Source organism: Gossypium hirsutum, chromosome A06, assembly GCF_007990345.1.
Source record: "Gossypium hirsutum isolate 1008001.06 chromosome A06, Gossypium_hirsutum_v2.1, whole genome shotgun sequence".
Taxonomy (NCBI): domain Eukaryota; kingdom Viridiplantae; phylum Streptophyta; class Magnoliopsida; order Malvales; family Malvaceae; genus Gossypium; species Gossypium hirsutum.
Window position 1 is genome coordinate 2,122,293 of NC_053429.1, and position 72,089 is coordinate 2,194,381.

General features: G+C 34.9%; 3 protein-coding genes and 1 pseudogene across 3 annotated transcripts; 1 reads left to right on the top strand and 3 right to left on the bottom strand.

Moving 5' to 3' along the window:
• The first annotated feature begins 12,468 nt into the window (after nucleotides 1–12,468).
• On the top strand, nucleotides 12,469–21,589 carry LOC107941528 (uncharacterized acetyltransferase At3g50280-like; annotated as a pseudogene).
• Nucleotides 21,590–23,247: 1,658 nt separating this feature from the next.
• Nucleotides 23,248–24,938, bottom strand: LOC107941524 (protein ENHANCED PSEUDOMONAS SUSCEPTIBILITY 1). The gene has a single exon (XM_016875073.2). The coding sequence runs from the start codon at nucleotides 24,792–24,794 to the stop codon at nucleotides 23,427–23,429; it is 1,368 nt and encodes a 455-aa protein (XP_016730562.2). The 5' UTR covers nucleotides 24,795–24,938; the 3' UTR covers nucleotides 23,248–23,426.
• An 8,039-nt stretch (nucleotides 24,939–32,977) lies between these two features.
• Nucleotides 32,978–34,627, bottom strand: LOC107941537 (uncharacterized acetyltransferase At3g50280). Its single transcript, XM_016875082.2, has one exon. The coding sequence runs from the start codon at nucleotides 34,405–34,407 to the stop codon at nucleotides 33,040–33,042; it is 1,368 nt and encodes a 455-aa protein (XP_016730571.1). The 5' UTR covers nucleotides 34,408–34,627; the 3' UTR covers nucleotides 32,978–33,039.
• A 1,506-nt stretch (nucleotides 34,628–36,133) lies between these two features.
• LOC107941535 (polyadenylate-binding protein 2) lies at nucleotides 36,134–40,358 on the bottom strand. The gene is made up of 9 exons (XM_016875080.2): nucleotides 39,769–40,358; nucleotides 38,907–39,025; nucleotides 38,003–38,659; nucleotides 37,823–37,900; nucleotides 37,641–37,730; nucleotides 37,286–37,417; nucleotides 36,917–37,063; nucleotides 36,684–36,827; nucleotides 36,134–36,587 (listed from the first exon to the last, which is right to left on the bottom strand). Exons 1-9 carry the CDS (start codon nucleotides 40,016–40,018, stop codon nucleotides 36,342–36,344), a joined length of 1,863 nt encoding a protein of 620 aa, XP_016730569.1. The 5' UTR covers nucleotides 40,019–40,358; the 3' UTR covers nucleotides 36,134–36,341.
• Between the last annotated feature and the right edge of the window lie 31,731 nt (nucleotides 40,359–72,089).

The following is a 72,089-nucleotide window of genomic DNA, read 5'->3' on the forward strand; positions in this document are numbered from 1 at the left end:
ATATATAGGAGGATAATGCATTTCAACGCACTCGAACCCACGTCCTTCTACATTAGCAACAATACTCGTGTCAATTAAACTAATACTCAATCAACGCTTTATAAGTAGACCTGATCATGGGTTGGGCACTCGGCCCTGCACGAAACGTGAGAAGATTTGGGTAAAAATATAGGCCCGAAAAATGGACTTGGACAAAAAAATAAGGCCCGTTTAAAAAAGGGGCCGGGCCTCAGGTAAGGTATTTTTCAATATTATTTTATTGTTGTTTTCTCCCTATTTTACTACCATTTTACTATTATGTTGCTATTATTTTGTTGTTACTGTTTGGATATTGTATAAAACTTTTTTTTGTTAATTTTTGTTATTATTTTAAAGATATTTGTTAATTTTGTTATTATTTTAGAGATATTTGCTTGTTAAGTTGCATTTATTTTAGTGTTATTTAAGTATACATATTTTTTAAAATTTATTTTCAATTTGTTGGGAAATATTTATTTTGATGTTTTTAGTATTTTTGATGTATTATATATATTTTAAAATTATATAAAAATAATATAAAAATTAATATGGGTGGGTCGGGTCAGACCCAGATTTTAGTATTTTTTCCAGGTCGAGCTCAAGCCTAGCAAACAGGCTTAAATTTTTAGTTGAACCAGGTCTGGCCCATGCACACCTCTATTTATAAGGGTTGAGATATGGAGTCAAATTTAGATAAAATACACTTCGATTTACTCGATTTATGTTTTAAAATGCTCCTCTTTTAATTTTATAGCTAGCTTTTTATATTTTAATTATAATTTTTATAAGAATTTACAAGATATATTTTAACTTTATAAATAAAGTTGTTGTAATTTTTTTTTTACTTTTATAAAATTTTATAATATATTTGATTTAATTTGGTAAAAATTAATAAATTTTTAAAAAATTATTGAAAAATTTGAATTGAGTCAAATCGGAGCAAGATTGAGAAATTCCTTTTTGGATTGAGATTGAAATTGATTGAGAAAAATACAAATTAAGTCGAAATGAAGATAATTTTTTTTATCGATTCCACCCCATCCCATTGTCATTCGTAATGAGAATGGATCATTATTTAAGCCATTGAGGATGAGCTTCACCAAGGAGAAGATCCCTTACAATGGTAGCATTGAAGCCCATTGGCATTGGAATTTTCATTTTTTGAAGCCCTTTATAAAAAATTGTTTGAACTGAATTGTAATTAATTTGATTTAATTAGTTGTGGACTTCCATTTAAGTAAATTTAGTTAGTTTTTTTTTCTTTTAAGTTTTTCAAATTGATTAACAACATGATTTTTTTTATAGAAAAAAATAGCAGATAGCGTTTACATTCTTAAAGTATTATCGACATATAGAAATAGAATTATGTTTAGCTAACAGTATATTCTTTATTGAATCTGGAGGTTTCCAAAACTGTTGTACGTTACTCAATCCACTTGAATCTATTTTGACCATATGACCAATAATTTTATTTTGAAATCTTGAAACATTATGAATAAATCAATTTTATTATTATAAGATAATAATAAGATTGTTTTTCACAGTTTTACATCCTACATGCAAATTAAATTTAAAATAAAAAAAAATTTAAAAACTTATCAAAAAAAGAATTGCCTATTTTGAAATAGTAAAAAAGGAAAGAACCACCATTTTCCTTTTTTAAATAATTTTTATACTTTTATAATTTTAAATATTTTTTTATAATTTAAAAAATTACACTTAGAATGAACATAAACAAATGAATGCTCAAATTCAAATAAACTTAAAAATCCATTTACCGAAGTTAATTTAAGATTTAATTTTTTCTTTTTTTTTTGGCATGATAGTGCTAGGTCAAACATCATGATGGCTAACTTAGCAGATGTTAATGGTCATGTCAATATAGTAATGATCAACAACAAAAGACCGTCAATTAAAGGGTTTAATTGATGTGTTTTTAATATTTGAGGGCCAATTGAATGAGTTTCTCACGATGGAGCTTAATTAATTTTTTTTAATTTAAAGTGTTTTTTTTCTTTTTACTTTTAAACTTATTTAAGATATGTGGGTTAAATTACAAACACATATACACATAGGTGAATCTAAGGGCTAGACAGGGGCCTTATCCCCCTCCCACAATGAAAATTTTCATTTTAATCCTCTTATAAATAAAAAAATTATAAATTAATATTTACAAATATCTGAATCCATACTATCCATCACGATACCGTCTTTAATACATAATAAAAAGACCTCATTCATAAAGAATATTTGATACAACTATCCCTGAAGTAGCAAAAATATCTGTCAAAACCTTATCATCAACCAAAGAAGAGACATTCGTGGAGCAAATATCCTTCCAACATGGGCTCACAAGGTTAAACCCTACTGATGAAAAGATTGCTATGTGTGACCCACAAATACACAATCACCATGTTCATTTTCTTTATTGCCATATCCCAGAGGAAAAAAGAAAAGAAAAGAGGTTTTTTCAATATAAAAAAAAAAAGTGAGGAGCAATACTCATTATGGGACACCATTAAATTTTGAATGGTGGGTTAGTGGTTCTTATCTCCACTATTGTCTATTGTTTCAACCAGTAGGAAATAAACAACACCTCCCATTTGCAAGTCCAATATGCTCAATATGATTTGTAGGACAGACTTTATTTTTGTTTCTAACTAGAAGCTTTTTGTTAGAATTTATAAAATAAATCTACAATATAACTTAATAAATCAGGATCTGTCATGTTAAATCATTAAGAATAAATCAAGAACAAAACTAGATGCGGAAGCGGACCTGAATCCATGGATTCCTTGAAACTTTCTGGAACTTGGGGATTTGGTCTTCCAAATTAGCACAATCTGCTCTCTCTTTCCTAATGATGGGATATTAGAAAAGATATATTGTGTATAATTTGGGGACCATAACCCTAATATTTATAACCTTAGCATATTAGTTCTAATCAAATTCTAATTAGCCCATCATTAATTAGAATTTGATTAGAAGAGTATCTACACATATTTGACCCATACTTTATTTAATAATTAAAAGCCCAATAAAATTCTAAAAGATCACTTTTAATTTCGGCTAATATGTAACACCCCTTGCCCGTATCCCTCGCCAGAACAGGGTTCGAGGTGTTGCCTGACTTAAACTCAGTCAATCACACAAAAACAGTGCCGAAAAATTTCAATCAATTTAAAACTTTTCTTTTCACATGCAATATGTCCCATATATGGGCTTACGAGGCCCAAAACATCACTAGCCAACACCTTTGGCTAAATTATAATATCACATACTCAACATTAAAACCCTATACATGCCATAGACTCGAAATACTAGGATTTACTTACACCAATAGCGTGAGCTCGACAGTGTGATAATATCTCCGGCGAACTCCAACCCGAGCAGGTAACCGAAGTCAACAATCTATAAAACAGAGGAATGTAACAACAGAGTAAGCTTTCATAAGCTTAGTAAGTCTTAAGCAATGCAAACAAATAAACGCAATTATACTTCGATTATTCAATTTCTTAAGTGGCCATATTCTAGGTATATTGCCATCTGGCCGAATACACACAAACACATAATGCACGTTCAGTATTCTTATCACACTTAATCTGAATTCGTATAACATAATTAAATCGAATACTTTCACATACTTTCACACCCTGACCCGGTGTATCATGATCATAGATATAGTTATAACATTTATTCACGTATGTATCACAATGCACGCTTATGATTCATTGCAGATCAAACTCACATATGAGTACATAATGCGTACCTGGCCCACTTAACGTACTGAATGTATTCATTTGTCAACCTAACACAAGGTACCTTAGTCATGGACTTTTCTCAAATCACTGGCATTTCGCCTGTTAGGCTCGAGGCCCGATATCAGTTCACCGGCATTATAGCCTACTAGGCTCGAAGGCCCGAATAGTATCTCACCGGCATTATAGTTTGCTAAGCTCAAAGGCCCGAATAATCAAGTCAACAAGTTCCATATAACATATTCATATCAATTAAGTACTAACATCATTCAAACGTATATAATTATATATCTCAAACACTTTTCTTTCATCTTATTTTCACACTTAGCATTTGGTAGCTTATGCATAACATTTCACTCACGTTCATTTCAAACTTATCATTCGATTATAAAAGCATATTGCATTTTTACCAACATGTTATACTTGCCATTAGGCCATATAAGCATGATACAATACACTATCATTTCATCTTTAACATTCGACTAAACCATTATCTTACAAGGAACACCGAATTCACATAACATATCATTTCACCGGCATTACGCCTGCTAGGCACGAAGGCCCGAATACACATCACCGGCACGAAACCTGCTAGGCACGAAGGTCCGAATACACATCACCGGCACGAAGCCTGCTAGGCACGAAGGCCCGAATATAATACCAGCACTAGGCCTGCGGGATTTATCCCAGATATAATACCAGCACGAAGCCTGCGGGATTTAACCCGGATATTTTACCAGCACGAAGCCTACAGGTCTTTAAGCCCGGATATAATACTAGCACGAAGCCTGCGGGATTTAACTCGGATATACATCGATAATCATATTTTAACACCTCTCATTCAACATATCACATTAGTAGTCATTTGCTACATTCGGATATAAGCTCCTCATGAACACCATCATTTACATTTCGGTTCAAAAGTCATACATAAATATCACATATCCATTTCACCATTCAAACTTAACCCATAGTGACCATTCGACTCTAAGTCATATACATAAATTATTTATCGCACAATTTATCTAATATGTACATATTGCTCACTGGTTCGTACATAACCTTTCAAATTAGCAATTATAAGATGGTTCCGCACATAGCCCATCCTTATCGATAATTTACGATGGTTTTACCCTTACTCACATATAGGCATTTTTACCTATGCTTCTCAATTCACATTTGTGATTCAATTCCAATTTATTTAACATGCATAAGTACATATCGCATACCTGACCAACTTAATGTATTTGAATGAATTCGATTGTCGATTTAACACAAGGTCTCATAGTTGAACATAAACATGAAACCATTTCTTATACGTTCGATTCACATTAATCATCAAATTCATTTAATTTACATGTACTTAATTAGGTTGTTCGTACCTGAATAATTTACTATACGGAACGAATCCACATACCGTATTAGCCCATAGTCTTATAGCACCACACTTTTAATAGTTTATCGGCAATTTGCCTGCTAGGTAATAACCTGATTTCATCACCGGCCATAAGCCTGCTAGACCTTTAAGTCCGATGTCATTTCACTGGCATTACATCTGTTAGGTTTGAAACTCGAATATATATTATAATGCATAACTTATATCATCGACCACTAACAGTTACCTCATCGAAGTTCACATTTAATCACTTTAGTACCAAGCCACCTTCGGCTACCACAACGGACTAAATATAATAATTGTATACACATCATGGTTTCCTTTAGATATTCAATAATCACAATCGTGATATCTCCACCATCACATATACGACATAGTTTATTCATTGTAACACTCATTTAGTGCATCAAATTTCCAAATCCAATTCAACTTAGGCATAATAGCCATAATCGACTTATAGCCTTAAATCATTACATATTCGGCACATTAACTAAATAAAATTTACATTCCCTTTACCATATTAATTTAACTCTTAGGCATATAAAAAGGAATCAAGCTTAAACACTTAAGAACTTACCTTGAATGTTGTCGAACGATTACAATGGCTATTCAATTACTTTCTCTTTTCCTTAATCCGAATTTTGCCCCTCTATGCTCTTGAGCTTGGATTTTTCTTCCCCAAGTGACCGAACATTCAAGAGCTCTTTTCCTCTCCTTTCTCTTCTATTTTCAGCTTTCATGAACAAGAATGAACAAAAACCTTCCTTTTCTTCCTTTTTGTTATTCTATTACTAAACATTTTATGACACAAAATAACATATATTATTTGTGTCATACTTATGCCATAACTTCAATAAAAAAATTTGCACATGTTGTCTACCATTAACACCATGGCCGGCCACTACACATAAAATGGGGAGTTTGACATGCAAATCCTCTTATTTTGCACTACTATTTATTAGGCCACTACATATTAGCCTATAGCATTTTCAAAAATTTTCACATAGGTCCTATTTCATAATTTCACTCACAAATGGCAGAATCCAAGCATGGGATTTTCACACATGCACTTTCACATGAAATAAACACATAATATAACATTTTATTATTTTTGGGACTTGGTTTTATGATCCTGAAACCACTTTTCGACTACGGCCAAATTAGGGCTGTCACAGCTAACCTATCATGATAGTAAATAATAACATGTAATTATCCTTATTATATATGTGATGTCCAAATTTTTGAACAATCTCCCACTTGGACCACATATATATACTAATTACTTTATAATTACATGTCATTATATAACCTTATGAGCTCAAAATTTTACTATTATATCCAAAAGGCATTCCGTTCAATCTCGTCCATTAATTATGTTAACATAGAACCAAGGCAACTTTTGTTACAAATATCGTAACTAAATCCATCCATGATCACGTATATTAACACAACCAAATGACATAGATCAAGTATGAATATGTAGCATGGAAATTACATGCAATATGATCTAAAAATGTCTATTTCCAACTGGTCCTCCTTAGTGAGATCAAACCTTACCAAAATCAGAGTGTGGATAAACTAAATAAACTTTATTTCTGCAGAAAATAAACTTATTATTTTTAAACTGAAATAACTGAAAATATGTCTATAACATTAAAGCATTTAAAAATACAAACTCCCACTAAAACGAAATATCCTTTAAATGACAATACACTCGTATGAGCAATGTGCTCTTATAAAACCTTAGGTGTAGTTCATTAGTAAGCGAATCTGCAATCATGGAGTTTGTCCTAATATGCTTTATAAGTACCTAACCACTCTAAACTTTTACTTTAACAACTAGGAACTTAAAGTCTATGTGTTTTGACTTTAATGTACTCCTGTTGCTATTGGAATAAAAGACTGCAATTTGTTTTCACAATTTGCACATTAGTGACAAAATCTTGTATATACCTGATGATCTCTCACTAATTAGATCTCTGATATATGAGCCTGTAATCTTTTGTTCTCTAAAAATACTTTATAACCCTTTTAAATGCTATCTAATGGTCCAAACCAGGATTGCTTAAAATATCTGCCTAACATCCCAATAATATACACAATATTCCAATGTATAAAAACCTAAATATACATTAGATTTTTCATTGCTAAAATGTAAAAAATCTTATGCATTTTTGTAATCTCAAAATCATTCTTAGGGCATTGATTGAGGCTATACTTATTATTGACAAGCAGTATGTCATTAACATATAAAACCAAATATAGAACCTTACTCTCACTAAACTTATGGTATATACAATTATCAACAAAATTCATCTCTAAATCGAATGAGATAATCATTTGGTAAATTTTGTAATATTATTGACGAGAAGTCTACTTAAGCCCATAGATGAAGTTCTTTAATCTGCAAATCATTACCTTTGCATCATCAGACACAAAGTTTTTTAATTGCACCATATAAATGTATGATCAATGTTATCATTGAGAAACCATTAACTTAATATTCATCTGATGTAGCTTAATGTCAAAATATTCCACTAAAGTCATTATAACCCTTTCCCTAGTGAACATTTTTAATAACATTCATTCTTGAGGTTGTTGAGTTTGTTCTTCTGGAACAATTACCTCATCTTGAATAGGGAGCTGTTTAACATTGTCTTATTGAGGTTCTAGATTCACTTCTTAATCAATGATAGGTATGAGAACCTAAACATCATCAAAAGTGATAGTAGGAACTGAGTTAAAATTCAATTCCTCCTTAAAAACAGTGTCTCTAACCTTATTTATCCCTCCAAACTCAACATCCTAAAAGAATGTTACAATTCTAGTCTCAAAATTTTCCTAATTGTGGGATCATAAAATTCATAGCCCTTAGATCGCTCAGTATTTCCCTAACACTTATATTTATAGACATCAAAGAAGTTAGAAATGATGTCATTTTAACTTTATCATTTTTAGCCAAACGTTTCTTAATTTCGTCAAGGAAACCTTGGCCTGAGTAATCTTTTCAGATTCTATGCCCTTAAAGCCTTCTAAAATGTTGTGCTTCATGATCATTAGACTCATGCAATTTGAACGATTCCACCTCTCAAAATCCCTTTTAACATAGGGGGTGCTTTCTGCAGTGAGAGGTGCAGGTTGTTCTTCCCTTAGTGCAAGGTCTATGTCCATACAGCCAAGCACTATAAATAAGTGCTTTTTCCATTCATTGAAGTTAGTCCCATTAAGCATGGGTATAGAATTTATATTTACAGATATTGTGGCAGTAGAATATGAATTAGTTGAATGTAGAACAAAAAAATAAAATAAAAAGCCCACATCAATATTCATAAGTAAACAATAAATTCAGGATAATGGCTAATCCCATCTCAAGATACCAAAAACAACATTAATATCAAGTCTTTGGACAGTAATATTAACAGTAAGCGGTACTCTTGTTGTAGCAATCAAACATTGACAATAAACTATGTCAAACAATGAATTAATCTTTGGACTAACTTATTGCTCGCATAAAATACCTTATAATTGTCACACATTTATCACCACAGATGTCATTGTAATTCTGTCAAATATTAACTTACCTTTGGGTCAATTAATAAACGCATGAATCACAAAAACATATAACCATCTTAATATTTCAAATAAACTAATCTACACAAAAGAGGTCACTTTGGCGGCATTTTGTTTCAACTAATTTATTTAAAATATTAGACATCCTTAATTAAAAGCTAAAATCTGAATTTATTTGTTTCAAAATATTTACCTTAATTTCATCTTTCAATCAAATTAAAAGATGATAATATATATTTATATATATATTTATCCCAAAACAACATATAGTGATGTTGGCAAATATAATAATAGCTGAATAAATCAAAATAATCTCACATAAGACTTTAAATTTAAACTAAAATAATTTGAAAAAGGAAAACCTCAAATCAAGATATCGGACACTCCATTAATACTTCATCTTCGGAGAAAATATTAACTTGTAATTGATATCTTGGTGGAGTAATTAAACATTGACAATAAGAACATGTCGAATAATAAATCTTTCTTTGGGTCAATTTATTACTCACATGTAAAACCGAATAACTGTCACATGTTTATCACCATAGTTGCACATGTAATATTATTAACCTTCATTTGGGCCAATCAATATTAACATAACTTAAGTTACATGCACACAAACTTTTATATTTTAAAACAAAATAATTTATACAAAAAAAATCATTTTGGTGACTTTTTGCTTCAATTAAGTTATTTTAAAATATATATAAACATACCAATATTCAAATTTAAATTTCCCCAATAGTCAAATGTCAAAACTATTTTTTTATTGCTTTATAGACTCTGAAATAACCCAAAATAAGGTTGTTTTAATAATGCAATAAAAAACCGAAAACTTTAATTTTTTTTACTATTTCTTTTTCTTTTCTTTTTTTTTTGTTCTAAAATCATATATCAAAACCAAACAGAAATAATATAGCGGTTCAAAGCCAAATAATTAACAAGCACATGTATTCATAATTTTGGCATGGATAAAAACACCAAAGCAATTCACGCATATACATGTATTCATAATCAATTAGAAAAACTTACCCTAAATTTACCATGTAAATCCAAAGTTGTATTTATGATTAAACAGATATTCACATAAATACTTGAAAAATATTTTCAAGCCAATAAATCTCAAAAAACAAAATCATAATAGTTGGCATATCCCACAATTCATACAATAAACCATATCATCATAATTTAACCAAATATTTAGAATCAGAAGATGCCAAAACCTAAGATTATATAACCAAATTTAAGACCAAAATATTTAAATATGTATATAATTGACATGAATTTGCACCAAAGCACCCATAAAATTAAATATATAACCAAAACAAAAAAATTAACTTCAATGATATCCATCAAAACTTAATTTCACCAATTAAACTATAAAAGATATCTTATTGAATAATGGTTATAAACGTCTGTTCACACAAACTATAATCATGCATTAATCCTCAAAATCATTGATATGCATATAATATATATACACACACAAATATAAAAATAATACTGGTTTGCCTTACATATTTCATGTAAACTCAAATTTATATTCATGACTAAAAACATTATTATAAAACTTCTTTATACTCACAAATACTTTAAAAAAATCCATAACCACAAAATATAAAAAGAATCCCAAATTATATAAAAGTCTTTATATGCGCAACTACTTATGAAAATTCATAACCACCATATTTAAAAAAAATCCCAAATATTTTAATTTTAGTCAGATTCCATAAAAACTAAAACTTACATAAAATAATTATAAAAGAAACCAAAAGTAATCATTTGTATATATGAATTAAATTCAATGGTGAATATAATTCATCATAAATAAAGATAAAAGATGATGATTCCATATATATTCAACTACAAACAGAAAATTTAAAACAAATAGTACGAAAAATATATATCTTATCAAGTGAACAACTTTCAAAGCCAATTATACAACTCAATTGGAATTCTTCAATTGCAAAAAAGTTGTAAGTACGTAATTTTAATTTAGTAATGACTTTACCAAAACTTATAAAATAATTGTGTAAAAAGAAGAGAAAGAAATATCACAAATAAATTTTTATCAATTGATTATAAATAAATATATAAACCTTCATCTTTCGAATAGCATATGCAAATATTAAACTAGATTATATTTATAAAACTTTAAAACTTTATTTAAACAATCAAAACCCAAAAATTTATCAAGAATCTCAAAGATTCAACATAATATATAATTAAAATATCAAATCCATAAAATTAAAAAAAGAAAAACGAATCAATCCAAAATTAATAAATAATCAATTCATTCTCAATGATTCAACGTGACAAAGCTCGGATGCCACTTGTTAGAATTTATAAAATAAATCTACAATATAACTTAATAAACCAAGATCTGTCATGTTAAATCATTAAGAATAAATCAAGAACAAAACTAGATGCGGAAGCGTACCTGAATCCATGGATTCTTTGAAACTTTTTGGAACTTGGGGATTTGATCTTTCAAATTAGCACACAAGAAATTTAGAGAATATCTGCTCTCTCTTTCCTAATGATGGGATATTAGAAAAGATATCTTGTGTATAATTTGGAGACCATAACCCTAATGTTTATAACCTTAGCATATTAGTTCTAAACAAATTCTAATTAGTCCATCATTAATTAGAATTTGATTAAAAGAGTATCTACACATATTTGACCCATACTTTATTTAATAATTAAAAGCCCAATAAAATTCTAACCAAATTAGATCACTTTTAATTTGGGCTAACCTATCATAATAGTAAATAATATTTTAGTGAGAGGATGGATATTCAAATAGTATTCCAATAACCAATTTTTCTATTGTATCAAATTTCAGCTTCACTTATGTGCTAATTGTGAGGCCCGAATGGTTGAATGGAAAGATTTAATATGACTTTCAATTCTGTTGGCACTTGACATCATGTGCAAAGTTCAATTCAGTGACGAAATCTGCCAACTTTATGACAAACCTTATTAAGGAGGGATCATATGTGTCAGAAATATTTTCTTCACTAAATTCGTCTGAATTTTGTCCCTCTCTATTACCTCAAATTTTGCTAGTGAATACTCATATTTTTTTTAAGGGAAAAAAGGTGACCCTATCGAAGTATGGAGTGATTCATGGAATTGCTATATTGAGTTTATAAGAGGTATCATAGAAGCGGAGAACCCAACTACTCCACTTAGAGCTAGATTCGGATGGAATCTGATTTTTGAATCAGATAATTCAATATTGATTCGAACTCTTAATAATATTTACGTTTATTAACGGGAAATCTATACTTACATTGAAAATTTTAGATAATTCAATGATAGAATTTTTTGCTCTTTTCAACCGGTTTTGAGCATGTTATAGATTAATCGATTAATTTTTTTTGATTTGATATTTTAATCAATTCTCAATATAATCGATTTAATTTAATTGAGTTTAAACAACATTAATAAGCGCATTATATTCCAAGCACATGGTACAATGCTTTTTTATCCAAGATTAATTTATTAATAGATCAAGTTTTGCATGTGAAATAGTTTTATTATGCAATATTATAAAAGCAAGAATTCCTCGGTGTTTGTGAAATAGTTTCTTAATTAATGTTGATGCTCGAATTCCAACAGGCATCCTCACTTAGATCAATGATTTAAAAAGATGGGTAATCTCCTTTTGAGAACAACGAGTTCCCAGCAATTTATCTTTTCTTTTTGAGCACCAAAAAAATGGATTCATCAACAGTTCGAATCATCTCAAGATGTTTTGTTAAACCACAACATGTTTCGGAACAATCAAAACAGCCCTTTTATCTCACAACATGGGATCTTGTCATGCTTTCCGTACACTACATCCAAAAGGGTCTTCTTTATACCAAACCACCACCAGGGGATTATTGTGAACAAAACTTGATCAACAATGTCTTGGTAAGGTTCAAACAATCCCTTTCCATTGCCCTCCTTCATTTCTATCCCTTAGCAGGTCGGCTTGCAACAAAAATAGAACAAAACCCAAAGTCACATTCCGTCTTTGTTGATTGCAAAAATAGTCCAGGAGCTAAATTTATACATGCAGCTGTTGATTTATCAGTATCCGACGTTGTTTCCCCTACTTATGTTCCGTTGGTTGTTCAATCGTTCTTCGACCATGATCGAGCAATCAACTATGATGATCACACCAGGCCTTTGTTATCGATTCAGGTCACTGAGCTGGTAGATGGGGTGTTCATAGGTTGTTTGTTAGGGATTTTTGAAGGAGGAGCAGAGAAAGAAATACAGGACAGAACAAGGCAGTATTTTTACTTGCTCACAAATGTGCAGCAAGGGAGCTATGGCTTCTGTAATATCCTGATTTTGGGCCTAGTCGGAATAGTGGTTTCGTGACCACAAAATCCGAGATAGAAATAATTATTTTATGATTATTTTGAGGTCTATGATATGATTGCATGATTGTGTGAAAATTTCGTGAAGAAATTTTATGCATAAAGTGCTTAAATTGAAATTAGGGACTAAATCGAATAATTTGTAAAACTTGCATTCTAGAAGTTTCTAGTATGAAATTGTTTTGAAATATTAATTAGGAGGTCTTAAATAGCAATTTTACCAATTTCTAAGTCTATGGACAAAAATTGGACATGGATGGAATTTTTGGAAAGTTTAGTAGTAAGGGCATTTTGGTCATTTAGGGGTAAAATGAATTAAAATACAAAATTAAAAGCCAATTTTGCTCATCTTCAACCCCATGGCCAAATATAGCAAGGAGAAACCATGGCTAGGGTTTTTCAAGCTTCCAAGCTCGATTAGCAAGGAAAACTAAAATTCGGGCTAAAATGGGGAAAATACCAAGTTGTGGACGAAATGGTAAAAGTAGCCATTTTCGCATACGAGGTAAGTTCATGTGTAAATAATGTAGCATAATTGTTATTTTTAAGTTATTGATGTTAATTATATGATATGCTGATTTTTTTATCGTGAAATATTATGCTTTGTGGTTAATGTTGAGTAATATGCAAATTATGTTTACTACTTGATAAATATGAATTGCTACCGAGTATCGGTTCCGATATTCCATGGAAGACGACAAATGTGAGATCGAGGGAAAAAGACCGTTTGAACCTTAGGAATAGATTAGGATACAAGTGACATGTCACTAGGATGGTTGAGCATCCGAACTCGTTGAGTTGAGTCCGAGTTCGAGAGATGTAACTAGGCATCCGAGCTCGTTGAGTTGAGTCCAAGTTCACTCATGGATGCAAACGCCCGAGCTCGTTGAGTTGAGTCCGAGTTCACTTATGGGCGGGTTACATGGTAACTTGGCTACATATGTGGCACTTATGTGCAAACTTTCCATGTATCCGAATTATATTCCGATGTGTTCAACGGGTAAAGTTCTACTCAAATGGAGGAATACTCAAGATGAAAGGGAGGTATTGGTAAGTGTTGTGAAATGGATACTTTGAACAAGTATGTACTTATCCCTCGGGTTGAAAACTCGATATAACAACAATATGGTAAGATAATAAATGAAAATGTGATATGAATGTCTTGGTGATGATTATGCAAATGATGTTTTATGTTTGCTTATATGGTTATGTTACTTGCTATTTGCATGTGAACTTACTAAGCATTTATGCTTACTCCCTCCTTTTCATTCCTTGTAGTGTTGACAAGCCAGCTCGGAAACCGGAAACGGTTGGAGGCACGCTCACACTATCCGTATACCATCTTGGCATAATGGCTTGTATATTTTGAGTATGGCATGTATAGCATTATAATCATTTAGTGTATATGGTCTTATGATATGGTTATTGAGTGGTATGGAAATGCTTGGTAATGATTAGCCATTGGAATGGCTAATCATGATCATATTTGGTGTTATGTATGCTAAATTGCTAGCTAATCCATGGAAACCATGAAATAGGTAAAATTTACCATAAAATAGATTCAGATAGCAGCAGTGACGTGAGTTTGAAAAAATCACTAAAAATAGTAGAGATACAATTAGATGATGAATAATATATGGAATTGAAGAATTATGAGTCTATTTTCATATGGATGGAACAAAACAGGTATATGAGTTATATTTTATGAGATGTTTAAATTTTTATTAAATAGGGCCAGTGCGATTTCTGGATCCCCTGTTCTGACTTTGGAAATTCACCATAAATTTTTCAAAGATAATTAGAAGTCATGATTTATATGTACAGATTCCTTATTTAGTCTAGTTTTATTAGAAATAAACGGCATAGTCATTGAAACTCTGTACAGGGAGATATCTGATTCGTAATACACAGAGGTCAGAGCAGTCAAACTCTGAAACAGGGGAGACTTTAACTAATAAACTGTACTAATTTGCTTGACCAAAAATTCTATAAAAAAAATTAGTAAATATATATATGAGTCTAGTCTCAGAGAAAATTTACAGAATTGGATTTCGAGTTTCGTAACTCGAGATATGAATTTTTAAGCGACTATGACGCAGATTATTAGCTTGACTGAAAATTTTAAAAATAAATTGTTTGAGTTGTTTAAGTAATGAATTAAGTCTATTAACACCTCGTGTTCGACTCCAACGACGGTCTCGGGTACAGGGCGTTACAGCTTCAGCTCATTTTGCTCACCCATTCAACTAGAAAAACAATACATTTATAGCTAAAAACTATCACCAAATACTACCTACTACCACTAAGTAGCCTAGTAAATTGATAAACATAACTTGCACACATGGTAAAGCTGATTTATCAATCTATTACATCAAACATGTTACCAACTTAGTTCAAATCAAACTAAGCAACAAAACATTAGCTGAAAGTAACAAAACAGCAGCATATGCTCCAGCTGCAACATGCAAGGCTTGGGCAGCTTCCCCTGCTTCGTGGTCTGCATGGAAACCAACTTCAACACTCCTCATTGGCTTTCATGCTGCAAATACCAATCATTCATCAAGTTTTTTTTTAACTTGGCAGTCCTTAGATGCTTTGTTTCAAGCTGAACTTGCTCAAGCAATACATTTTCAACCTTGGCCTCATTTTCAACCAAATCTTGACTCACACAATTTGACCATACCAGTCTTTTGTGGCAAAGATTTGTTCATCAAATGGAGTATTCTCCTCCTTCATAGCCTTGGTTAGTATCACCATTCAAACATATCCTACCTTGTTTTCCTTTGCTAATTACAGTCCTGCTTCTTCTTGCTTTCACATGTTGCTGAGCTCGCACCTTTGTCAGATTTGCATCTTTGCATACTGTTTTCAGCAGGTGTCTTCAACAGGCTCGCAACTATTGGTGAGCTTGCACTTTTGACAAGCTCATAGCTCTCACTTCTAGCTAAGCTTTCAGCTTTGGCATCTTGCTAAGCTTGCAGCTTGCACATTTTTGCTGAGCTTGCAGCTTGCACATTGGAAAGCTCACATTCTTTCCTTGAAACTCCTCCTTCAACTTATTCAAGCTTGTTTGGGAGTTTTTAAGGTTGAGTTGATGTTGTCTTCTCTTCAAGCGATCCTTGATGACATGCTTTGACAACTTCTTTCATTTAACAAGCAGCGGAAGCAAAAATAAATGGCCCTTAAGACTAAGGCTCATGATACCAATTGTTGGGGATTTTTGGAGGAGGAGCAGAGAAAGAAATACAGGACAGAACAAGGCAATAATTGTACTTGCTTACAAATGTGCAGCAAGAGAGCTATGGCTTCAGCTCATTTTGCTCACTCATTCAACTAGGAAAACAATACATTTATAGCTAAAAACAACATCACCTAATGCTTACCTAATGCCACCAATTACATGAAAACTTGATAAAATAACTTGTACACTTGAACAAAGTTGGTAACCAGCTCTTTGACCATCAAGTTACATCAACTTGTCATTCAAATATAATTCAAAATGAACTAAATTACAAAAAACATTATTAAAAAGTAACAAAATGAAACTGAGATGAAACAGTAGCATTAACATCTTCAGTTGCAGTATTTTACCCGAACAACTTATGTGCAAAAAATTCTTACGTGTATGGATTTGCATGAGCTGCATGGAGGCCAATTTCAACACTCCTCCTTGGTTTCCATGCTGCAAACTCCTATTAACCCTCTTAGTTTAATGAATCTTGATGTACTAAGAGGTTTTGTTAAAATGTCAGCAATTTGATCTTCAGAATTGCAATGAACCAGCTCTATTTCTCGAGCTTGTTCCATCTCCCTAACAAAATGAAATTTTATGTTGAAGTATTTTGTTCTTCCATAGAAGACAGGATTCTTTGCAATTGCAACAACGGATTGATTTCCACACATGATCCATGTTGCTTCTTATTGATGCAAGTCGAGGTCATCTAAGATCTTTCTAAGCCATATGGCTTGATTTACAGCCCCAGCAGCTGTTACATATTCAGCTTCAGCAGTGGACAAAGCAACCACACTTTGTTTCTTCGAACTTCAGCAAAAGATAGCTGAGCCAAGGGTGAAGACATACCCTGATGTGCTCTTCATGTCATCTATAGAACCTCCCCAGTCACTGTCTGTGTATCCAACAAGTTTCAAACTTTCTGCCTTGTTAAATAACATCCCATGGCTTAAAGTACCCTTGATATATCTAAGCACTCGTTTGGCAGCTTAAAAGTGCTTCTCATTGCAACAATGCATGAATCTTGAGAGCAAACTTATAGCAAACATAATGTCTGGCCTAGTGGAAGTTAAATACAATAAACAACCAACCAAGCTTCTATAAACAGATTCACTTACTTGCTCAGAATTGCCATGGCTTGATAGTTTTTCTCCTATAGCAATTGGAGTGCTTGTTGCCTTACAGTTTTTCATTGAGAACTTGTTCAGTATCTTCAAGGAAAACGTTCTCTGACTTAGAAAGATTCCTCATTGAGCTTGAGTCACTTCCATGCCAAGGAAATAAGTCATCCTTCCTAAATCAAACATTTCAAACTCCTGCTCTATTTTGGTTTTAAAATTAACCAGCATTGCTTGGTCTCCTCCTGTGACCAAAAGATCATCAACATAGAGAGACACAATGAGCTGTGTTTCAACTTCTTTCTTCTTAGCATATAATGTTAGCTCACTGAGGCTTCTTTGAAATCCCAAACTGACCAAGTACCTGTCAATTCGAGCATACCAGGCTCTAGGATCCTGTTTTAGGCCATATAATGCCTTATTAAGCCTGTACACCATTTGTTCTTTGCCAGACACAACAAAGCCTTGAGGCTGATCAATGTAGATCTCTTCCTCAAGGAATCTATTTAGGAATACAGACTTCACATCAAGCTGGTGGATTTTCCACTGCATCTGAGCTGCCAAGGCAACCAGTAACCTGATGGTGTCTAACCTGGCTACTAGTGCAAATGTTTCTAGGTAGTCCAGGCCATATTTCTGGCTGAATCCTTTAACTACAAGCCTGGCCTTCAGTTTGTTCAAGCTCCTATCAGCATTTTGCTTGGCTCGATAGACCCACTTTACTCCAATAACCTTCCTTTTTGCTGGTCTTGCAACTAACTCCCAAGTCTGGTTCTTCTCAATCATTGCAATCTCATCAACCATAGCCTGTTTCCAGCCTTGGTGTACTTCAGCCTCTTCAAAACTGCTTGGTTCAACTATTGCTACTTGATCCCTCTCATAAATTTCAGTCAAAGGTCTTATGCCCTTGACTGGTTCATCATCAATGTCCATTTTTGGATCATTTTCATCAGGATCAGTCTGCTCAACTATAAATTCTTCAGAGATACCCTCTGGCTCAATTTTGTCCCAATTCCAGATTCCTTTTTCATTGAACACCACATCCCTGCTAACTAGAACTTTGGTTGTTGAAGGATCAAGGATCCTATAACCCTTTTTAACTGAGCTATAGCCAACCAGGATACCAGGTTGAGCTCTTTTGGACAATTTGTCCCTTTTTACTGCTGGGACATGTGCATAGCATATGCATCCAAAGACTTTCAAATGAGCCAGTGATGGCTTGAACCCGAACCAGGATTCAAAAGGAGTTTTATGAGCTAAGGCCTTAGTTGGAAGTCTGTTTTGAATGTAGACTGCTATGTTAACTGCCTCAGCCCACAGGCTTTTGGGCAAATTTTTCTCAATCATCAGACATCTGGCCATATTCATCAGGCTCCTATTCTTTCTTTCACTTACACCATTCTGTTGAGGTGTGTAAGTGTTAGTGAGTTGATGTTTGATTCTAGCTTCATCACAGTAAGCTTAGAATTGTGCTGAGGTGTATTCAGTCCCATTATCAAACATTAAGGTCTTAAGCTTAAAGTTAATTTCTGTCTCAGCAGCTGTCTTAAACTTCAAAAACACAGAGGCCACTTCTGATTTCTGCTTCAAAAAGAAAATCCAGCAAAATCTTGTGTGATCATCAATAAACAAGATAAAGTACCTACTTCTATTTAATGATTCTGCCTTCATGGGACCACACACATCAGTGTGCACCAACTGAAGCTTTTCAGAAGCTCTCCAAGACTTGTTTAAAGAAAATGGTTGTTTGGCATGCTTTCCAAGTTGACATGTTTCACAAACATCCTCTTTTTCAACTGATTGAATGAAGTTTTCAACCAAATCCTTCTTACTTAGCTAGTCCATGGATCTGTAGTTGGCGCAGCCAAGCCTTTAATGCCAAAGCTTGGACTCATCTGAAGAAGCAGTATAGGCACTATCCAGGCCTTTGTTCCAATCCATAACAAAGCTCTTGTTAGTCATAGCTACTGACATGAGCAAGGATCTACTTAGATCACAGATCTGTCATTCATTTCCCTTGAACACCACAGTGTAGCCTTTTTCAACTAACTGAGCTATACTTAACAAGTTTCTATCAATTTCAGGAACCAACAAAATGTTTGAGATGATTTTGTTACCTGTTGGAGTATAGATGACCACATCTCCCTTTTCTTCTACCTTAATAAAGTGGCCATTGCCAATTTTAACCTTAGTTTTGCAGCTTCTGACTATGGACTTGAAAATATCAGCATTTGGCGACATATGGTTGGTGCAGCCACTATCTAAGAGCCAACCATCTGAAACTTTTTCATGAAGTGATAAGCAAGAAATTGCAAAGACTTGCTCTTCATTATCACTTCCTTCTTCAGCTACCCGAGCTTCAACCTTTGGTTGCTGTTAGGTCTGCCTTGGTCTTCCTTTCTCCTTGCAAACTTTTTCAACATGGCCAATCTTTTTGCAGTATTAGTACTGCACATCTGGCCTGAACCAGCATTTGGCCTCTGGATGACCAGGCCTCTTGCAATGCCTGCATGGTCTATCCCATTTCCTTAGAGCATCTGATTTAGACTTGTCTCTCCACGTTTTCTTGTCTTTGTAGGCAGTGGTGCTCGAATCAGACTTGTTTTGGCTTGAAAGGTACCCTCCTGATGCTCTTCCTTTTTACTTGCTCTTCTTTGTTGTTGTACATAGAGAGCATTGATCAGCTCTTATACCAATTGTTAGAGATTTAGCACACTTTAATCGGATGAAGTAAGAACTTTAACCTTGACTTTAACAGTAGTGTATTATACCCGGATAAAGAATGAAGGAAAAATGCTTGGAGTTCAAGCTTTGAACTTCTACCAGGAATGGAGAACAGAATTTTAAAGGCCAAGAAAGATGGAGCATATGGAAAGAAAATCTGATGATTTCATTCATTTTAAACTTTGGCTCAAAGCCATTACATATATCAGTCATTGACTGATCAAAAAAGTAAAAAACAACATCATCTAATGCTTACCTAATGCCATTAATTACATGGAAACTTGATAAAATAACTTGTACACTTGAACAAAGCTGGTAACCAGCTCTTTGACCATCAAGTTACATCAACTTGTCATTCAAATATAATTCAAAATGAACTAAATTACAAAAAACATTGTTAAAAAGTAACAAAATGAAATTGAGATGAAACAGTAGCATTAACATATTCAGTTGCACGTACTTTACCCGGACAACTTATGTGCAGAAAATTCTTATGTGCATGGATTTGCATGAGCTGCATGGAGGCCAATTTCAACATTGTTCTATGAACCATGCTATTGCCGATGGAGTTTTGGCATTTCATCAACACATTGTCCGAAATATTTCAAGCCCAAGGAGATACTAAAAAAAATCTCACACTCGCCAATGTTAGAAAGATGGTTTCCAGAGGGTAACAATGGCCCATTGCTTACCCTTCGCTTCACTCATCAAAATGAGTTCATCACCAGATTAGAAACACCCTATTTTTTAGAGAGAATATTCCATTTTTCAGCAAAGTCCATTACAAAGCTCAAAGAAAGGGCTAACACAGAATCTAACACCACCAAAATCTCCTCCTTTCAGTCTTTATCAGCATTTGTGTGGCGGTTCATAACAAGAGCTCATCGTTTACCATGTGAAATTGTTACTTGTTGCATATTGGCTATAAACAATAGGCCAAGACTTGAACCACCATTATCCCCTAATTACTTTGGGAACTCGTTTCAAATAGTGACAACAATGACCACAGCTGGTGAATTGCTCGATCATGGTCTCGGTTGGGCTGCTTGGAAATTGTACCAAGCTGTGGTTAACCATTCAGACAAATCAGTGCGTGGTTTTGTCAATGATTGGCTTCGGTCACCTTTCGTTTACCAGTGTTCTCCACATTTATATCCACGGAGTGTGATTATTGGAAGCTCATCAAGGTTCAACATGTATGGAAACGAGTTTGGGTTAGGGAAAGCACTTACACTTCGAAGTGGATATGGTAATAAGTTTGATGGGAAAGTTTCACCGTATCCAGGTGAGAAGGAAAAGGAAGTGTTGACATAGAAATTTGCCTTCCATCATTTTCAATGAATGCTCTTGAATCAGATGAAGAATTCATGGCTGTTGTTTCAAAACCCATTTGATGTCGTTTATGCCCTGGGTTTCATTTTTTTATTTCGGTTAAATTGTGTAATTAGTCATTGTGGTAAATTCTTGAATTATGTTTATTAATTGAAAAAAGAAATTTAAGTTTATTTTTTACAAGTTTTTTTTGTTGGATTTAACTGCGAAATTTTCGTATTTTGATCATAACTTAAACTACATACATTTATTTTAGTGCTAAAATATACCGATTCGAATGAAATTGTTATATTTTCATCTTTGATAAAAGTATTGTAGAAGTATATGTACTAGTAATTAGATTGCATTTTAGTTTCTCTACTTAAAAATTGAGAAAATTAGTTATTGTACGCTGGATCAAAGAGTAAATTGGTCTTTTTGTTAAAATTTCTCTTCATTTCTATGGTTAAAAACTATTCCTATACATCAATATGAAGTATACGTGGCATGTCACATGTCACTATTTGATTATTTCGCCAACCACATCAGTTTTTAACATTACCAATGGATAAAATTTTTAATTAAAAGAATGGATTTGTTCTTTAAATTAATCTACAGAGACTAATTTATTTATTTTTAATTAAAAAATAAAAAATAATCTAACTCCTAATACACGAAATTCGTTACTTTTACCTATTACATGTATAAAAGATAATCTTTTGGATATTATTTAAAGATTTTTAACATCTCTAGATTTGAGAGTTGAGACCAATCCTTACTGATAATATATATATGCGATTTCAAAATTTTTAACATCTCTAGATTTGAGAGTTGAGACCAATCCTTACTGATAATATATATATATATATATGCGATTTCAAAGTTCAAAATTTGTGTTCTCAAGGATGAGATCACTTGCCTCTCATCTAAATTATAAACCAAATTTTCACCTTTTAACTATAAGTTTTTATTTTTTGCACTAAAAATAAATTTATTTATAATTTAAAAACTACAGCTATATACTTTTATTATTTTAGTCACTATTGTTATATACTTTTATCATTTTAGTCATTTATCATTAATTTTTTTATTATATATATTTATTTATTTATTTTATTCACTCAATTTTTTTAAAAAAATTATTTTGGTTAGTACTCACTTTTTTTTCTATAATTAAGTTTTTTTAAAAAAAACCCTGATTTTCATAGTGAATTAAACTATTTAATTATTGAGATGAACCACGTCTTTCACTTATATCCAATTCCATGTAAAAATTAAGATTTCTTTTCCCTTGCAAAGAAAACTTATTAATTCTTGTGAAACCCTAGATTTTTTTCTTTTTACTAAAACAACTAATATTAATTCTAAAAAAAGAAAAAAAAGTAATAAAGGAAATTAAAAAGATAAAATGGTTTTTCCAAATAAAAATCTAAATTGTCCCTATAAAACCCCAAAAGTTTTTAAAATTAATTCTAAAAAAAATTAAAAAGATAAAATGAGTGACCAAAATGAAAATTTACTAAAATTAGGTGACTAAAATAAGTGCAAATTAATGGCAAACGACTAAAATGATAAAAAAATATATAATGTTAATGCCTAAATTACTAACTTTTATTTTCGGTGCCTGAAAGGAAAATTTATAAAAGTTGAGTCGCTAACTACATAGTTTACCCAACTTTAAATCGTTTTCCACTGCCCTTGTACGTCAACATAAGGATTGAGGGGTTTGGTGGGATGAAACTTTTTGATAGTATCTTTCTTTCTATATTTATATTACTCGTAATGTTTTATATTGATTAATATAGTGGAATAGTAAACGTTTGAACAAAGCACCCCTCTTTCAAACCAAAGCACCTAATCAAAGAAAATTCAATTTGACTTCTATTCCCACAAATCAATTTCCACCACAGAATTTTATTATTAGATATCAATTCCACCACAAGAAACAACACTCATGAACTCTTCAGCTAATTCAAGAGCTTTCATTGACGATGGTGGAAGGCAAATTTCCAAGTCAACACTTCCTCCACCTTCATGTCCTGGATACGCCGAAACTTTCCCATCAAACTTATGAGCATATCCACTTCGAAGCGTCAATGCTTTCCCTAAACCGAACTCATTTCCATACTTGTTGAACCTTGGTGAGCTTCCCATCATCACACTTAGTGGGTCAAAAAGCTGAGCAATCTGGTAAATGAAAGGTGAATCAAGCCAACCATTGACGAAACCACGCACTTGTTTATCTGTATGGTTAACCACAGCTTGGTGTAGTTTCCAAGCAGCCCAACCGAGACCATGGTTAAGTAGTTCACCAGCTGTGGTCACTGCTCTAACAGTTTGAATTGAGTTACCAAAATAATCTGGGGATAAAGCTGGTTCTAGCCTTGACCTATTGTTTATAGCTAACCTACAACCAGTGACTGTTTCGTTTGGGAAACGACGTGCCTTTGTTATTGACCGCCATACAAATGCAGATAAAGATTGAAAGGAGGAGATTTTGGTGGTGTTGGATTCTGTGTTAGCCCTTTCTTTGAGCTTTGCAATGGATTTTGCTGAGAAATGGAATATTCTCTCTAAAAGCTCGGGTGCTTCAAATCTGGAAATGAACTCATCTTGGTTAGTGAAAGGAAGGTTAAGTAATGGACCATGACCCTCTGGAAACCATTTCTCTAACACTGGAGGACGTGAGATTTTCAAATTAGTATCTCCTTGTGCTTGAAATATTTCAGACAATGTGTTGAAGAAATGCCAGAAACTGGTTCCATCGCCAATAGCATGGTTCATAGAACAACCTATGAACACCCCATCTACCAGCTCGGTGACTTGAATCGATAACAAAGGCCTGGTGTGACCATCATAGTTGATTGCTCGATCATGGTCGAAAAACGATTGAACAACCAACGGAACATAAGTAGGGGAAACAATGTCGGACACAGATAAATCAACAGCTGCATGTATAAATTTGGCTCCTGGGCTGTTATTGCAGTCCACAAAGACGAAATGAGACTTTGGGTTTTCTTCTATTTTCGTTGCGAGCCGACCTGCTAAGGGATAGAAATGAACGAGGGCTATGGAAAGGGATTGCTTGAGCCGATCCAAGACATTGTTGATCAAGTCTTCTTCACAGTTATCCTCTGGTTTAGCATAGAGAAGACCCTTTTGGATGTATTGCACCGAGAGCATAACAAGATCCCATGTTGTCAAATAGTAAGGCTGTTTTGATTGATCAGAAACATGTTGTGGTGTAACATAACATTCTGAGATGATTCGAACTGATGATGGATCCATTCTTTTTGTTGCTAGAGAGGAAGAGGGTAAAGTATATTTAGATTGGATTAGCAGGGTTGTTGAATATTGAAGTAATGATGTGTTTATATATTGATGGTTGCTCAAAACGAAGAAATAAAATTATTTTGCTTGGTCTACTTTTGATTCGCAGCTTGGCTTTATGTGGTTATTGAATTGCTGGGAACCAAGTCAAATATTGTAGCAATATTGATTATATAATAATTTTAATTTTTAAAATTGGATTGATAATTGAATTAATTATATCATTAGTTCTCAATTTATCGGCAAATTCAATCAGTTAAAACAAAAAATAAGAAAGGAAAATGTCTTGATCTTTTGTCTACATTTATTTTAGAAGTTTATGTCAAATATACATGACGATTTGATATTTTAACCAGTTCAATTAATTATGATTTCGATTCATTAATGGTTCTAAATAGTCTACTCAAAACTCAGTTTATTACTCTTATTTAGACTAATACACTCATCAATTTTCGATTTAATTATTCCAACTGATCACTCTAATCTAATTCGAACAACATTAATTATATCCCTTAAATATACTAATAGTTAAAGTTCTAATAAAAAAAATCCTTTCACCAATCACATGAATAAAAACAATTTAAATGAATTGAAGAAAGGATTGTCGCATTAAAAAGTAGGTAGCCATCCAAGTAGTGATGGTTGTTAGAGTTGGGAAAGCTCCTACGCAATGTTGGACGACTTAGGGTCTAATTTAATATAAAGTTTGATTGTGAAATTTCCCACATGAACGACAGAAAAGTTAATCAAGTTCACCAATCACATGGGAACTTTCGGTTTGTATTAATAACAAAACTATTCCACATTCAGTTATTAAGGAAAAAGAATTTTTTCCATGTACTAAACTTGTTCTCTTAATAAATAATTTTCCGATATTGTAATATTTAGATTATCGAAATTTCGAGATTCTAAATTGTTTTTAGATTTAATTGTTACTTTGAGTTTAGGGTATTTAAGTTTATATAATTTAGATTCGAGGTTCAAATTTTTTAAATATTAGATTGTTATAAATTTAAATTATTTTGAGGTTTAATAACTTTATGTTCAAGCCATTTTGAATTATTTGTTTGGAACATTTTAAAATTTAGTTGTTTTAATTTGAATAGCTTCAGATTTGAGTCATATTAAAGTTTGTGTCAATTTGAGTTTAAATTATTGATTTTTTATGATCAAATCGAATTAAATCAGAGTTTGAATTCAAATTGAATCCTTGTAACCACCAAAAAAATAAAAGTATAGATAAATGTTCCAAACTCAACCATACAATACCAAAATTTCTGTCACTGAAGAGACATGGTTATCATTCAAAGATAGTGAAGCCAATTGATCTGCAGGATTGTTGACCAGTGGCTTTGCAGCAACACTCTTCAACACCTCTAAGGCCTCTGCTACTTTAGCTTACAAAGCTTCGGGTGACTCAATGAGATGCAAAACTTAAGTTTGGTCCATCTCTAGAAGCATGCCGGTACCCTTGGCTGCTGCATCACGCTCGAGATGTTCCTCATGGGGGTATAGGCATTCACCAAGCATCTGATCACCAGTCACAAATTGACAATATAAAGGTCTTGAAGGAAATTAAATTGAACAAAATATAGTCACGGAAATTGGAAAAACAAGACTCACCGTCCTTTGTGTTGAAAAGACAAATTAAAAGGGGTGTTGAAAAGTCAAAAAAATGGGAGGTGCAAGTGGCACCGAAAGAAAAAAATGGTAGGCAAGTTGTTTAAAGTTGAATGGGATAATTGCAATTTTGGTCCCTAATTTTTTAGGCCATTTGCAAGTTAGTCCCTGAACCTCAACTATAAATAGGCCTAACCATTTCTCATTTACACCATCCCAACCAATCTTTCTCTCTTAGATTTCTTTCTTCTCCCATTTGAGAATTCTCAAGGAATTCTATTTGTTTGTAATATTTTGAAGATAGTAAAGTTATCATCTGGTGTTAGTGCCCGAGGACGTAGGTATAATTTACCGAACCTCGTTAAAACTCTTGTGTTCTTTCTTGTCCTATTTTTCTTTCAATATTTGAGGGTATAATAGTAGTATTTAATTGTGCTATTAAATTACTATAGAAGGGATATTCTGACTAAGGAAAGACTTGGTATTTAAGAGATCCATGTGATCCACCTCTCTTCCCTGGGAATTGAACTTTGTGTGATTTTTTAGTACAATAATTTACACGCTTCCGACCCTATTGGAACAACAAGTGGTATCAAGAGCCGAAGGTTAATCGTAGTATGCTCTGTGGTTGCAGTTTAAACTGATCTTCCACATCAGAAAAGATTTCCTTAGGTATATTGAAAGATTATGGAGAAAACGGTCGGTGTAGGAGCTTCAACATCGTCCATGTGGACAAGACCGACAATTGCAAATGCAAGATTGGCCGTGGAGATCTTTGATGGCACGGGCCATTTTGGTATGTGGCAAAGTGAGGTTCTAGATGCCCTTTTTCAGCAGGGTCTAGACATTGCCTTTGATGAAGAGAAACCAGATGATGTACAGGAGAAAGATTGGAAGGCGATCAATCGGTTGGCATGTGGCACAATTCGATCATGCCTTTCTCGAGAGCAGAGGTATGCTTTTTCAAAGGAGACTTCTGCAAATAAGTTGTGGGTGGCACTTGAAGAAAAATTTTTGAAGAAAAACAGTCAAAATAAGCTCTACTTGAAGAAAAGATTGTTTCGCTTCACATACGTCCCAAGTACCACAATGAATGATCACATCACCCAATTTAATCAGTTAGTCACTGATTTGCTGAATATGGATGAGACATTCAAAGATGAAGATTTGGCTTTGATGCTGTTGGGGTCACTTCCTGAGGAGTTTGAGTTCCTAGAAACTACTCTACTTCATGGCAGGAGTGATATATCTCTAAGCGAAGTCTGTGCGGCCTTATACAGTTATGAACAGAAAAAGAAGGACAAACAGAAAAACTCAATCAGAGATACAGAAGCTTTAGTAGTCCGAGGTCGTTCATACACTCGGAAGAAAACTCAAAAGGGGAGATCAAAGTCAAAGTCCAGACTCGGGAAAGATGAATGTGCTTTTTGTCATGAGAAAGGCCACTGGAAGAAAAATTGTCCAAAGCTGAAGAATAAGGGAAAAGCTGCTGTAGATGCTTGTGTTGCTAAGCATGATACTAGTGACTCTGAACTATCATTGGTTGCATCATCATCGTCGTTCCATTCAGATGAGTGGATATTGGATTCGGGTTGTACCTATCATATGTCCCCTAACCGGGAGTGGTTCTCTGATTTAGTAGAACTAAATGGAGGAGTTGTTTATATGGGCAATGACAATGCCTGTAAAACTGTTGGGATAGGTTCAATCCAATTAAAGAATCAAGATGGATCAACCAGAGTTCTGACTAATGTTCGGTACGTGCCCAGTTTGAAGAAAAATCTCATCTCATTGGGAGCCTTGGAATCCAATGGTTCAGTTGTTACTATGAGAGATGGGATTTTGAAAGTGATATCTGGCGCACTTGTGATATTGAAGGGCATCAGGAAAAATAACTTGTATTACTACCAAGGTAGTACTGTTATTGGAGCAGTCGCTACAGCTTCCGGTAACAAAGAATTGGACTCAATGCAGTTGTGGCATATGAAGTTGGGACATGCTAGCGAAAAATCCTTGCAAATTCTGGCAAAGCAAGGATTGTTGAAAGGTGCAAAGGCTTACAAATTAAAATTTTGCGAGCATTGTGTTCTGGGAAAGCAAAAGAGAGTGAAATTCGGTACTGCTATCCATAATACAAAAGGTATTTTGGAATATGTTCACTCAGATGTGTGGGGGCCTTCCAAGACACCTTCATTGGGAGGAAAACACTACTTTGTTACTTTTGTTGATGACTTTTCCAGAAGAGTTTGGGTGTATACCATGAGAACTAAGGATGAAGTGCTTAGAGTTTTTCTTAAATGGAAAACTATGATCGAAAACCAGACTGGCAAGAAAATCAAGCGGCTTAGGACGGACAATGGAGGGGAATATAAAAGTGATCCGTTCTTCGATGTGTGCCAAGAGTATGGTATTGTTCGACACTTCACAGTTAGGGATACACCACAGCAGAATGGATTGGCAGAGCGTATGAATCGAACATTGCTGGAGAAAGTTCGATGTATGTTGTCCAATGCTGGGTTGGGCAAGCAATTTTGGGCTGAGGCTGTGACATACGCTGGCCATCTTGTTAATCGTTTGCCATCATCTGCATTAGAAAGAAAAACTCCTATGGAGGTATGGTCTGGAAAACCGGCTACAGATTATGATTCCTTACATGTGTTTGGATCCACTGCATATTACCATGTGAAGGAGTCAAAGTTAGATTCGAGGGCAAAGAAATCTCTCTTTATGGGAATCACTTCTGGAGTGAAGGGATTTTGAATTTGGTGCTTAAGCACAAAGAAAATGATCTGTAGCAGAGATGTTACCTTTGATGAATCTGCCACATTGAAAAAGGTAGCAGATAAAGATATTCAGACGAGCAACACTCCACAGCAGGTGGAGTGTACTCCAAAACAGGTGGAGTTTGAGCAGATGGGGATTTGCCCAGTTAATAAGTCTAATTCTCCAGCCACAATGGAGGAATTAGAGGTTGAAGAGGTTTTGACCCAAGAACCACTAAGTACACCAGAACCAGTTGCAGTTGCAAGGCCACGGAGAGAAATTCGTAAACCTGCTCGATTTACTGATATGGTGGCCTACGCCCTTCCCGTTGTTGATGATATTCCTATCACTTATCAAGAAGCAATGCAAAGCTTAGAAAGTGATAAATGGAAAAGCGCCATGGATGAAGAAATGCAGTCTCTCCTAAAGAAAAATACTTGGGAATTGGCACAATTACCGAAAGGTAAAAGGGCAATCGGATGCAAGTGGGTATTCGCAAAGAAAGATGGATCTCCTAGCAAGAAGGATATTCGCTACAAGGCAAGATTGGTAGCTAAACGCTACGCTCAGAATGAGGGAATTGACTACAATGATGTATTTTCCCCTGTTGTGAAGCATTCCTCCATTAGAATTTTGTTGGCCTTGGTAGCACAGTTGAATTTGGAACTAGCTCAACTTGATGTTAAGACGGCTTTCTTGCATGGTGAGTTAGAACAGGAGATCTATATGACTCATCCCGAAGGATACACAGATGCTGGTGGTAGAAATTGGGTTTGTAAGCTGAACAAATCGCTATATGGATTGAAGCAATCCCCGAGGCAGTGGTACAAGCGATTTGATAGCTTTATGAGAAGGCAGAAGTACACAAGAAGCAAATATGACAATTGTGTGTATTTGCAGAAGCTGCATGACGGATCTTTCATTTATCTACTCTTGTATGTTGATGATATGTTAATCGCTTCGAAGAGCCAAAAAGAGATAGATAAGCTGAAGGCTCAGTTGAATCAAGAGTTCGAGATGAAAGATCTAGGTGAGGCCAAGAAGATTCTCGGCATGGAGATAAGTAGAGATAGACAGAGAGGCAAGCTTTGTTTGAATCAGAAGCAATATCTGAAAAAGGTATTACAATATTTTGGTGTAAATGAAAACACAAAACATGTAAGTACCCCACTTGCTTCTCATTTGAAACTTAGTGCTCAATTATCTCCGAAAACTGAAGAAGAAAGAGAATATATGGCAAAAGTCCCATATGCTAATACAATTGGGAGTTTGATGTATGCGATGGTGTGTACGAGGCCTGACATTTCACAAGCTGTTGGAGTTGTGAGCAGGTATATGCATGATCCTGGAAAAGGACATTGGCAAGCTGTGAAATGGATTCTACGGTATCTTCGAAAAACCGTAGATGTTGGTTTCATTTTTGAACAGGATGAAGCACTTGGTCAGTTTGTAGTTGGATATGTTGATTCCAACTTTGCTGGTGATTTAGATAAACGTCGTTCAACTACGGGGTATCTGTTTACTCTTACGAAAGCCCCAGTAAGTTGGAAGTCTACCTTACAGTCTACAGTAGCTGTGTCTACTACAGAGGCAGAATATATGGCAGTTACAGAAGCTGTTAAGGAGGCTATTTGGCTTAATGGATTGTTGAAAGACTTAGGAGTTGTTCAAAGTCACATAAGTTTATATTGTGACAGTCAGAGCGCTATTCATTTAGCGAAAAATCAAGTCTATCATTCAAGAACCAAGCATATCGACGTAAGATATCACTTTGTGCGGGAAGTCTTTGAAAAAGGAAAAATTCTACTTCAGAAGATTCCGACAGCAGATAATCCCGCAGATATGATGACCAAGGTGGTAACAACAATCAAGTTTAATCATTGTTTGAACTTGATTAACATCCTGAGAATTTGAGCACCTTTAGGTGTATGGCGCTCGAGAGCGCATTTGGAGGCACTACAAAAGATAGCTTTATCAAATTTGGAGAGTTGAAGGAAGTATGTGAAGATGTGATTATCCTAATCAAATCTTCAAGGTGGAGATTGTTGAAAAGACAAATTAAAAGGGGTGTTGAAAAGTCAAAAAAATGGGAGGTACAAGTGGCACCGAAAGAAAAAAAATGGTAGGCAAGTTGTTTAAAGTTGAATGGGATAATTGCAATTTTGGTCCCTAATTTTTTAGGCCATTTGCAAGTTAGTCCCTGAACCTCAACTATAAATAGGCTTAACCATTTCTCATTTACACCATCCCAACCAATCTTTCTCTCTTAGTTTTCTTTCTTCTCCCATTTGAGAATTCTCAAAGAATTCTATTTGTTTGTAATATTTTGAAGATAGTAAAGTTATCATCTGGTGTTAGTGCCCGAGGACGTAGGTATAATTTACCGAACCTCGTTAAAACTCTTGTGTTCTTTCTTGTCCTATTTTTCTTTCAATATTTGAGGGTATAATAGTAGTATTTAATTGTGCTATTAAATTACTATAGAAGGGATATTCTGACTAAGGAAAGACTTGGTATTTAAGAGATCCATGTGATCCACCTCTCTTCCCTGGGAATTGAACTTTGTGTGATTTTTTAGTACAATAATTTACACGCTTCCAACCCTATTGGAACAACACTTTGTTGTTCAGGGGTTGCATTTGCGAGAGCAGTAGCCAAAGGTTGAAGAGGCATAGGCTGTCCAGTGCCAGCATGTTGCAATGGACCAGGCAAATTACGACCAGGTCGGTAACGATAGGCACGTCCCCTAGGAATCATCTGGAACAAGTTTAGTGAATTAGAACAAAAGACTTCAGTCAAAGCATAAGCATAAGCATAAGCATAAGCATAAGCATGAAATAGAGGTTAGTATACACATGTATACAACTTATTGGTTGCTGAGCCTGTTGAAATGGACCTGGTCCGCGTCGTCCCCCTGGGCGCAGGCCCTGCTGTACCATGGGAACAAAGAAAATTACCAACTTTTTATTTTCAATGCCGAAAAAGAAAATTTATAAAAGGTGATTCACTAATGGTATAATTTATCCAACTTTAAATAGTTTTCCGCTTCAACTTTGGGCTCTTATATGTCAACAAAGGGACAGATGTTTGGTGGTAAGGTGAGTATTCGATCGAGTCGAGTTGAATTGAGTCAAAAAATTTTGAGTTAGTTGAATTGACAAATCATATTTTAGCAACCAAACTCAATTTGAATTTTTTTCGAATTAAATCGAGTCAAAAAAATTTTGAGTCAAGTTGAGTCGAGTTAACGAATCCTATTATTTATACTCAATGTTGTGTTTAAATGGGTAGTAGATGAAGTACAAGATTATTTAACTACATAAACAATATAATGATTTTGCCTTTAAACTTAATAGGTAAATATTTATCAAAACGACGTAGTTTTATCTTTTAATTTAATGATTTTGAATTTTAACTTTTAAAAAAGTAAATATTTATCAAAATGACGTAGTTTTAACTTTTTTTATTCGGATTTTTGGATAACTCGAATTGTGTAATTTATATTCGAGTTAAACCAAAAAAACTTAATTTTTTTATTCAATTTTATCCGAATAACTTGATTAACTCAAAAATAACTTTCAAAATTAAAATTTTTTATCTAATTTTTCGAACCGAATCGAATTTTGCTCACCGGATAATACTTTTTGAGAGTATCTTCCTTTTTACATTTATACTATTCATAATGTTTTATATTGATTAATATAGTGGAATAGAAAACGTTTGAACAAAGCAACCCTCTTTCAAACCAAAGCACTTAATCAAAGAAAATTCAATTTAACTTCTATTCCCACAAATCAATTTCCACCACAGAATTTTATTATCAGATATCAATTCCACCACAAGAAACAACACTCATGAACTCTTCATCTAATTCAAGAGCTTTCATTAACGATGGTAGAAGGCAAATTTCCAAGTCAACACTTCCTCCACCTTCACGTCCTGGATACGACGAAACTTTCCCATCAAACTTATGAGCATATCCACTTCGAAGCGTCAATGCTTTCCCTAACCCGAACTCATTTCCATACTTGTTGAACCTTGGTGAGCTTCCCATCATCACAATTTGTGGGTCAAGAAGCTGAGTAAACTGGTAAATGAAAGGTGAATCAAGCCAACGATTGACCAAATCACGCACTTCTTTATCTGTATGGTTAACCACAGCTTGGTGTAGTTTCCAAGCAGCCCAACCGAGACCATGGTTAAGTAGTTCACCAGCTGTGGTCACTGCACTAACAGCATGAAGTGAGTTACCAAAATAATCTGGGGATAAAGCTGGTTCTAGCCTTGACCTATTGTTTATAGCTAACCTACAACTAGTGACTGTTTCGTTTGGGAAACGACGTGCCTTTGTTATTGACTGCCATACAAATGCAGATAAAGATTGAAAGGAGGAGATTTTGGTGGTGTTGGATTCTGTGTTAGCCCTTTCTTTGAGCTTTGCAATGGATTTTGCTGAGAAATGGAATATTCTCTCTAAAAGCTCGGGTGCTTCAAATCTGGAAATGAACTCATCTTGGTTAGTGAAAGGAAGGTTAAGTAATGGACCATGACCCTCTGGAAACCATTTCTCTAACACTGGAGGACGTGAGATTTTCAAGTTAGTATCTCCTTGTGCTTGAAATATCTCAGACAATGTGTTGAAGAAATGCCAGAAACTGGTTCCATCGCCAAGAGCATGGTTCATCGAACAACCTATGAACACCCCATCTACCAGCTCGGTGACTTGAATTGATAACAATGGCCTGGTGTGACCATCAAAGTTGACTGCTCGATCATGGTCGAAAAACGATTGAACAACCAACGGAACATAAGTAGGGGAAACAATGTCGGACACAGATAAATCAACAGCTGCATGTATAAATTTGGCTCCTGGGCTGTTATTGCAGTCCACAAAGACGAAATGAGACTTTGGGTTTTCTTCTATTTTCGTTGCGAGCCGACCTGCTAAGGGATAGAAATGAACGAGGGCTATGGAAAGGGACTGCTTGAGCCGATCCAAGACATTGTTGATCAAGTCTTCTTCACAGTTATCCTCTGGTTTGGCATAGAGAAGACCCTTTTGGATGTAGTTCGTCGACAGCATAACAAGATCCCAAGTTGTCAAATAGTAAGGCTGTTTTGATTGATGAGAAACATGTTGTGGTGTAACGTAACATTCTGAGATGATTCGAACTGATGATGGATCCATTCTTTTTGTTGCTAGAGAGGAAGATGGGTAAAGTATATTTAGATAGGATTAGCAGGGTTGTTGAATATTGAAGTAATGATGTGTTGATATATTAATGGTTGCTCAAAACGAAGAGATAAAATTATTTTGCTTGGTCTACTTTTGATTCGCAGCTTGGCTTTATGTGGTTGTTGAATTGCAGGGACTCATAATTGAATCATAATTGAATCAACTAAATCATTACTTCTTAATAATCTAATCTATTTGCTGGAAATCCACGTCAGTTTCACCAACCACGTGAATCAAAACAATTTAAATGAGTTGAAGAAAGGAATGTCCCATTGGAAAGTAGGTAGCCATCCAATTACAGATGGTTGTTAGAGTTGGGAAAGCTACCTACGCAATGTTTGATGACTTAGGTTCTAATTTAATATTAATGTTTGATTGAGAAATTTCTTACATGAACAACAGAAAAATTAATCAAGTTCACCAATCACATGGGAACTTTCTCTTTGCGCTCATAACAAAACAATTCCACATGCAGTTATTAAGGAAAAGTAATTTATTCCATGTCCAAAACTTGCTCTTTTAATAAATAATCTCCGTTAATGAGGTTTTGATTTGATTGTAATATTTAGGTTGTTGGAATTTTAAGATTTTAAGTTATTTTTTAAATTTGTTTTAATTAAATTAATTTGAGTTTAATTAATTGTTACTTTGAATTTGGGTTGTTTGAATTTATATCATTGAGATTTGAGGTTCAAGTTTTTAAATGTGAAGTTATTATGAGTATAAATCTGTTTGAGCCATTTTATTATTTGTTTGGAACATTTCGGAATTTAGTTGTTTTAGTTCGAATAATTTTAGATTTGAGTCATATTAAATTTTGTGTCAATTTGAGTTTAGATTAAATGAGTTCAAATTATTAATTTTCCATGATTAAATCGAATTAAACCAAGTTTGAGTTCAGGTAAAATTTTCAAGTTTGAATCAAAATTAAGAAATCTGCCTCCTTCAATGCCGATGGAATGGCCATGGGAAAACTTTGGCTTTACTATTGGCCTTAGAGGTGGAAGATTCAAGGGTCAACATTTGAACAAAACTTGGCAGCAATTAAACAACCACATAAAAGCCATGCTGTGAATCAAAACTTGGCAGTGCTAATCCAAGCAAAATAGATCCATCTTTTTCCTTTTGACCAACAGAGATGGATTCATCGACAGTTGGAATCATCTCAGAATGTTTTGTTACACAACATGTTCCTGAACAAGCAAAACAGCGTTTTCATCTCACATGGGATCTTCTCATGCTGTCTGCACAGTACATCCAAAATGGTCTTCTTTATGCCAAGCCACCACCGTGGATCATTGTGAAGAAGACTCGATAAACAATGTCTTGGTGAGGCTCAAGCAATCCCTTTCCATTGCCCTTGTTCACTTCTATCCCTTTAGAAGGTTTTGGGTTCCTTTTTTCATTTTCCAATCTTTCCTACCAAGCAGTCCCATAAAAACAATTATATTTTCCATTCTACTTCTAATTTTCTACTCTTCAACTCTCCATTCTTCTAATTTTCTTTCCGGAGCAAAACCTTAAAAGTAAAGAACCGTACTGAAGTACAGGGACTAATACAACATTTTAGTTTGTTATAGAACTGTCATGAGAGGAATAGCATCTTCCTCTTAAGACAATTTAAACCTGACCAAAATCTTTGAAAGCATGCAATGTAAGTAATGGCAACCAAATGATGTTAAAAATAAAGTTCCAATGACATTGAACAAAACTTATTGTAACAAATAACAATTCAGTAAATAGAAAAAGCCTATGAAGCCAAACCGAAAAAACACAATGCTAGCAAAGTATTAGAATCCTTGCAACCACAAAAAAAAAAACAAAAAAAAACAAAAGCATAGATAAATGTTCCAAACTCAACCCTACAATACCAAAATTCCAGTCACTCAAGAGGCATGGTTATCATTCAAAGATAGTGAAGCCAATTGGTCTGCAGGATTGTTGACCTGTGGCTTTGCAGCAACACTCTTCAACACCTCTAAGGCCTCTGCTACTTTAGCTTTCAAAGCTTCGGGTGACTCAATGACATGCAAAACTTCAGTCTGGTCCATCTCTAGAAGCATGCCGGTAACCTTGGCTGCTGCATCACACTCGAGATGTTCCACAAGGGGGTATAGGCTTTCACCAAGCATCTGATCACCAGTCACAAATTGACAATATAAAGGTCTTGAAGGTAATTAAATTGAATAAAATATATAGTCATGGAAATTGGAAAAAAAAAGACTCACCGTCCTTTGTTGCTCAGGGGTTGCATTTGCAAGAGCAGTAGCCAAAGGTTGAAGAGGCATAGGCTGTCCAGTGCCAGCATCTTGCAATGGACCAGGCACATTACGACCAGGTGGGTATCGATTGGCACGCCCCCTAGGCATCATCTGGAACAAGTTCGGTGAATTAGAACAAAAGACTTCAGCCAAAGCATAAGCATGAAATGGAGGTTAGTATACATATATATACAACTTACTGGTTGTTGAGCCTGTTGAAATGGACCTGCTCCGAGTCGTCCCCCTGGGCGCTGGCCCTGCTGTACCATGGGAACAAAGAAATTTGGTACAGGAGGGCCACCGGGCCTCATTCCAGGAACCAGTTGCTGTTGATAACCAAAACCAGCCTAGAATAGATAACAAGCAAACAAGCATTTTCAAATTCAAATATCCTCAAGGTGATGCCAAAAAGTGTTGCTAATGAAACCAAATACAGTCACAGAATGGTACTAACAAATCACAATTATTCATGATAGTAGCAAGGATTCTTCTAAATAAAACATAAAATCCAAACATCCAAAAGAACAAGCATGTAAAGTTATGAGGTTGAACAAGGAGTAAAAATATACTTGAGGAATGATAGCTGGAGGTGCTTGCCCATATAAAAATTGTTGGCCAAGACCTGGTGCACCAGCAGGGTACATGGGCATATGAGGAGCAACCGAGGGGATAGCAAGAGGTCTCATTTGTGAAAACTGAGCCTGAATGAAATAAAACAAACACATAAGAGAGTACTAACTAGAAATGTATATTGATTCATTGAACTGTCAGAAAAACTTACATCTCAGTCATTGAGAATATGAACTTGAAAAAGAATTACAGAAATAACAAATAAAATGTCCCTTCATAATATCAAAAACAAGATTGAAGATAAACACCAAAAGGAAGGGCAAATAGTCCTAGAAATTCTCCTTGTTGCATTACCTGTAGCCTTGCTCTTCTCTCTTCTTGCTTTTGAGCAAGTGCAACATAAAGTGGTTTGCTAACAACCAATTTATGATTCATCTCAGCAAGCTGTAGATGGATAGCAACATTCATTAGATTATAATCTCGTACTAAAATGACAGCCCAAACGAAAGAAAAAAAAATAACGAAATCAAGCTTACGGCTCGTGATGCTTCTTCAGGTGTAGAAAATGCAACAAACCCAGAGCCTTTACTAACTCCACTAGGGTCACGCATGACCTATAAAATTTTGAGAGAAAGGGGCATAAAATAAATACCAGTAGAAACAAGTTTACAATAGTTGGCATCAACAATCAAACAATCTAGAAGTATTTGACCAACCTTGCACGAAATAATTTTGCCATACTCCGAAAACAGTTCCTTCAGCTTTTCATCATCAATACTATCATCCAAGTTTTTAACATATAAATTCATACCCTTAAGTTTATCAGCAGCTTCCTTCACAGTTTGCTCAAAACGAGATTTTAGCTCATGCTCTCTTTCTGACTTTTTCTGGGCTTTTCCAACATACCACTCTTTCTCTTCAAATTTCTTTCCATTAAGAGCTTCAACAGCTTTAGCAGCATCATCAGCATTTTCAAAGTTGACAAATCCAAAACACTTCGACTGGCCATCTGCATCCCTCATAACTACAGCACTAGTAATTTCACCATACTCACCAAAAATTGTTTTCAAGTCTTCATCTGTTGTAGACTCGGAAAGATTTTTCACATAAACATTATTGAATTTGGTCTTACTCGATGTGGTCTCTCTTTCCTGCTTACGAAGGAAATGTCCAACATAGACCTGCTTGTCATTAATCAACATGCCATTCAATTTATCAATTGCATTTTGAGCAGATTCTTCACTGTCAAATTGCACAAAACCATAGCCTTTAGACTGGCCAAAACCATCAGTAGATATCTTGCAAGACAGAATATTTCCAAATGCAGAAAACGTATCATGTAATGCTTTGTGGTCAATAGACTTGTCCAGATTCTGCAGTCAAAAAATAACAGTTAAAGGCGTAGGTATACACAAATAGCCAATCATATAACTTACAAATGAAGCAATTATGCATGCTAGTGAATGCCTTCGTTCCATCGAAAGATGAGTTACAAATATATTTCAACCAAACAACATCCAACCAAATGGAAGAGAATTTCTTAAGAGCGAAACAGGCGTCAAAATGGAAGAATGGAGGGAAAAACAAACACATGGTTAAGGGCAAAGAGATTTTAAATACCTTGATAAAAATGTTTGCAGTACCACTCTTACGAAGACTAGGGTCCCTTTGAGAATACATGATACGAATAGGCTTATTATTCAGTGGAGTGAAATTAAGTAGATCCAAAGCCCTAGCCGCTGCACAAATAAATAACAAAAAAAGGGCAACACTGATTAACTCAAAACAAATCAAAAGAGAGAACCGATGCTCCCAAGTTATGATTATCTAAAATATGAGCATCAAAGGAACAAATAGTGAAGAGATCATTTATCTTCTTTATAATTAATTTATATCACAGAAGCTCAAACAATTCTTTGGATAATAATGCAAAGCTATATTAGCAAAACTGTCAAAACTTAAATTCTTTTATCGATGGACTATGTAAATTAAATTGAGGACTCGTATAGCACATGTATATCTTTCTTCGATGTATAGTACTTCTATACAGAAAATTGCTTGAGTAGCAAGTAATCCTCATTTTTGGATGAATGATACTAATACTTATCCCCAAAAAAGGTCAATACTTCTTGACTACAGTTGCACTTTCTAAAAACATTACCAATTTACTATCAATGGGAATTTGCAAATCACATGGATACTATAATGCCCAAAATTTGCAATTAAATTATTTTTGTAATGTAATTAGCTAGGATGGATTTCCAGTTAAAAGTAAATTCTGTTCTGAACATTGAATAAAAGCAAATTCATCAATATGCACACTTTCTTCTACATTGTAGCATTCAACCAAACATATATTCATAAAATTTCCCAACAATTAATCTATACTCACATTCCAAAAGAATTCAGCCAAAAATTTAGAACAGCCTTTTAAACTGTTCATTAATAAAGATCAATTTTTACATCCAAGTAAACGACTAACCATCACGAGGATTGGTATAGTTGACGTAACCGTATCCGAGTGAACGGCCCGTAGCCAAGTCGCGGCAAATCCTTACGGAAGCAACACGAGCAACTTGGCCAAACAATTGAAACAGTTGCTCATCAGTAACGGTAACATCAAGATCCCCAACATATAGTGACGTCGGTATGAACTGCACCCCTCCGGTTTGCGGAGCGACGGCGTTTGGTACGGAAATCGCCGGTTGACGCTGAACCTCAATCTGCGCCATTGATAACAACTCCAATGGATCCTTTCTATTTTTTTTCTTTTTTGTTCCCTTCTCCTCTTTGATGTTCAATCAAAAACTAACAGAGAAACAAAAACAAAAGAACTATTTAAAAATTTTCACTATTTGGGGATAAAAGAAGAGAGGGAAGGGTAAATTGGGATAGAATCGTCGGAGAACCGGAAATAGATAAAACGGCGGCGGCGACGACGGCGGTAGGAAAAATAAAGTTTTTGATTTTTTTTTTTGAATTAAAAATTAGGAGGGCATAAACTGCACCGCACCGGCGATGGAGTAACTGTGTGGTATTTATATGTAGAATAGTTTCGAAGAAACCCTATTTCGTTTAGGAAGATAGATCTCTGCCGTCAGATCTTTTGATGGAAATTAAATTGTAGCCGTACGATGATCGTGGTCAAAATCAGGTTGCCGTTAGATCTTTGTGTTATTTATTTTTTTTAATTTTTTTAATTTTCAAATTTAAAATTTTAAGAGTAATGGTTATTATAATTTAATTTTTAAATCTAAAAATAAAAATGGAAATTTAAAATGGAAATTCTTTTTTTACATAATTGCTCTCCACAATTTTTAACCTTTTTTGTCCCCTTATTGTTGTCTTATATATCTGTATTAGATCTTGTTTTTGACTCAAAATGGTAGGTTTTGTCTTTATTTATGGAAACAAATTAATTACAGATTTTATTTCTCTATTTACAAAGTTTATGAAATTAATTTTTTTTATGAAAACCCAAATAAAAAAAATTAGAACCCGTGTTGATATGATAGTCAGAGTGTTCACCGTTTCAAGTGTGAATTGAGTTTGAGCCGCACTAATCGCATTGCTGTTAGGGTGTTACTCAATTGGATTATTTTTTATTTTTTAAAATAATTTTAATTTTAATTTTAATTTTAATTTTAATAAATTAGAGTGATTAACTTTATAATTAAAATTTTAAAAATAAAAGGTTAATGCTAATCAAAGCCCGGTAAAGAGAGTTGTGATAACCAAATTTCACTAAAAAAATGTTTGAAAAAGTTCATATTGGATCCTTATAAATTTGGGCTCTCTATTCTTGCAAATGAAATAAACCCAATAATTTGTTCCTTAATTTTTTTTTCTTTTCTTTTTTTTCTTCTTATATTTTTCCTAAAATTCTCTGTAATTATATTAAGGTGGGATTAAATTTAGAATCGACAAAATATTCAAAATAGAAAGAAGTCTCTCCCAAAATTTGTTTCCCCTATTTTTTATATTCAAAATTAAGATTTTATTTTAAAGATATTAAATTTCTTATTACTCAATTCGGTCTATTATAAAATTTTATATAGAAAGATAAACAATGTATTATTGAAGGAACAGATTAATCGAATTAATCGATCGAATCGATCTAATTCTGTTAATCGATCGGTTAACTGATCTAATTCGTTTTGAGGTCAGTTAAAATTTTTTAGAACTTTGGTTAATGGTTAATTTGGTTCGAACTCGATTAACTAACCAAATTTAATAAATAATATTATATATTATATGCATTAGGCTATTACTAGTTCGGTTAATTCGGTTAATCTAGTCAATGAACATAAAGCAACAACAAAAAAAAACATATAAAGTTCGGTTAATTTGGTTAATCAACGAACTTAACAGAAATATTTTCGTTCAGTTAATTTTTTTTAAAAAAAATAGGTTCGGGTAACGGTTAAATGATTAAAAAGTTCGATTAGTTCAATTAATACTATTTTATTCAATTAACCGTTTGAATACTCTTATATAAGGCTGAAAAAAAAAGCACCATTGTTAATTTAAGGATAAAAATATTGTTTATTTAAGAATTATTGGGATTTTATCCTTGTCCAATTGAAGGTATCTGGATGATTTTTTATTTACAAATTAAATTTATAATAATTTGAATCGATATTTATTTTTATTTAATTAATAATTAAATTTATTTTATTTATTTATTTACTTAATAGTGAAAATTATTTTAAAAATTTATATAAAAATTATTGTTCAAAAAATATTATAAAAAAGTTATTTGTTATATTACTTAAAAAAATTAAATGTTTGTGAAAAATCCTAATGGAGACAACTTGTCATAGAACTTCTCTTGCAAAAATTACAAATTAAGTAAAGTGGTTTCCACATAAATGCTCGTAGCCACAAAGTCTAGTAAAAATAAAAATATATTGATTTGTTGATTGAGTATTAGTTCGATTGGTATGAATATTATTGTCAATGTAGGAGGAGACGTGAGTTCAAGTATGCTGAAAACATTATGATCAGAACCTATAATGAGATTATTTTAAAAATATATATATTTATATCAAATCAAACAACTTGACTTTTATATAAGTGCTCCCAACTACGAGACCTAATTGTACAAAAGTCCTATTACTTAATAGTAATTTCCTATTCACACAATTTTAAAAATTTTTAAGATAAGATATCACTCTAATCCACGAATTCTTCATAGGTCGACTCTCTCATTTTAAATAGGCTCATTTAATGATGTATTTTGTTTGTTTTGATATTCACCCGCTTTACCATAAAAGAATTTATTCTTATACCAAAATATGAAAACATTACTGATCTAACCAAATATATGACAAAACCAACCCATTATGCCACCCCACTTGCATACCAAGAATAGAGGATAGATAACCTTTGGACAAGACATATTCATGGTAATTTCCCCTCAAAAAGAGATCTCTCTTTTCTCTTTCATTTTCATCTTCATCTTGTTTACTAAATTTAAGTTCATTCCATTTTCAAAAATAGATCTTTTATTGAATTTAGCATTAGAAGCACTGATTCCCTTTAAACTCATGTCTACTCAAAAGCATTCAAATCCACTCCACATTTTTCGAGGGACATCTCTAAGCCCATCCCATAATTAAAAATGCACAAACAAACTTACCCAAACAAATAGTGGGTGTAAGGCCCAAATTTTGCTCGGGGCCCAATAAACCAAATAAATAAATACAATACCCAATTACAGCCCAAATATTAAAACCCTAAAAGCCCAATTAGCCCACAACCTTAATTAATTTTCAGTAAAAAGAAAAAGAAAAAAAACCTAGTCACCTCCACTTGCTCCACTTACACCTGCAAAAGCCAAAAGAAGAAAAAACAAAAAAGGGGCAGAAAAGAAGCAAGAAAACAAGGAAATAGATAATAGCAAATCCATGGTATTTCGGCTATAAAGCCTGAAATCCCGGATTCTTTTTGGGTACAAAAACAAGAATATTGTAAAAGGGGAGGGGATTTTTTTTATCAAAAAAAAGAGATTGAAGAAAAAAAAAGTGTAATCTCTCTGAAGATTTTTCTTTAAAAAAAAACAGCAAGCAATACAAAAAAAAAGATAATAACAAAGCCATCAAAAAAAAAAGAAGTGCAAACCGGCTTAAGGTTTTTTTTTTCTTTTTTCTTTTATTATTCGAATCCATCTCTTCTCATTCATGTATTAAAATATATCAAGGTATATATATAAGAAATATATAAAAAAAAAACCTTTTTGAAATTTTCGGCCATCGTGCGAGGTGACCGGTGACGGTGGCCGACGGTGGCGGATGGCGGCGGATGGAGCCGGAGTTTGGTCAGAGGGAGAAGGCCTTGAGAGAGTTTGAGAAAAAGGGGTTAGTTTTTTTTTTATGAAATGGGAAAAATGAGTTTTTTTTTAAGAATTTTGACTTATATAACCCCCATCAAAACGACGTCGTTTTGGCTCTTAACCCATGGTCGACCCGCGACCTGACCCGCTCCAACTTCAGGATCCGCGTGTTTTCATCGGAGGGGCTATTTGTGCGTTTAGCCCCTCCGCTTTTTATTATTTTGCAATTAAATTATTTTTAATTTTTAATTTGGTACCAAAATTTGTCGCAATTTTCAATTTAATCCTAGCTGATGCTGTGCATTTTATAAAGGGGGTTATTGCACTTTAGGCCCTCTGTTGTTTCACGCGCATTTAAATAGGCCCTTTTTCTTTTCTTTTCTTTTTAAATTTGCCCCAAAACTTCGTTTTTAATTCGAATTTAGTCTCTTTTTTAATTTAAGTTGATTTTTATATTATCTTTGCTACTTTAATTTTTAATATTAGTTCCAATAATATTATATATATGCTTTTAAATACACTCTTTTATTTTCTTTTATTATAAATATTATTATTTTATTTTCTTTACGTTATTATTATATCGTATCGTTTTTTTATCATATCATTATTATTTTTCATGTACACATTATTTTCATGATTATTATTGTGTTTATTTTTACTACTATTACTGTATTTATTATTAGTATTAGTATTATAATTACTATTATCATACTTATATGTATATATATTTATATGTAAAGTTATCAATGGTTATTTTAATATTATCATCATCTTAATATTAATATGTACTTATTTTTAACATATATATATGTATGTATATATTTATGAAGTATTATTAATAATTGTTTTGTAACATTATTATTATTATTTCTAATGTGTATGTATTATATATTTTTTTAATACTATATTATGTATATATTATATTATATATTTATTATATTTTTATGTATATATTTTTAATATCACATTATTCATATGTTTTTTTATATATATTATCCCATGTAAATACTTTCAATACTACATTATGCATATATTTTTGTCTCTATTATATGTATACTTTTAATATTCAATACTATTATTATGAATATGTTTTTGGTATACGTATGTATATTTTTTTTTCTTTATTCATATATTATTATCATTATTTTCTATGTTATATTATTATTGTTATTATTATTATTATCATTGTCATTGCCATTTTTGTTGTTCCATGTTTTATTCATTTTCATTTATTCGTTAATTTGCTTATGTCTTCGATCATTTCATTTTCCTCATACATTTGTTTATATTTACATATTACTAGTCTTGCTATTACTTCATCTTTTATAATTACTCATATTATCGTTTTTGACACTGTCGCACCTATTATGTTATTATTCATATTAATATTATAATTTGCTTTTATGTTTTACTATAAATCACGTTATTTTTCTTACTCAATTTATTAAAACAATTCTTTCATAAAAGTAATATTCCGTATTAGGTAATTCGAGATAATCGTACCCTAACTTACTGGGTTTCGATTTTTCTTATTTAACCTAAATAATGGAATATTCCTTTTAATCACAATGTGAGTTTAAAAAAATGTTTATTTTTGGAGATACGAGGTGTGGTGCCCTAACTTACCGGGTATGACATGTTGTTACCTCGAAATAAGATTTTTCGCAAATAAAGGCAATACTCGGTGTTTGATGATTCGAGAATCATACCTTATCGTGCTGGGTTGTGATTTCTCGTTTGCTCAAAAACAATCGAATATTCCTTTAGGTTTTCACCCATGCTTATTAAAAACCTTTCAAAACAAAGGATGTTCGATGATTGGATATTTGAGAATCGTGCCCTATCGTGTTGGGTTGCGCTTTTTCATTTATTTTAAGCAATCGAAGATCCCTTTGAAGTTTCATCCACGTTTTCTAAAAACCCTTTAAAACGAAAGAAGTGTTTGATGTTTGGGCAGTTCGGGGAATAGTGCCCTATCGTGCTGGGTTGCAATCTCCCGTCTGACCGAAATAATCAAATATCTCTCCGGGATTTCACTCGTATTTTCCAAAGTGAGGCAATGATCAATGTTTGGGAATTCGAAGAATCGTGCCCTACTGTGCTGGGTTTCGATTTTTCATTGGACTAAATAGTCGAGCATCATTTCGTGATTTTCGAATTATAAATTTCCGGACATCGAAACAAGAAGATTTTTGACGATTAACTCAGGTTATTCAACTTTTATTAAAAAAAGCCACATTTCAAAAACATTTTTAATTTTAGACATAAAGACAGTATTTAATCGATTTGGTACCAATTTTGGGCGTAGTGAGGGTGCTAATCCTTCCTCATGCGTAACCGACTCCCGAGCCCGTTTTCTAAAATTTTTGTAGACCAAAATTGTTGTTTTAGTAAATCATAAATGTTTTATTAAAATAACCAAATTTTTAGGTGATCCGATCACACCAAAACAAAAGATCGGTGGCGACTCCATGCATTTGTTTTTCAAAAGTCGATTACCCTTTTTTTTTAAATTTTAAAATTTTTAAATCGAGAAATGGTTTCGACAGCTTGGCGACTCCGCTGGGAACATTTGAGAGTCGAGCCATAAAAATCAATTATTTACTGTCTTTTTGACGAAAACTGAAACTTTACATTAAAAATTATGTATATTTTGATTGCATTTGATTGTGTGATTGTTTTAGTACGGGTCTTGTAAAAAACACTGCATTTCATTGCATGACCACTGTGGTCACACCTTCTAAGTGGGAGTAAGAAACTACGCTTTCGTGAGGTTTTCACCTCCGCATGGGCTAGTGGATTGCTTCCGGGGTACATCCGTACCTATGATTTCGTGAGATTTTCATCTCCGCATGGTCATAGGGAAATGTATCCCCCTGAACCGAACTCGATCTATATGAGCCTATAATGGGTGAGGATTGAGGAATCTGCTGGTTCGGGTACCTTATCTCTAGAACTAAACCACATATAATAAACCTTAGGAACCATCCTTGGATGAAGCCGCGTCAAGCCTTAGTACTTACCCGTATATGCGTCATAATTATCGTTTATGTGCTTGCATTCAATCGCTATTATTTGACACTAACCGGTGTTTTGTTTTGTTTTGTCTTTTTTGCATAACATTGCATACTAAAGGAGGCGTTAATCCGTACTCAATTACTAAGTTAGAAAATTTGACATGGAGAATGAATTTCTTAGTAAAGTCGAGGATAATGCGGCCGTTCGTGCATGGTCGGAGAGGCTGCAATTAGAGAGAGGGGATAGCTTGGTAGAAGGGTATGTATCAGAGCTGCAAGATTTCACTCGCGTCAATGTAGTACAGAACGAGCTGCAAGAGTTGAGAGACATTTGGGCTAGTTGAAATGAAGGAATCAAGCAATTGTTTTACCAAAATTATGGTGACGTATCCTACCTGCTAGATATTAGAGTGGATAAGAATTTGTTTCGAGCCTTGGTGCAGTTTTAGAATTCTGCGTACAAGTGTTTCATTTTTGGGGAAGTGAATTTGGTACCTACCATGGAGGAATACACTACTTTGCTCAGGTGTCCCAAAATTCAGGTCCGAAAGACTTATGCTCGGGTTTTTAGTAGTCAGACTTTCGTGAAGAAACTGATGAGCATTTCTGGGATGAGCGAGCCTTGGGTCACTATTCGGATTCAGCAAAAAAGAGATAGCAAATGTATCCCTTGGGAGAATTTGCGAGATTTGATCTTGACACATCCAGATGAAAGAAAGCGGGTTGATATATTTGCCTTAAGCATCTACGGATTAGTGATCTTTCCTAAGGCTTTGAGGCACGTGGACGAGGCGGTCATTGACTTTTTTGATCGCCTTGAAAAGGGAATCACACCGGTGCCGGCAATATTGGCAGAAACGTTCAGATTTTTGAGCTCATGTCGAAAGACAGGCAAGGGGCGATTTATTGATGTGCACAATTATCGATGGCATGGTTCCACGGGCACTTTTGGAAGGTAGACAAAGTTTCCTATCGAGTCTTCTCCGAGGGTTATTTCCCATTGAAAGAAGAAGCAGCTATACAGAGGAGAGAGGATATCTCAGAGGAGAAGTGGATGGACATTCTTAAGAACCTCAAGGAAGACGATATCAAGTGGAGTGCTTATTGGATAGTTCCTGACGAGATCATGTACCGATGTGGTAACTTCGATTGGGTGCCATTGTTAGGAATTTGGGGAGCTACCGGGTATACTCTACTGTTAGCCTTGAGGCAATATAAGTCGAGGCAGTTTGTACCTACGACCTATGGGCTTGCTCAGAGTGAATTCTCATTTAAAGGTGCTCATTATAAGAAGAGAGTTCGGGAGTTATCGGATACTTAGAAGCAAACTTGTTGGATGAAGAGGTTAGCCGTCGGTTTCATAGTAACGCCTGAGTATAGCGAGTGGTTTAGGAAGAGGATTAATGATAATATTCCTAGACCAAGCTTGGAGAATGCTCGACCTATAAGGGAACAATTACAAATCGCCCCACCAGAATTGGAAATTATAAGGCAAGATTTTGAGAAGAAGAGTTCGGAGCTCAGGAAGAAGATCGAACAGTTAGAAGAAGAGAAAATGCATCTAAGGTTAGACGCTGATGCTCAGAGGTCAGAGGCTGAGAAATGGAGAAAAGGAAAAACTAAGGCCAAAGAAGACCTAAACAGCTTGAAGACAGACTACAAGAAGTTACGCCTATCTATGAGGACTGCGGGTTTAGGTAATACTTTTGAACAATGGCGCCACGAAATTCGAGAAGAAAAAGCCAATACCGATCGGTGAGAAAGAAAATTTCGAGAAGCTCAGGCATGAAACGAAGATTTAGAAAAGAGTCTGTCGAAGAGCAGAAATGAGCGAGGTGAACTAAAGGCTAGAGTCGGATCGCGGACAAGAGTTGGCCTCGTTGCTTAGAAAAATTAGGACTTTAAGTGTTAGAGCGAAATTTTATTTGTAATTCGACTTTATGTAAAAGATTTTATTTTCGAGTGAAATTTTCTAAGGGCAATTGAATCAAAATTGATGCCTCCTTTACATTCATGCATTTGCATTACATCATATCATTATGCATTAAAGGCCATAAGAGTTTTCTAATTAATTAATTAAAATTTATTTCAGTAACCTGGAAACTAACGAAAACCAACCAACTACGCACTCTTACGGTACAAGAAAAAAATCAATGGATAAGAGACTCGAGAAATTAGAGCAAATGCAAAAGGACATGCAAGAACAAATGCAGTCTCAGATAGAAGAGCAGCTAGCCAAGATTCAACGAGAGATGAAGGAGAAAATGATGGAGTCCCAGGGAGAAATGATGTCCCAGTTATCCAAATTGCTGTTGGGAGGAATGGATAAGGGAAAGAGCCCCATGGACCAAGTTGAGGAAACGAATGAAGATCTCCAATACCCCCTTGGCTTTACTCCGACGCATGTATCGATGAAGCCCGAGATTAACCTACAAAAACCATCGGTCACAATCATACCCCAGCAAGTTCATGTTGGAGCTTCAATTCCGATAACTTCCAAGCCGGCTTAGGCTCTAACTTTGTCAACAACCCGAACTATCCGCTCATTCCCGACTTGGATGAAGTTGCTGAAGAGGAAAAGGTGAGGATGGATTCGCAAAAATAATTGGAAGAATGTTGTAAATGGCTCGAGGAAAAATTCAAGGCCATAGAGAGCGCGGATCATCATCAAGGGATTGATGCCAAGGATCTAAGTCTGGTCCCAGATTTAGTCCTCCCCCCTAAATTCAAAATGCCTGAATTCGAGAAATACAATGGAACAAGTTGCCTTGAAGCCCACATCACCATGTTCTACAGACGAATGACGGGATATGTTAACAACGACCAGCTACTAATCCACTGCTTTCAAGATAGTCTGGTTGGAGCGGCGTCTAAGTGGTATAATCAACTGAGCCGAGCCAAGATTAACTCATGGAAGGACCTGGCTCAGGCCTTTATGAAGCAATACAATCATGTGACGGACATGACCCCTGATAGAATCAGTCTCCAGAATATGGAAAAAAAAGTCAAATAAAAGCTTCAAACAGTATGCACAAAGGTGGAGAGAGGTGGCCATACAAGTTCAGCCGCCAATTCTAGAAAAGGAGACGACAATGCTCTTTATCAACACATTGAAAGCCTCTTTTATCACCCATATGTTAGGAAGCACCACAAAAAGCTTCTCCGACATAGTGATGATGGGGGAAATGATCGAGAATGCTGTGAGGAGCGGCAAAATAGAGTCGGGAGAGAGTGCAGAAAGTCAACCCCAAGGAAAAGGGACAATGAAGTGAACAACACGAGCACATTCAAAAAGGGGCAGTCCAAGTCAATTACCGTGAATCAACCCAAAATGGTGACTACCAATCAACAAAGCTCTGTAAGACAAAAATCCAATTCAAGGAAGAACACAGAAAGGCCACAATTCACCCCTATACCCATGACATATAGGGAGTTGTACCAGAACCTGTTCAACGCTCATGTAGTATCCCCTTTCTACCTAGAGCCACTGCAGCCCCCGTATCCCAAATGGTATGACACAAACGCCCAATGTGAATACCACGCGGGAATTACCGGGCACTCAATCGAGAATTGCACTGCGTTCAAGAAAGTAGTCGAAAGACTCATTAAGGTGAGGATTGTGAGATTTGATGACCCAACCACGCCCAATGTAGCAGGAAACCCACTCCCCAATCATACCGACCAAGGAGTGAATGAGATAAGTGAAGGCTTGAACAAGAAGACCAAGTATGATGTGGCAGAAGTCAGGACCCCGTTGAGGCGGGTATGGAAGGAGATGGCCAAGAGAAGATTGATTGTGTTGGACTCGAGGGAAGAATCCAAAGAAGAGAGAAATTACTGTGAGTTTCACAACAATGTGGGGCATGAAATCTTAAATTGCGTGGAGTTCAGAGCCCTAGTACAAAACATGATGAACAATAAAGAAATTGAATTCTATGAAGAGACCGAAAACCCCGTAGAGGGAGATATATGTGCATCAGAGGGAGAATCGATGGCACAAAATCAAACGTCTAACTATCCAGTGGTGATCATTTCGAGACCCAAAAATAATGAAGCATGAGTACAAATGCCACCGAGGGTCATAATTCAAATACCTGCAGTTTTCCCTTACAAAGACAGTAAAAAGGTCCCATGGAATTATGATTGCAGTGTGATGATGCCGGGAAAGGAGAGCCCGGTTGACGCTTCAAGAGGGGACCAATGCAGGGGTTCCTATACACGTAGTGGGAGGCGTTACGATACGGCGAATGAGGAGGTGCAACCCACAAAAGAAAAAGCCCAGGTGGTTGAGGAAATGAAGGGAAAAGCAACCAAACCTATTAATGAGCCAGTTAACGAAGAGGAGGCCAAGGAGTTTTTAAAATTCCTAAAGCATAGCGAACACAGCATGGTGGAACAGCTACATAAACAACCAGCCCGTATTTCGGTGTTGGCCTTACTTCTAAGCTCGGAAGTTTATCGTAGCGCGCTAATGAAGGTCTTAAACAAGACATACGTTGCCAATGACATCTCCGTTAACAAGCTCGACTGTTTGGTGAACAACATAAGTGCCGACAATTATATCTTCTTTAATGACGACGAGATACCACCCGGGGGCATGGGGTCGACTAAAGCTCTGCATATCACCACGCGCTGTAAAGGGTACACGCTGCCAGGCGTACTGATTGACAATGGGTCGGCTTTGAACGTCCTACCTTTGACCATGCTGAATAGATTACCTATAGACAGCTCTCACATGAAGGAGTGCCAGAACATCGTAAAAGCATTTGATGGCACGGAGAGAAAGGTGATGGGCAGAATTGAGGTACCTCTTCAGATTGGGCCAAACACATATGAGGTGGATTTCCTCGTAATGGACATCAAGCCCTCATACAATTGCTTGTTGGGAAGGCCCTGGATACATTCGGCTAGGGCAGTGCCTTCCTCGTTGCATCAGAAATTGAAGCTAGTATCGGAAGGGAGATTGATAATGATCAAGGCTGAGGAGGATATTATTGCAACTGTGAGCAATAATGCACCCTATTTGGAGACAGATGGCGAAGCAATCGAATGCTCATTCGATCTTTGGAATTTGTTAATGCGATGTTCATCGCCGAGGGAATCGAAATTCTGGTGCCAAAATTGTCCAAAACCACGAGGATGAGCCTCCAGCTGACGATCAGAAGAGGGGCCCTACCCGGAAGGGGACTTGGGAGACATCTGTAAGGAAGGGTTAAAACGTCAATGCCAAAAGACAAGAGAGACCGCTTCGGTTTAGGATTTAAGCTGGATGCGAAACAAAAGAGAAGGGAGTTGGAAAAGAAGCAAGAAAGAATAAGAGTTCGATTAACGGGGAAGGAAATCAAGTGAGAACCAATGACATTCCCCCATATATCGAAAACATTTGTGTCCGGGGGAATTATTCATCTCGAGAGAGACACACCAATGACAGGAGCTATAGAAGAAAGGCTGGAAAGCTTGGACATCAATGTCATATGCGAAGAGGAGACTGGAAGAGAGAATTTGTCGGGCATTTGCCTCTGCAAGCCTGGAAGTGTTCTGGACAACTGGACTGCGAAAGAGATTCCTATAGCTTTTAGAACGGATTCAGAGTAATGTCCAAAACACACTTATTGCTCTAGGCCTAGGAGTAATAAGAATCTTTTATGAAATAGGCCGATGTTTAAAAATGACATTTCAATAAAATGTACGGTTATTATCATTTTTGAGCAAATGTTATCTAGTCCTTTCAATTCCATTTATAACCATACAAATGATTACTTTCAAATTCTTTTATTCTTGAAACATTTTTCTAAATATTCTTTCATTCGTCATTCATAATCATATCACGTAAATAAATGTTTCGAATTCTTTTGATTCTTTGTATCTGCCTTCGTCCTCATAACAGGTCCCCAGATATTAATGATACGAGTGACTGCTAGTGACTCAGAATTTCTTTTCGAGCAAGATGTGTGTGTGGATGATTCTCAAGATTTTGAAGATGACCAAGGTTGTAACCTATCTCATGATTTGTTGAGGATGGTAGAACAAGACGAAAAACAAATCCTACCTCATAAAGAATCAGTCGAAATTGTGAGTTTAGGAGAAGGACAAGAGGTGAAGATCAGAACATGTATCACCGCGGAGATGAAGCGAGACCTCATTGAATTACTTCAAAAATTCAAAGATGTCTTCGCATAGTCATACCAAGATATGCCCGGGTTGGACACTGATATCGTGGTGTACTGACTCCCCATAAAAGAAGAGTGTAAGCCTGTTCAGCAAAAACTCCGAAGAATGAGGCCCGACGTCTTGCTAAAAATAAAGGAAGAAGTTCAAAAGTAGTTTGATGCTGGATTCCTGAAGGTGGTAAAATACTCAGATTGGTTAGCCAACATCGTCCTGTCCCTAAGAAAGATGTAAAAGTGTGAATGTGTGTGGACTACAGAGATTTGAATAAAGCCAGCCCAAAAGACAATTTCCCACTACCTCATATCGACACCCTAATGGACAACATGGCAGGACACTCACTGTTTTCATTCATAGACGGTTTTTCGGGATATAACCAGATTAAGATGCATCCTGAAGATATGGAGAAAATCACATTTGTAACTATGTAGGGCACGTTCTGCTACAAGGTGATGCCGTTTGGACTGAAGAATGCGGGGGCAACTTATCAAAGAGCCATGGTAACCTTTTTTCACGACATGATGCATAAAGAAATCGAGGTTTATGTTGATAACATGATAGCTAAGTCTCGAATAGAGAATGAGCGCATACAAGTCCTGGGGAAATTGTTCTTGAGGTTGAGGAAGTTTCAGCTAAAACTCAACCCCGCCAAATGTACCTTTAGAGCCAAGTCTGGAAAGTTGCTCGGATTCGTGGTTAGTGAGAAAGGGATCGAGATTGATCCAGACAAAGTTAAAGCCATACAAGAGCTATCCCCGTCGTGCACTCATAAAGAAGTTCGAGGCTTTCTAGGAAGATTAAATTACATTGCTCGGTTCATTTCACAACTGACCGAGAAATGTGACCCTATCTTTCGCCTCCTCAAGAAACATAACCCAGGTGAATAGAATGAAGAATGCCAAAGGGCTTTCGACAAGGTCAAACAGTATTTATCCAACGCCCCGGTGCTGATGTCACCTAACCCCGATAAGCCGTTGATACTATATTTGGCAGTATTCGAGAACTCCATGGGATGCGTATTGGGTCAGCATGACGAGTTGGAGAGGAAAGAAAAAGCTATTTACTATCTCAATAAAAAGTTCACGGAATGTGAAGTAAGGTACCCGCCAATAGAGAAGTTGTGTTGTGCCCTAATTTGGACAACCCGAAGACTGAGGCAGTATATGTTATATTACACCACTTGGCTTATCTCAAAATTGGACCCCTTAAAGTACTTGATGGAGTCAACAGCTTTGAATGGAAGGATGGCCCGATGGCAGATTCTACTTTCTGAATTCGACATACTCTATATAAACCAGAAAGCAGTAAAAGGAAGTGCAATAGCAGATTTTCTGGCCAGTAGAGCCTTGGAAGACTACGAGTCTTTGAACTTTGACTTTCCGAATGAAGACCTAATGTGTGTTGCTACCACTGAAAAAGGTTCCCTAGAAGAACTTCATTGGAAATTAAACTTCGATGGGGCGTCAAATGGCCGTCTTGGTATCCCGAAATAGAAATCATTATCCATTCACTAGTAAATTGGATTTTGATTATACGAATAACATAGCGGAATACGAGGCGTGTATCATGGGAGTCTGTGCAGCTATAGAACGCAAGATTAAAATGCTAGAGGTGTATGGAGATTCTGCGCTAGTGATTTACCAACTCAAGGGAGAATGTGAGACCAAAGACCCCAAGTTAATCGATTATCGGAAGCTGGTCCTGGAATTGGTTAAAGAGTTTGATAACATTACCTTCCACTACCTTCCACGAGACGAAAAACAGATGGCTGATGCTTTGGCTACCTTAGCCTCCATGATCAAGGTAAACAAACAAGAAGATGTCAAACCCATCCGGATGAGCATTTATGAAACTCCGGCCCACTGTTATAATATTGAAGAAGATGAAGAGAGAAATGATCACCCTTGGTATCACGATATATTGCAATACATGAAGAATCGTGAATACCCAGACCAGGCAAGCGAGAATGACAAAAAAACGCTAAGAAGATTGGCCATCGACTATGTCTTAGATGGAGATATCCTATAGAAAAGAAGAAAGGATCAAGTGCTACTAAGATGTGTAGATGCTGTAGAGGCTAAGAAAATCTTGGAAGAAGTCCATGAAGGCGTCTGTGGGACACATGCTAATGGCTTTACAATGGCCATGCAAATTATGAGATTCGGGTACTATTGGTCCACCATGGAAGGAGACTGTGTCAATTACGCTAAGAGATGTCATAAGTGTCAAATCTACGGAGACAAAATTCATATGCCTCCTTCACCGCTGCATGTCATGGTTTCTCCATGGCCATTTTCTATGTGGGGCATGGATGTGATTGGACCAATATCGCCGAAAGCTTCCAATGGCATCGGTTCATCTTCGCGGTTATCGACTACTTTACCAAATAGGTAGAAGCCGATTCGTATGCTAGTGTGACCAAGTCGGCAGTGAGCAAGTTTCTGAAAAAGGAGATTATATGTCGATATGGAATGCCAGAGAGGATTATATCTGACAATGCATTAAACTTGAACAATAGTACGATAGCGGAAGTCTGCAGTCAATTCAAGATCAGACATCACAACTCGTCACCATATCGCCCAAAGATGAATGGGGCAGTGGAAACGGCCAATAAAAACATTAAGAAAATTGTGGGGAAGATGACCGAAACCTACAGAGACTGGCATGAGAAGTTACCATTTGCCCTCTTTGCTTATCGAACGTCAGTCAGAACCTCAACTGGGGCAACCCCTTTCTCTTTGGTCTACAGAATGGAAACGGTGCTGCCAATCGAAGTCGAGATCCCGTCTCTTCGAGTGTTGTCAGAGTTAAAGTTAGAAGAAGCTGAATGGATCCAATCTCGATATGATCAATTGAACGTAAGTGAGGAAAAGAGGTTAAGAGCTATCCGTCATGGTCAGATGTACCAAAAGCGAATGATGCGGGCTTATGACAAAAAGGTTTGCCCTAGAGAATTACACGAGGGAGACCTGGTTTTGAAAAAGATCCTTCTTATACAGAAGGACTTTCGAGGAAAATGGATGCCTAATTGGGAAGGGCCTTACGTGGTGAAGAAAGCTTTCTCTGGAGGAGTATTGATTCTAGCCGAGATGGATGGTAGAAACTTGCCAAATCTTGTAAACTCGGATTCGGTCAAGAAGTATTTCACCTGAAGAAAGGGCGGCTAGAGTGAAAACCTGCAAAGGGCGCTCTGAATTCGCAAAAAAAAAGAGGCAAAGGTGAAAACCCGCAAAGGGCACTTTGGAACTAAAAGGGCCTTTAAGTTGAAAACCCGAAAACGGGCAGCTCAAATTTTGAATATGGGGCATATGACAGTCTTGTCCTCTCGAAATTAACAAGACAGAATAATGTTACACATTGGAGCATTAACAAAAGACGCGGGATCTCCTGAACACACATTTGGTTTGAATGAGCCTTTGAGAAACTAGAATAGTGAAGCTCGTGCTGCGATATCTGGGGCACATTTTCCTCATTTTATTTTGAGCCTTACCAGATTTGTTGTCCTGTTTAATGCATTCACTTCAAGTTTTCCTCAATAAAATTCCATCTTGTCCATTATGATAATCTCTTTCGAGCATTTTTTTTGTTGAAATCACGATTTTTGGACTTATAACATTCACATAAAAGAGGTTACGCATATTACTCTGGAAATTTTCTAAACAGTACAAGGACCTGAAGCAGGGTCACTAGGCAGAATTAACCAGACTCAAAAGCGGGAAACATTGGAGAAAGAATAGTCCAAGTTGTGACTATTTCTTTGAATATTCTATCAAAGATAACGATTAAGCAGGAAGACACGATAGTGCATCGATGATAGAACCCGGATGAACTATTAGCAATGATACCTTAAACATTTAAAAAGAAACCACTCTCATGATATTTATACATTCGTAATCATTCATTTAGTTAGGAGCATTTGGCTCATTCGAGTCATGGCATCTTAATCATTAGGCATGAACTCATATGCATTATACAGGTTAAGTCCTTCAAGGGACAATAAAGATCGATGTGCCTTTATCCCCTAAATAGTAAGGTAACATGCTAAAGCATAGTAGATCTGACCTTCCTTGAAACAGATAACAGATTTGGCGTCTCTGTAGCGGCGGAGAGTAGATCGAAGATGATTTGGCATCTTTGTAGCGGCGGAGAGCAGATCGAAGATAACATATTTGGCATCTCTGTAGCGGCGGAGAGCAGATCGAAGATAACAGATTTGGCGTCTCTGTAGCGGCGGAGAGCAGATCGAAGATAACAGATTTGGCGTTTTTGTAGCGGCGGAGAGCAGATCGAAGATAACAGATTTGGCGTCTCCGTAGCGGCGGAGAGCAGATCGAAGATAACAGATTTGGCATCTCCGTAGCAGCGGAGAGCAGATCGAAGATAACAGATTTGGCGTCTCTGAAGCAGCGGAGAGCAGATCGAAGATAACAGATTTGGCGTCTCTGAAGCAGCGGAGAGCAGATCGAAGATAACAGATTTGGCGTCTCTGTAGCAGCAGAGAGCAGATCGAAAATAACAGATCGGTGTTCCTGAGTTTTCAAGAATCAAGTTGAAGATAGCAAATTTGACACTCCTGAAGACATCAGAATAACCTTAGGGAAGATGAGGAGCAAGATTTTGAGATTTAACCAGACCGGGCAAATTTGGTCCTTTTTATAGTCTTTGCTCCATTCTCGTTACACGACAATGAGCAAAGAGGGGCAGCTGTAAGGCACAAATTTTGCCCGGGGCCCAATAAACCAAATAAATAGATACAATACCCAATTACAGCCCAAATATTAAAACCCTAAAAGCCCAATTAGCCCACAACCTTAACTAATTTTCAGTAAAAAAAAAGAAAAAAAACTTAGCCACCTCCACTTGCTCCACTTACACCTGTAAAAACCAAAAGAAGAAAAAACAAAAAAGGGGCAGAAAAGAAGCAAGAAAACAAGGAAATAGATAATAGCAAATCCATGGTATTTCGGCTATAAAGCCTGAAATCTCGGATTTTTTTTGGGTACAAAAACAAGAATATTGTAAAAGGGGATGGGATTTTTTTTATCAAAAAAAAAAGAGATTGAAGAAAAAAAAAGTGTAATCTCTCTGAAGATTTTTCTTTAAAAAAAACAGCAAGAAATACAAAAAAAAAGATAATAACAAAGCCATCAAAAAAGAAGAAGTGCAAACCGGCTTAAGGTTTTTTCTTTTCTTTTCTTTTTCTTTTTTATTTTATTATTCGAATCCATCTCTTCTCATTCATGTATTAAAATATATCAAGGTATATATATAAGAAATATATATAAAAAAAACTTTTTGAAATTTTCGGCCACCGTGCGCGGTGGCCGGTGGCGGCGGATGGCGGCGGACAGAGCCGAAGTTTGGTCGGAGGGAGAAGGCCTTGAGAGAGTTTGAGAGAAAGGGGTTAGTTTTTTTTTATGAAATGGGAAAAATGAGTTTTTTTTTAGGAATTTTGACTTATATAGCCCCATCAAAACGACGTCGTTTTGGGTTTAAGCCACTAATGCCAAAACGACGTCGTTTTGGCTCTTAACCCATGGCCGACCCGCGACCTAACCCGCTCCAACTTCAGGATCCGCGTGTTTTCATTGGAGGGGCTATTTGCGCGTTTAGCCCCTCCGCTTTTTATTACTTTGCAATTAAATTATTTTTTATTTTTAATTTGGCACCAAAATTTGTCGCAATTTTCAATTTAATCCTAGCTGATGCTGTGCATTTTATAAAGGGAGTTATTGCACTTTAGGCCCTCTGTTATTTCACGCGCATTTAAATAGGCCCTTTTCTTTTCTTTTCTTTTTTTAAATTTGCCCCAAAACTTCGTTTTTAATTCGAATTTAGTCTCTTTTTTTAATTTAAGTTGATTTTTATATTATCTTTGCTACTTTAATTTTTAATATTAGTTCCAATAATATTATATATATGCTTTTAAATACACTCTTTTATTTTCTTTTATTATAAATATTATTATTTTATTTTCTTTACGTTATTATTATATCGTATCGTTTTTTTACCATATCGTTATTATTTTTCATGTACACATTATTTTCATGATTATTGTTGTGTTTATTTTTACTACTATTATTGTATTTATTATTAGTATTAGTATTATAATTACTATTATCATACTTATATGTATATATATTTATATGTAAAGTTATCAATGGTTATTTTAATATTATCATCATCTTAATATTAATATGTACTTATTTTTAACATATATATATGTATGTATATATTTATGAAGTATTATTAATAATTGTTTTGTAACATTATTATTATTATTTCTAATGTGTATGTATTATATATATTTTTAATACTATATTATGTATATATTATATTATATTATATATATATATTTATTATATTTTTATGTATATATTTTTAATATCACATTATTCATATATATTTTTTATATATATTATCCCATGTAAATACTTTCAATACTACATTATGCATATATTTTTGTCTCTATTATATATACACTTTTAATATTCAATACTATTATTATGAATATGTTTTTAGTATACGTATGTATATTTTTTTTTCTTTATTCATAAATTATTATCATTATTTTCTACGTTATATTATTATTATTATTATTATTATTATCATTATCATTTTCATTGTCATTGCCATTTTTGTTGTTCCATGTTTTATTCATTTTCATTTATTCGTTAATTTGCTTATGTCTTCGATCATTTCATTTTCCTCATGCATTTGTTTATATTTACATATTACTAGTCTTGCTATTACTTCATCTTTTATAATTACTCATATTATCGTTTTTGACACTGTCGCACCTATTATGTTATTATTCATATTAATATTATAATTTGCTTTTATGTTTTACTATAAATCACGTTATTTTTCTTACTCAATATATTAAAACAATTCTTTCATAAAAGTAATATTCCGTATTAGGAAATTCGAGATAATCGTACCCTAACTTACTGGGTTTCGATTTTTCTTATTTAACCTAAATAATGGAATATTCTTTTTAATCACAATGTGAGTTTAAAAAATGTTTATTTTTGGAGATACGAGGTGTGGTGCCCTAACTTACCGGGTATGACATGTTGTTACCTCGAAATAAGATTTTTCACAAATAAAGGCAATACTCGGTGTTTGATGATTTGAGAATCATACCTTATCGTGCTGGGTTGTGATTTCTCGTTTGCTCAAAAACAATCGAATATTCCTTTAGGTTTTCACCCATGCTTATTAAAAACCTTTCAAAACAAAGGATGTTCGATGATTGGATATTTGAGAATCGTGCCCTATCGTGTTGGGTTATGCTTTTTCATTTATTCTAAGCAATCGAAGATCCCTTTGAAGTTTCATCCACGTTTTCTAAAAACCCTTTAAAACAAAAGAAGTGTTTGATGTTTGGGCAGTTCGGGGAATAGTGCCCTATCGTGCTGGGTTGCAATCTCCCGTCTGACCGAAATAATCAAATATCTCTCCGGGATTTCACTCGTATTTTCCAAAGTGAGGCAATGATCAATGTTTGGGAATTCGAAGAATCGTGCCCTACTGTGCTGGGTTTCGATTTTTCGTTGGACTAAATAGTCGAGCATCCTTTCGTGATTTTCGAATTATAAATTTCCGGACATCGAAACAAGAAGATTTTTGACGATTAACTCGGGTTATTCAACTTTTATTAAAAAAGCCACATTTCAAAAACATTTTTAATTTTAGACATAAGGACAATATTTAATCGATTTGGTACCAATTTTGGGCGTAGTGAGGGTGCTAATCCTTCCTCATGTGTAACCGACTCCCGAGCCCGTTTTCTAAAATTTTTGTAGACCAAAATTGTTGTTTTAGTAAATCATAAATGTTTTATTAAAATAACCAAAGTTTTAGGTAATCCGATCACACCAAAACAAAAGATTGGTGGCGACTCCATGCATTTGTTTTTCAAAAGTCGATTACCCTTTTTTTTTAAATTTTAAAATTTTTAAATCAAGGAATGGTTTCGACAGTGGGTTAGAAACCACTAGTTGATTATAAGATAAAGATGCACATTCAGGTGAGTTAAGAACATCAAACTCATGGATATGATAAAGATGACATGTTATTCCTCAAGGTAAACTATAAAAATAGTTAATCTTGTTTGCTTCAGATTACATTTCAATCACTTATGTTTGAAATGTTATGTTTTAGTCACTTATATTATCGTTTTGTTACAAAATGGTCACTCTATCGTTAAACTCCGTTACCTCCCTAATGATAGACCTACATGGCAGTCCAAATGGGTTTTAAATACCAACTTGAATATTCAGTTACTGGGATAAAAATAGGTTTTTAATTAAATAAATTTAATTTGGACTGCCACGTAGGACCGTCGTTAAAGGAGGTAACGAAGCTTAACGATAGAGTGACCATTTTGTAACAAAACGATAATGAAAGTGACTAAAACGTAACATTTCAAACATAACTGACTAAAATGTAATCTAAGGCAAACAAGAGTTTACCCATAATTTATAAAAGTATGAGGGTGACATGTTATTTCACAACAATTGATGAAACTTTTACCATTCTATCATAAGGAAAACGTATAATTAACACAATCACTAGTTTAAAATTTAGGAATATATCAATTAACATAAGCTTAGTAACCTATTGTAAACAAAAAATAATTATCACATACACCTTTAATTTTTTTTTCCATTTTGTTCATGAAGTTAAGAAGAATATATATTGTTAGTTTGTAAAAATACTAAGTCATAAATAACATCACAAAAAGAAAGGTCAATTTTTGAATCTACTATTAAGATTTAATGTATGTACCTACCTCCAATTGAGCAAATTGATTGCAATATTTCAGTTTGACTAAATTAATTATGAAAAATTTAATATGATTGTTGGATAGCAGATAATTAAAACAAAATAAAAAAATTATAATTAAAAAAAAGTGAATGAAGATGTTACTAAATATGTAGATTTTTATTAGAAAAGTAGGAAGATATGAGGGAATAATACGTAAATCATCTAGAATGAGTTTGAATTATGCAACAAATATAAATGAAAATCGAAAAAAATTGGACATAAATATTTATGTGGAAAAAGAAAATTTCACTAAAATTGACAAAAACTAAAAGGGAAGTACAAGATAGAGGAATAAACAAACTCTGAGCACGAAATACAAAGTTTTCCCGAAATTCCCACAAATTCTCTCTTAATTTTGTTGTTGTTATTTAAAATTATTTAAGGTTGCTAAAAGACCTATTTATAGGCTAAAATTCCTGTGAAAATATGACTAAAACATTCTTAAAATAATCAAAGTTAAACTAGGAAAAGATAATAGAGTTTAACTATGAGAAGAAATTCGATTAAGTGGAGAACATGTCGCCATGTCATTAAGTCATGTTCAGCTCGTCGAGACGACATGCATCGTATCATCGAGACGACGAGCTTTTCTCGTTGTGGCGTTGGTGCCATGTTGTTGTGATGTCAACTCTTCTTCGTTACGACATTGCCGTTTGTTTCATCCGAAATGTGAGCCACATTCCATAGAATCCATAGAGATAGTGGAGAATTTTATCAACTCATTTAAACATTTTTTTCATATAAACAATCAAGTTAGAAGTCTTGGCAAGATAGTATTAAAAATTATTAAAAGGTAGCAAATGAATAGTTAAGAACTATTGGGACATTAAAAAAATGTTAATGGCTTATTACAACATGAGAACATCAGCTTAATAAAATAATATAACTAATTGGTACTGCCGACCAAATAGGTGATGCAAATTTTATATGCATATATAAATTTTGTTACTTTATAAATACTTATGGAGATATTTCTAAAAAGAAATAAAGTATTAGTGTTTTTGGTATAATTCATATACAATTGGTAGAAGCAAATCACTTCTACGCACATATTACGGATGTGAGTTATGGGCTTAATTTTTGATATATTAAAAAGCTGTTCAAATCATGATTCTCATCCACCGTATAATATAAGTCTAGTCCTTATTTTTAAGATGATATTTAATTGAAAACTCTTTAAATAATATCTAATTCTAAAACTCGAACTTGATCTAAATACCCTAAAAAGAAATCACTATCATTTCTTCCACGTCTTCACTGCCTACTTTCAATTCTGTACGGTCACTGTCTCTCCCCCCTGCCCGCTCACCTGCCATGCACGTTCCCATTTACTACCACAAAATACAATAAAAATCTCAGTAGTTAACACTACTTTCCTACTGACTTATATTCGTGATAGGTTAAATGTATCTTGACTTTAGTGTTGCTCTCAAATAAATTTGTTCATATATTGTCTTCTTTATCCGGATTTTCATTTGGTGGTTTTCAATTTTTATTTTAATATTTCATGTATACATATGAAATAAGACTGTTGATTCATGTTTGGGTCAATACAATAAAATGTTTGACTGAAAAAAAAAATGGCATGTTTTATATTTCAAGATTCTACAATCCTGACTTTGGAAAATTTATTTGAAGGAGATTGCAGCACTCTTTGATTTATGTTCAATTTGATTCAATGTCGACGGTAGAAGACAATTGGAAGAAGCTAAACGGTGCCTAACCTGAATTTTCCCTTTGCAAAAAGTTTTAGTTTTGGACCCAAAGTAGATGATATTCCATTATTTCTTGTTTACATAGGTTTTTGTGTTGTAGAATAGTCAAATTTTGGTGATGTTAAAAGTGTAATGTATAATTTCTGTCTTTTTTGAAAGGGCTAAATAGAATTTGTTTTTATTTTGAGAGGTAAAAGTATAATTTTATCATATACTAATTTTTAATTTTATCATTTAAAAGGATCAAAATGAAAACATGCCTGGTCTCTTTTAAATTCACCTCTATTCATAATCAAATCAAAATTGTTTTAGAGAAGATCCACACATGATAATATTCGAGTCAGAATAAATTAATCTAGAGATAAATTATATATGACTTATGCAAAGTGGGAGTTAAACTTGTCAAAGTCCCCGAAACTACCAAGGCCTTATTATTAATCTAATTCTAGTTTTCATCCCTCTACAATCTTTAAATTTGAGATGTAATTCATCTATTTTAATTTGACATAGTTTAGTCTCTCTATTTTTATAATATTATTAATAAGTCCAAATTAATAATACTATTAATTGCTGCTAGTGATAAAATACTTTAAAAAAAAACACCCTTAAGTATTTGTTGGAATCTAGTGGAGGGACTAAAACAATATATAGACCTTCTCTAATTAATTCAAAAGACGACAACCCTAATGGCTTTAAAAGAAACATTTTAAGGACTAAGGTGTTAATAGTGAATAATTCAAAAGTGACGGATTGCGTAGTGAATGTGTTTTTCTAATGCTAAAATCAAAGAACCAATTAAAGGATTCCACATAAGGGAAATCAATTAATCATGGATTAAGCACTTAGAAATGTGGAAAATTACACCACTACTCTTTTATTTAAAAAAAAAGTTTAAAATTATAATCAGATGATTATGATTGACAATTACACCCAAAAAAAAAAGTCAGTTCAATAAGTTTGAACCATATAGGAACAATGAAATAATAATGATTAATCAAATTGCTATTTCCATTAAAAATAGATGGATCATCCATCTTTATTGCGTGGACGAAAAGCCACTCTCAGTGTCTATCCACCCATCCACCACCGACTTTCTTTCTTTTTTTTTTTTCAACTTAAAAATTAGATTTATTTACTGAATCAGCTATTGGTTTAATAAGGTTTACCCTCGATATATGTTTATTTGTGATTAATATAAAAATAATAATAATTGTGAGATTAAATATTGTAACGTGAGACATGTAAAAAAAATTAAATATACTACACAAAAAATAAACGCTCATCTAAAGAGACCCATAAACTTTCACAATTTTAAGTTTATTTTGTGTAAATCATATATGAAATTTAAATTTTATTAGGATTGTTGAAATTTATTTTTATTTTAATTATAATTTGATTATATTTAATAATGTTTTGTAAGATGTTTGTAACTTAAAAAAAATTACGTAAATAGGCTTTTTACTCAACCTATGAAATTGAAATTGTTGTAGGCCAATTTTAGCCCATTTACATCAAAACCCAATTTAGCCTTACCTAACCCACCAAAATTAAACCCAAAACCTAAAATCTTAACTACCCAAAGCCCAATTTACATCAAAACCCCAATGGCCCAAACCCTAAGCCCAAATCAAAATAAAAAAACCTAGCCCACAACTTAAACTTTTCTCAACTAGCCACACATTTTCCACCACCAACTCCACTAGCCACACCTTTTCCACCACCAACTCCACTAGCCACTCCTTTTCCACCACCAACTCCACTAGCCACACCTTCTCCACCACCAAATCCACTAGCCACACTTGCTCCATTACCTACTCCACTAACCACATTTGCTCCACCACCACTTGTACCTACAAATGAAGACATAAACAATAAAAAAATATTTTGTAAATGGCTATATAAGCCTTCTCATATTTTGTAAAAGGAGGGGGATTTTTTTTGGAGAGTTTTTGGGAGAGAAAGTTATTGTAAAGGATTTTTGGAGAGGTTTCTTTTTAAAGTAATTAAGGAGAAGAGTTATTGTGAAGGCTAGTTTTTGGAGAAGCTAGTTTTTTTGAAGATTAATCAAAGATCAAAGCAAAAGAGGTTTTTTTGTCTATTCTCATTTTAAGTTCTTTGTTTACTTATTGTTTTCCTTTCAATCTTATTTTGTTTCTTTTATACGAAAGTAAAAAAAAAAATAAAAGGAGGAAGCTTACCCATTTTTACTGAAAAAGTTTTTTTGAGGTCCGGCTGCCGTGTACGGTGGCGCCGGCGGTGGTCCAGCGACCGGACGATGGCTGACCTTGTGGCCGAAAATCATCCACCCTCTCCCTCTCTCTCCTTTTTTGTTATTATTATATTTCTTAATATTATATTATATATATTCTTTTAATATATTAGGTATATTTTAAATTCTATATTACGTATATATATATTTTATACTATTTTATTTATATATCTTTAATATTATATTATTTATATATATATTTTTCTACATGTTATCTTATGTATATATCTTAACTATATTATGTATATATTTTTAACACTATATTATGTACATATTTTTAATATTATCACGTATTTATTTTTTATATATGTACATATTGATGTAGTATTATTAATAGTATTTTTTTAAACATCGTTACTATTTCTAATATATATATTATGTACATCTTTTTTATTTCTATTTTATTTTTTATTTTTCAATATTAATTATTATTATTCTAATATTTTGATATTTTAATATTTTATATTTTATATATTTTATTATTCACATCATTGTTCGTATTTTTGACAATAATATTCTTGGATTTTTTTTACTATCATTTTAAAAACTTTTTACATTTTAATTTTAAGAATAAGGCAATGTATCAATTTTAACATTAAGTCATCGATTTCATCGCTATGTTGGGTGAAATTAATCGGCCCGTGTTAAAAACGGGACGTCCTTCTAAAAAACAAAAAAAACTTGCAACTTCTCATTTCCTTCAATCGGATCACACTTAAATGTCAAATTGAATTCGTATTTTTGAAAATCAAGACAACATGTGTTTAATAATATACCAATTTTGGGCGTCGCGAGGGTGCTAATACCTTCCTCGCGCGTAACCGACTCCCGAACCCTAAATTTTCTCTGGATTTTAACGTAGACCTAAACTCAACCTTTTATTTGTTTTAATAAGAGATCTAATAGGTGTCCGATCACACCTAGGAAAAAGGATCGGTGGCGACTCCCTGTTTATTTCAAAAATCAAACGTCAAATTTCAAACTTTTTTTCAATAAATCGCCACAATTAGCGACCAAGCTAAGCTAAAATTTTTACGTCGCTACAGCTGGCGACTCCACTGGGGACCCTTTTTGAGAGTCGTGTCTGGAATTAAACTCGCGTTGTCAAAATTTTCAAAGTTCCTTGTTCAAATTAACATTTAGTCGTGATCCTCAAATTTTTTCGTTTTCAAAATTCATGCATTTGTATCGTGTTGTAAATATTTCTTCTAACTTGCTTATTTGGTTGTTTTTCAGTTTTTAATTTTTATGGTTTTAATTTTGGTTTAGTTTCTTTAAGTGAAACGTAAAGGTTTATGAGTTGTTCCCCACACACTGTGCACTTGCATTTTCGCATAACATGAGCTCTCTACCCGGGCTCCGTCCGTTTAAGTGAAAGTAAACGCTACGCCTTCGTGAGTTAACTCGTCCCTCCGCACAGGCTAGTGAATACTTTCGAGTTACATATGATTTATGCTTTTGTGAGTTAACTTGTCCCTCCGCATAGGCATAAGTAAATGTAACCCCTCGAATTGAACTCGTGAGCCTGTGATAGGCTATGACCGAGGCTCCGTGTTAATCTTAGTAGATGATAGTACGGGCAATTCGAGTACCTATCTAGAACCAAAACCGCATATAATGAACCATACGAGCCACCTAACTAGAGCCATGCTGAACCTCCGTCCGTTTAGTAGTCACCAAAATAAGTGCACGGGAGGAACGCCTCTTACCTTTTGCACTTTCGCTTTCTATGCAAGGGAATCGAGTCCATTGGACCAAGTAGCTTAATTTGTTAGATTTTCCACAATTTTTCTCTGATCATATGTGTTTTGCTAACCAATGTTGTTTGTCTGTATTTCTATTTTTCATCATGCATCATATACATCTTGTTAGGAAAGGGTTGATTAGAGATTGGTTGCCAAAAAGGGGTTTCTGATAGAGGAGTCAATTACACGAGTGACCGAAACGTTGTGTAATAGACTCTTTTGATTAAGGAAATGCCTAAATAGGGGCTATCTTGAAATTAACACCAATTTCTTGCATTTCTTTCATGACTAACAGTCATTTGACATTCATGCATTCATTCATTCATTGCATATTCCATACTCGTTCGCTGAGGTTAAAACATACAATTCGCTAGTTGTGCATACCATACGGGAAACCAGGGACATTCCACGAAAAACTGCCTAGCCTTTAAGAGAAGAGTTCAAGGACTCATTGATACAGGTATCCTACGATTCGATAGTGCCAGTAATGCAACTGGGAACCCATTCCCTAACCATATCGAAAGGGATGTGAGCATAGTGGGGAAAGTGGACGAATAAAAAGTCAGAAGATGTGTTTCGGAAATAAGGACGCCTCTGCAGAAAATCTGGGAGGTACTGGTTAAGAAAGGATTGCTTTGTCACCCCGATAGAATTCTCGGAGAAGAAGGTCAAAGTTTTTGCAATTTCCATGGAATTGTGGGACACGACATTCAGTCGTGTGAGGAATTTAAAAGGTTACTTCAAGACCGGATGGATAATAAGGAGATTAAGATCCTTAACAAAAGGGAAGAGACCAATGAAAGAGAAGTATGCGCCTCTGATAGCCATTCATCAGCTCCCCCTTATAGCGCTGATCAACCGTTAGTAATTTATTACGATGCGACGAAAGAGCCAGTGAAACCAAAAATGATAATCGAAGTACCATCTTCTTTCCCTTACAAGGACAATAAAGCAGTACCATGGAAATATGACGTTAATATCGTCACACCTGAAGATGAAAAACCCAAAGCCATGACTGGAAGCGTCGGGGAATTAGGTCATTTCACTCGTAGTGGAAGATATTATTCGAAGGAGATAAAGAAGAACAGTGACTTGAAACAGAAAGGAAAAGCACCGATGCATGTGACCGATGATGAGCATGAAACTGCGCCTGAACAAGAAGCTAAAAATCCTGTGGACGAGGAGGAAGCACAGGAATTCTTAAAATTTATTAAGCATAGTGAGTACAACGTGGTAGAACAATTGAGTAAGCAGTTAGCGCGAATCTCGGTATTATCTCTGCTGTTGAATTCAGAACCACACCGAAACGCTCTGCTGAAAGTGTTAAATCAAGCTTATGTGGCAAACAATGTATCCGTTGAAAAATTGGATAGGTGGATGAACAACTTGAATGCGGATAATTTCATTTCTTTTAGTGATGATGAAATACCGCCCAATGGTAGAGGCTCAGTGAAAGCATTGCATATCACAACCCGTTGCAAGGGCTACATAATACCGAACGTGCTCATCGATAATGGTTCGGCACTCAACGTTATGCCTTTGGCCACGCTTTCCAGAATTTCGATGGATCTGTCCCATTTAAGGCCCTGTCATTCTACGGTAAGGGCATTCGACAGGACAAGGCGTGAAGTCATGGAAAAAATTGAGATCCCTTTGGAAGTGGGTCCCTACATATATGATGTCGAGTTCCAAGTCATGGACATTACATCCTCATATAACTGTCTTTTGGGAAGACCCTGGATCCATTCTGCTGGAGCGGTCCCATCATCCCTCCATCAAAAGGTGAAATTTATCATGGATGGCTGTTTGGTCACTGTCGAGGGAAAAGAAGACATTGTCGCATCTATCTCTACTGATGCGCCATACCTTGAAGTGAACAAGGACGTAGTGGAATGCTCCTTCTGATCCCTTGAATTCGTCAATGCCACATTCTTCACTGAGGGAAACAAAATTCCCGTGCCTAAATTGTTGAGAAATACTAGAATGGGTGTCAAGTTGACTGTAGGAAGGGGAGCTCGAGTGAGAAGAGGTTTAGGGAGATATCTGCAAGGAATAGTCAGGGCTCTAAAACCAGTGCATCATAAGGCCCGATACGGTTTGAGGTTCTAGCCGGACATGCATCAAAGAAGAAGACAGTGGAAGAAAGATCAAGAAAGAAGGATCGCGAGAACCTTAGGCCGAGAACCAGAATGGGAGCCTATGGAGTTCCCTCCTTTGTCAAGAACATTTACGTTTGCGAGAATGATATACCCGAGGCAGGACAATGCACAAGGCACAATGTTAATGATCGAAAAGGGTTTTCAGAACACCAGTATAAATGTCATTGACAAAGGAGCTGACACAAGTAAGGATGTCTCAAGGATACGCCTTTGTCCCCCTGGTTTCATGTTGAACAATTGGACTGCCGAGGATCTTCTTGTAGTTTATAAGTCTTCAAAGTAATGCTCAAACTTTAACATTCTATTGTGTCCTTAGATATAATAGAATTCTTTTGTAGGAGCTTGCATTCGCTCTTTATCATTTAAGTGAATATCAATGAAGATGCATTTTGTCACGATTTTTCGCATTATCACTAATTTCATAATCATTTTCTCATTTCATAGCCTATCCTTACATTTGCCTCATTGCCATGACATAACATTTTGTTTGTTGTTTCCAATACTTGGATGTCCCCCGATAGCTTCCTTTTCCATTCAACTTTCAGGTGCTCAGATATTGACGACATGAATAAGCCCGTTACGAATCTTGAAATTGATTTTGAGAAGGCTGTTTACTTAGGAGAATTTGAAGCCGAAGAAAATGCTGAAGATTATGTCTCGTCTCCTGAATTGTTAAGAATGGTGGAACAAACAGGTTCTGCCTCATGAAGAATCTGTGGAAACAATAAATTTGGGCACTGAAGAGAGGAAACAAGAAGTGAAGATTGGGACTTCTATTTCAGAAAGTACCAGGCATAGTTTGATCACTTTACTCCGCGAATACAAAGATGTTTTCGCGTGGTCATACCAGGACATGCCAGGGCTAGATGAAGATTTAGTGGTCCATAAGCTCCCATTAAAGCTAGAATGCAAGCCCATCCAGCAAAAATTAAGACGGATGAGGCCCGAAATGCTGTTGAAAATAAAAGAGAAAGTCAAGAAACAATTTGACGCTGGCTTCCTACAAGCCTCCAAATATCCAGAATGGGTGGCTAACATAGTCCCGGTACTAAAGAAAGATGGAAAAGTACGAATGTGCGTGGATTACCGTGACCTGAATCGAGCAAGCCCAAAAGATAATTTTCCCTTGCCACATATTGACACGTTGGTGGACAACACAGCAAAACATTCATTGTTTTCTTTCATGGATGGATTCTCGGGGTATAATCAGATCAAGATGGCCCCTGAGGATATGGAGAAAACTACCTTCATAACAATGTGGGGAATGTTCTGCTACAAGGTGATGCCATTCGGGTTAAAGAATGCTGGGGCAACATATCAGAGGGCTATGGTGACATTATTCCATGACATGATGCATAAGGAAATAGAGGTCTACGTTGATGATATGATTGCTAAATCTCGAGGAGAAGAAGAACATGTAATGAACCTCAAGAAGTTGTTCGAAAGGCTGAGAAAGTTTCAGCTAAAGCTTAATCCAGCCAAATGTACATTCGGGGCTACCTCGGGAAAATTGCTAGGCTTCATTGTCAGTGAAAGAGGTATCGAAGTTGATCTAGATAAAATAAAAGCCATCCAAGAATTACCTCCCCCGCGCACACAAAAGGAAGTCAGGGGATTTTTAGGGAGGTTGAATTACATTGCTCGATTCATTGCTCAACTTACCAACCAATGCGACCCAATTTTTCGACTCCTTCAAAAACATAACCTGGGAGAATGGAACGAGGAGTGCCAAGTGGCCTTCGATAAGATAAAACAGTATCTGTCTAATCCTCCTGTACTAGTACCACCGACCCCTAGAAAACCCTTAATTTTGTACCTGACCGTGTTTGAAAACTCAATGGGTTGCGTACTGGGGCAACATGATGAGTCAGGGAGAAAAGAAAAGGCGATCTACTACCTCAGCAAAAAGTTCACTGAATATGAGGCAAAATATTCGTCCGTTGAGAAATATTGTTGCGCTCTGGTTTGGGTAGCTCGGAGACTCAGACAATATATGTTGTATCACACGACATGGCTAATTTCAAAGCTGGACCCAATAAAATACATGATGGAATCACCGGCACTATCAGGAAGAATGGCATGATGGCAGCTCCTCCTTTCGGAATATGACATTGCCTATGTAAGTCAGAAGTCAATAAAAGGGAGCGCAATAGCTGACTTCTTAGCAACTCGAACGACAGAGGAATATGAGCCTTTAAGATTCGATTTCCCAGACGAAGACTTAATGTGCATCACAAAAATAGAATCCGAGTCATCAAAAGAGAAGTCATGGAAGATGTGCTTTGATGGTGCGTCAAATGCTTTAGGGCATGGAATTGGAGCAATCCTGGTATCACCAGACGGGAATCATTATCCGTTCACTGCAAGACTGAACTTCTTCTGTACCAATAATATCGCAGAATATGAGGCCTGTATCATGGGGCTTCGTGCAGCTATCGAACGAAACATCGAGATCTTGGAGGTGTACGGGGACTCAGCCCTAGTGATTTACCAAATCCGTGGAGAATGGGAAGTGAGGGACTCAAAATTGATTAAGTACAGCGATTTAGTGGCTGGATTGATCA

Excerpts from the sequence above, each read along its gene's own strand:
- LOC107941535 (XM_016875080.2), bottom strand. The coding sequence starts at position 40,018 with ATGGCGCAGATTGAGGTTCAGCGTCAACCGGCGATTTCCGTACCAAAC. Across the intron at positions 37,731-37,822 it reads CTGAAGAAGCATCACGAGCC|CTTGCTGAGATGAATCATAA; the intron begins GTAAGCTTGATT and ends ATCCATCTACAG. Across the intron at positions 37,064-37,285 it reads CTCCAGCTATCATTCCTCAA|GCTGGTTTTGGTTATCAACA; the intron begins GTATATTTTTAC and ends TATCTATTCTAG.
- LOC107941537 (XM_016875082.2), bottom strand. The coding sequence starts at position 34,407 with ATGGATCCATCATCAGTTCGAATCATCTCAGAATGTTACGTTACACCA.
- LOC107941524 (XM_016875073.2), bottom strand. The coding sequence starts at position 24,794 with ATGGATCCATCATCAGTTCGAATCATCTCAGAATGTTATGTTACACCA.